Here is a 72089-nt window from a genome sequence, read left to right on the forward strand (position 1 = left end):
TTTGGATTCCAAGGACAGTGGGAGAACCCTCTCTCCTGAACTACACAGAGGAAAGGGATTAATATTCTGAATCAATTATCTTTCATTTCTCTCATGTAACATATCATTTGGTTTCCATAAAGTTCTGGGCCATTGCCTTCTGGAAAAATTTGTGGAGCCAGCGAGCAAAGAGAGGAAATGATTAAAAAGAATTTTCTTTCAATGCCACAAATTCACTGAAACCCCTTCAAGGCTCTGGGCCATAGAGCCTTGGTCCTCTTTCTGCCTATTTTTCCATTCATCCTCTGACAGCTGCTGAGCACCCAAGAAGCAGCTGGAGTGAGATGCAGGGAGAGGCTGGCAGGTAAGAGCTCAAAGCCTTAAGAGACATCCCAGAGCATCCACTTGCACTACAGATGGACTCTCTTGAGAATGAACCACGGAATTCTAAAGTAAAACTTGCTCAGGCAGACCACAAAACCAAAGCAAGAGAAAAGAAGAAGAAAATCCATCAGGAATGAGGGGACTGAGCCAGCCACCATTCCCAACTACAAATATAGTGACTATGTTTGAACTGTTAAAAACAGGGGTCAGTGAGACCCCTTCATCCATGAAGCTCTCCTGCCCCCCCCCCCATACATGGGAAATCACCCTGAGACCTTCCTAGAAGAATGTCTTTCTTAGTTCCACACTGCTTTGACTGGTGAGGTGTCTTAGCTGGAGATGCCGCGGGGAACGTTTTAGATTCCTTACAAGCCTCTCGGAGCACCTAAACGCATATGGTTAATGAATACTACTTATCCAAAGAAGGAAGGCACTCTCCCCCTTTGATAAGTCTGAAAGGGGCATCTGTTAAAGGCAAATGTCTTCGAAACAAGATAGGCATACCTCCTAAGTGTCTGCTCTTGACAGTTTTTAAATCCTATCTGCTTAAAATAGAGCCCTCAGATTCATGAATGCAGGAATGATCGACAGCTGTCAGCCTGCTGGGTCACCGAGATATTTATACTGCAAACAGAAAGATAATGCTAACGCTGAGTAGTGGAGCCCCCATCAGCCTATACCTTCACTAGAGACTATGCCACAGAGTACTTGCTTAGGGTGAAACCATGGTGCAGATGACTTCTTCCTGAAGCCAGCAATTAAAACATAGTGATGATGTTCTTCATTTTTCATTCTTCGTGTGTGTGTGTGTGTGTGTGTGTGTGTGTGTGTGTGTGTGTGTGTGTGTAAGCATCTGGGTGTTTTGCCTGCATAGATATTTGTTCACTACTTCACAGAGGCCAGAAGAGGGCATCAGATCTCTGAGAACTGGGGTTACAGACAGTTGTGAGCTACCATGTAGGTGCTGGGACTAGAACCTGAGTCCTCTGCAAGAGCAGCCCCTCTCCAGCCCCAATCAGTTTTTATTCTTAAGATGGTTTTACATGAAGGCAGCAGAAGGAGTCCGAACAAACAGGAACACTATGAAGGTAGTCGCAGGTTGTCTTAGTTTTATGAAAAATGACTTTATATCTCATTACTTATGAGTCTGCTTTTGGCTTTTTGGAGAATGAAACATGTGTTTGTTAAATTTTAAAGATGGCCGAAGCTTCCAACTCATTAGAAGCATCTGCTGAAAACGTTGACATATGAAACTACTTATTTAAAGGCATCCGAGAAATGTCATAGCAACCAAAATGATAAGTCACATTACAAAGGAAAGGGAAGTCCCCAGAAGAGCCAAATTATCTCCAACTCTTTCATTTGGGAATGTTTGCCATTTGGGGGCATGGGGTAAGAAATGCAGGAACAGTAAAGGAGGGGACTGTTAAGAGGCCGAAGAGCCAGGAGAGTTAGGCAATCTCTCAGCTGGGGAGACAGAGCTTGAGATTCAGAGCTGTTAAGGCAGCCAGGGAGCCTGGTGTGGTGTTGTGCATCTATAATCCCAGCACTCAGGAGGCCGAGAGGAAGATTTCAAAATCAAGGCCAGCCTGTGCTACATAATGAGATCCTGTGTCCCAAAAAACAAGGTTTAAAAAGCAAGATCTCAGAGAGAAGCAAGGTATAGATGAGAGGGCCCATCCCCAAACAATCTTCCCTAGAATTATTTTCTGGTTAAGTTATACAGAAAGGAAGCTAAGAAGCCATCAGAGAAGGGCAAGGGTGAGAGAAATTTTCCTATAATCTCAAGGTTATGAGAAGAGGGGAACCAAGTCCTTATCCTACCAAAGAATAGGACTTTAGAAAACAATTTATGTGCTCACTGGGAGGCTGTTAAAGGGATGACATCATAGGAATGAGGAAAAAGAAAGGAAGAGAAGAGAAGAGAAGAGAAGAGAAGAGAAGAGAAGAGAAGAGAAGAGAAGAGAGGAGGGGAGGGGAGGGGAGGGGAGGGGAGGGGAGGGGAGGGGAGGGGAGGGGAGGGGAGGGGAGGGGAGGGGAGGGGAGGGGAGGGGAGGGGAGGGGAGGGGAGGGGAGGGGAGGGGAGGAGAGGAGAGGAGAGGAGAGGAGAGGAGAGGAGAGGAGAGGAGAGGAGAGGAGAGGAGAGGAGAGGAGAAGAAAAGGAGATGAGGGTGATTTCCTGACTACACTGAAGTATTCCATCCTGCTGCTTTCCAAGTAATGGGATGTCTTCCTTGGTGCAGCATTACTTAGCATACAGTGAAGTGTAATTGTATAAAGCTAATTACACCAAGAAACAGAACCAACCCAAACAATACACAATAAAAACAGAATTATCTCTGTCCTGAATGCCAGGCAAATTCTTTAAAATAACTATAATATATTCACACACACAAAAAAGAAGAGAGCTGGAGTATACATTTTCAAAAGTAGAAATTATGAGAAAAAATCATGAAAGGTAAAAACTTAATAGATAACTTTAACAGAAGAGTAGACATAGCTGAAAGGGGAGTTAGAATAGAAGAAGCCACCGGAGAAAAGAGGCAAGGTTGAATCAAGCAGAAAGGGGCTGTAAACTAGAGAGAACACCGTGACATGCAGGGAGAACTGGAGGTTTTTAGGTCTGAAGTATGGGTATCTCAGGAAGGGAGGAAAAATGAAGGAAATCAGAGGTAATATTTAAATGGACAATTAGCCAAGAATTCTCAAAAACCAAAAAATTATATTCAAACCAGGGTTCAAGAAATGCTACAAATCAAAGAATAGTAGAATAAAAAAAGAAAAAATCACATCAGGGTCCATGACAGTAAAATCATTATAACAAAAGTCAAGGAGAAAAAAAATAGAACGAAAAATGGTGCAGGATCCTTTGAGGAGTGGGGAGAAAAGCAAGACAAAAAGACAACTGACTTCTGACAGACAGACAGCTGACATCCTAGAAGAAAGGAAAACCAGAAAAATGGGATATAATCTTCACTGTGGAGAAAGAAATGGTCACACTCAAATTTTGTATGCAGCAAAATATCCTACGAAAGTCAAGCTTAAATAAGCAATAAAAATTAAAGTATTAAACCAGGTGTTGGGCTGCATGTCTACAATTCTAGCACTTGAGAGGGAAAGGTACGAGGTCAGAGGTCAGAAGCCCAAGGTCCAAGGTCACCCTCCTTTATATGGTGAGTTTGAAGTTATCCTAAAATACACAATATGACCCCATCAAATACTTTAACATAAAATTTAGAATACACTAGAACTCTGCATAAAAATATGTTACTAAGAGAAATTATAGAAGAGTTTAGTCACAAGAGGCATAAGTATCTTCACAAATTGGGAGACCTGTCAGGTTTAGTGACACATTCTTGAAATCGCAAAACTTGGGATCTAGAGACTGGGTATAATTCTGGGCTACATAGCAAGACTGCTTCAAAAACCAATCAATCCATTGATCAATCAAGAAATAATAAATGGGAGACACTGTCAGCTCAAATATATAGACATGTATATGTTTGTGTGTGGGTGCATGTGTTTCAAATGGTCTGTAGCTACAGTGTAAACATAAATAGATTCCAGTAACTACTTTCATGGTATTAATATAATTGAATAAATTAATTAAAAATCAATATAAATCCATTAATCAAGGCTTATTATAAAGTTATGTACTTTATATAGACTCTGTTGCTCAAGGGACAGATGGCTGCCAGTACAGAACAGAACGGGGCACTGTATCTGTGTATCAGACACGCGTATATGTGATCACTAGACCTATGACAGAAATGTGACTGAAGTACAATGGAAAAGGCTGTCATTTTCAACAAATTATATCAGCTGGACAATCACATGGGAAAATGGACTACATGCCTTATGAAAAATTAATTTCAGATGGGCCTCAAAGCTAACATAAAAGATAAAACAGCAATGCTTCCTCACCAAGACAGAATAATATCTTATGGCTTAGGAGTAATACACATTTCTTAGACAGGTCATTAAAACAAGTCATAAATTAAAGATTGACAACTGGACCTCATCAGAATGAGTGGCTTCCCTACATCAAAGCAAGATGCCCAGGAAGAAGGCAAGACACGAGATGAGGAGATTTGTGATGTATATATTGATGGTGCTTACTACCAGCGGGTTTCTTCTTGTCAAATTGACACAATCTAGTGTCATTTGGGAAAAGAGAACCTCGTGAGAAAAAATGCCTCCATCAGATTGGCTGTAAGCAAGCCTATGTGGCTTTTTTTTTTTTCCTTTTTAATGGCTGACGATGAAGGGAAGGGGTATCCTCCCCCCGGGTTGTTCCACCTCTGGGCAGGTGGTCCTGGGCTGAGAAAGCCACGGAGAGCAAACTGGTACATAGCATTCCTCATAATCTGTGCTTGAGTGCTCACCTCCAGATTTCTGCCTTGATAGCCTGCCCTGCCCTTCCCTCAGTGGGGGACTATGACATGGGCCCCAGGAATCTATAACAGAAAGACCCTGTCTCAAGCAAAACAAAACAAAACAAGAATTAACTAGCACATTGCTGTTTGTAAAATGGATAGATCTAGAATCAGCCAGGAGACAAACGTCCAGGCAGGTCTATGAGTTTCCAGGTATGGTTAGTTGAGGTGGAAAGACTCACATAAGCATGGTGGGTACATACCCAGTCAGTCTGGCATGAGCATCCATCTCCCTCTGCCCCCTGACTATAAGTGTGATGTGCCAGCTGCCTCATGCTCCTGCAGCCATGAGTTCCCTACCATGGTGAAACTTAACCATGACCTGTGAGACAACATCAACCTCGCATTCCTAACCCAGATTTTGTCAGGTATTCTGAAAAAAGGAACTGATACAGGATCTAGCAAAGGCCTTCTGTTCAGAATCTCCTACAACGCACCAAGAAACAGAGTCATAACCCAGCTTTTCCACTAGGCCAAAGGCATCACAAATACTCACAATGTACAAATAAGCACATGGACCGTTGCTAAACATTATAGATCACCATAGCAACATGAGTTAAAGCCACAGTGAGAACCCATATACATGGTCCAGAATGGCTACAATGTAAAATAACAACCATGTTTTATATATATATATAAATACATATATTCATAAATACATATCCCCTGCTGGAGATGTGGGGCTCAGATGGTCAGGTGCAGGACACTGTATCTATAAAGGATGTTATCCCACCATGTCAGTGAATTTAAGAATACAGACGCACAATGACACAGCAGCTCTATTTTCAAACGTACACAACAAAGAATTGCACTATGTCCTCCCAAGTCACAAACAATACCCACAGAAGCAGTATTTACAAATGCTTCGAAGTGCAAACAACGCAACTGACTGTCAGAGCTGTAACAGAGACATCATGGCGATGTCATATCATAAAACAATATAAAGCAATAAAAACAAGCTACTACTTTGCACAACAACCCAGAGGACACTAACAGACACAGTGTTAACTCGCAAGAGATGGGCATGAAATAGATCTCAATGTAGGACTCTTTTACTACAGATTTTAAAAACGAAAAAGAAGTTAACATTTTTATCCTAACAGTCCAGAGGTCAGACTTCATGCCTACCTCTGGGGAAACAACTTTTACTCGGAGCAAAGGGAAAAAAATTGGAATGCTAAGAATGTTCTATATCTTAATCTGAGTTGTGATTAAACAAGGTGTGTATGTCTGTAAAATCGAATCAGGCTATAAACTTCATATTTGCACATTTTATGGGATGTAACTTATACCTTAATTAAAGAGATATGGAAACTGAAATCAAAACTGAAGGCAAAACAAAGACGGTTCTAGAAAAACAGAACGAAAGAAAATTCACCAGAGCTGAAGAAAATACTGTAGGATGTATTCTGCTCCATCGTGACCTTGGCAGATAAGAATAGTCCTAATGGAAAAGAAAAAAAAGAAAAAAGACATGACCGCAGTAAGAAGGGGCGGGGGTAACAGAGTGACCCCTGTTCAAATTCTAGAATTATTTGGAGGAGGAAGAGTACTCATTTAAATTTGATCCTAGATGGTCTTCTTGTCCTGTTTGTAAGATATCTCACTACATATATGTAAATATATGGAAAATCTTGGCCAACATGAAGGCACATGACTGTAGTTCTAGTATGCAGGAAGCAAGGTCAAGGGCAGCCTGGGCTACACAGTGAGCTCAAGGGCAGCCTGGGCTACACAATGAGCTCAAGGCCAGCCTGGGCTATACAATGAGCTCAAGGCCAACCTGGGGTACACAATGAGCTCAAGGGCAGCCTGGGCTACACAGTGAGCTCAAGGGCAGCCTGGGCTACACAGTGAGCTCAAGGCCAGCCTGGGGTACACAGTGAGCTCAAGGGCAGCCTGGGCTATACAATGAGCTCAAGGCCAACCTGGGCTACACAGTGAGCTCAAGGGCAGCCTGGGCTATACAATGAGCTCAAGGCCAACCTGGGCTACACAGTGAGCTCAAGGGCAGCCTGGGCTACACAGTGAGCTCAAGGCCAGCCTAGGATATGTAGCAAATCTTGTCTCAAGTAAACAATAAAAACAAAAGAAAACATCTAAAAAAGATTTGAGCTCTGAAACCTGTTTAGTCCCAAGTGCTTTACATTTGTATTTATGTATTTATTGTATTTATTTATTGTATTTATGTGTGTGAGTTTGCATGTGCAGGACAGTGCCCATAGAGGCCAGAATCTTCCAAGAGGAGCTAGTGTGACACATGGTTGTGAGTCATCTACTCAAAGTGGGTGACAAAAATCAAATTCCAGTCTTCTGTAAAAGCAGCAAGCTCTCTTAACCACTGAGCTGTCTCTCCAGTCACAAGCATTTTAGATAAGAAGAATAAAACCTGATTATTCAGTCTCCATTCATGTGAATGTAAAATATGATATTAAATTTAATTATTGGAAAGCTTTCTAAGCATCTCAAGAATCACTTAGAAATGTGAATCTCCATTTGCAATTTCATAGTAAATTAAATCTAAATCTTGGTGTTTCTATCAAAGTTTAATGGCTTAATATTTGCTTACTTTAACTATCTCATTAGTAATAGTATGTGGATTATATGTTTTAGTGATTGTTTTTGATACACTGAAAAAAGCTATGATTTATAGTACCTGTCAACAATGCATGTTGTAGTGCCAATATTGTCTTCCAAAAGGAGGGTAAAGAATGTACGTGTGATATACATCTATGTGAATTGGCATGCATAGAAGCCTGAAGCCCCTAAATGGAATATTACACTAAATTAAAAGATACTGCTATACTGCTGCTGTGTGAATGAATTTCATGATCAGGATAAAACTGCATATCACAGAGCATATATAATACGAAAAGTAGTTGATGTTGAGGCAAGCAGGGTAGGACAGTGAGACAGGTGAAGGACTTGCTGTCAACCCTGACCTCTTAAGTTCAGTCCCAGAACACACCTGGTGAATGAGAGGATTGACTTCTGCAAGTTGCCCTCTGACCTCTCCACATGCATCCAATAAATAAATAAAACATGCTAAAATGCCAATAAGGGGAACTAATCCAAGAGCCTATCTCAGGAGATCTGGGGTTTTGTTACTATTATATTCCCTTACTGGCCATCTTGGAGCATTTGAACTTCTAATGCACAAATTGTGTCTTCTTCAAAAAAATCTGTATTTGAAAAAAAAAATCAAGAGGCAAGTATAATGGTTCACAGTTATAATCCTGGCACCTGGGAGATGAAGGGAAACAATTAGAGCTTAGGGTTACCCTTCGCTACATGGAAAGTTCCAGACTAACCTAAGCTACAACAGACTATGGTTCTGAAAACAAATAACAGGGGCTGGAGAGATGGTGCAGTGGTAAAGAACACCTGCTGCCTTTGCAGAGGACCAGAATTTGGTTCCCAGCATCCACACTGGGAGGCTCACAACTGCCTATAACTCCAGCTCCAGGTTGGGTGAGCTCTTTTTGGCTTCAGCAAGCACATGCATGAACACACACACACACACACACACACACACACACAGAGAGAGAGAGAGAGAGAGAGAGAGAGAGAGAGAGAGAGAGAGAGAGAGAGAGAGACACTCATAAACACATACTTAAATTTTTTTAATTAATAAATAAATAATCATGAGGCAGCAAAGACTTAACCCAAAGTCCTCAATAAGCAATTAATATATCTAGGCAGAAGGTCAGAGACTGAATCTTAGCCCTTTGAGAAGGCGAAGTTTGACCCACAGAAACAAATTCACACAATCATGCATGGATCACATGAAGATAGATACTCCATTGTCAGATATGAAGAATATAGAGTCATTTTTATCCGATACCCACACATACATACCCCTGATCAAAATGTCCACCCAAACCCAAGGTAAGTGTGATACAATAGCCTAGGACCATTAATTTGGGGGTCAGAGTGCCTGAGCCCAAGTCTAGCACATTCACTTAGATAATGTCATTGTGCCACCAGGCTGGCTTTCAGTTTCTTTGTGCCAAATGAGACTAATGCTGAAATCTATTTACTAAGTATTAACTACTTGACTGCCATTTAATCTATATCTGGTGTCAGCAGCAACAGCTTTGTTCAGGACACCAACTGGCAATATCCACTAACCATTTCCAAGTCATCAGAATAATTACTTGAATTTAGAATGATGAAGGTAAGAAACTGAATTAAGACAATTCTGAGTGGAAGAATTCATTTCTATTCAGAGGGGCTTTAATGTTCTCGTGGAGTCCATTGGGTGCCGACCACGAATTCAGAGTCTACACAGAGAGCTTATGGTGACTCATTAACCAGACTCTAACTGAATAGAGCACTGACTGACCACAGTGCTGACTCTCAGAGAATTAAGGACAAAGAGAATACACTGAGATAAATCACTCAGGGATTACAATACAGAGTATTCAAACTGTTCTCATCAGGGCTGGCACCATGGCTCAGGAGATCAAGGCTCTTGAAAATCTGATCTCTGGGGCCATCATAGTAGAAAGAGAAAATCAACTTCCCTAAATTCCCTCACACACACACACACACACACACGGACAGGGACACGGAATCAGGCACGTGCACAGTCACACATTCATGTACACTCACAATAAATATAGTCTAAAGTTAGTTAATTAGTTAATTGTTGACATTTAAGAGAACATAATAAATAAATAAAACATGCTAAAATACCAATAAGGAGAACTAATCCAAGAGCCTACCTCAGGAGATCTGGGATTTGGTTACTATTATATTCCCTTACTGGCCATCTTGGAGCATTTGAACTTCTAATGCACAAACTGTATCTTCTTCAAAAAATATCTGTAGAAATTCCAGGTTGCTTGTGAAAGTCCCAGAAATATGTGACTCCCTGAACCAGTGACTGCAAAGATGATAAGATAATCATACCAATTAATACTCACTTCTAAAATAAATGACTGCTTTCTGCCATAAAACTTGCCTTCCAAAGTACTCTAAACCCATATAGTCACTCTTTTTTTTATTTTATTTTACTCTTCAATGACATTCAATGATGAGGCATATTTAGGGGTTCATCCTGAACTTCTGATGCATGCATATCATATCATATCAGAACCAAACTGGTGTATCTAGCATATCCATCAACCCAGAAATTAATCTTTTTTTTTTTTGTAGTGAGAACAGGTATTTAAATCCTGCTGTGAATGGTTTAAAATATATCTAATACAACGCTGCTAGGTGCTGTTACTGTGAAGCACAGAGCATCAAATGGACTACCTTTATTGTACCTAAGTCTATGTTCTTGACCAAATACTCCACACGCTATCCTCTGCCTTCCTCGCTTCTGTCCCCATCAGCCTTATCATGTTTCATGTATGACTGAAGTCATTCTATGCCTGCTTGTGTATTTTAAATATCCACTGCCAACAACTTTATACACTTCTCTTACTGTATTTCCTTTTTTTAATGACTGACTTCTTTTTTGAGCCCCTCATCACTACAAGTCTTCAATATCAAAAGTAAGATCCGGTTCATTAAGCATCGTTCACACCTGCTGTTTTAGAAGCCTTAACTACCCTGTCTCCTCTCATTATCTTCAACTGGTAAATTATTAAATTCCAGAAATGGCCTGGTTTTCAGGGATTAAGTGAAAATCATCTGAAATCAAATGTTTTTCACATATGTGCTCTGGACCGTGTAAACTTCAGTGCATGTTTGGTGAGTGTAAAAGGTCTTTCCCAACTTTGAAAATAGCTTTGTGTGTTTTGTAAGCAAGCAAAAATCTCAGGCTTTGTAGCTATGAATTGTTGTATTTCACAGGTGTGTATAGTTCTTTTGCCCACTGTAGCTTTTGCCATAGTTTCTGTAAACTGACGTCCTCTGCCTTGCTCATGTGTCATTAGGTTTTGTTAAGAAAGCAACTCAAGCTAAGAAAGGGAAAGTAATGAATTATGCAGATGTGAAAAGGCAGGCATCATTATCAATTCTTCTTTCTGGTTAAAAAGCTTAGGAGTTGTAGGTTAAGACACAGAGCTGGGGAATGGAGGAGGCACTGGATATATTAAAATGGCCCCACCCCAGAGCTTGAGCTCTTAGCCAATCCACTACACTAGCCAAACACACATCTACTACAAATCCTGACAGTAACGAAGACATCTGGATGGAAAGGATGAAGACAAGATCATTGCTGTTACTTTATCTCCTGGGTCACGGGGTAGAAAATCCGCTCATATAGTTAATGATAGCCTTTTGTGTCCTCGAAGATGGACAAGCGCAACTACACTCAAAGGCGTTTCTAGATGGAGGAAGAAGTGCAAAGACTCTGAATCAATTGTGACTGTAGCTAAAGGACCCACCATGTCCCACAAACTGGTTAGGGAGGTAGGTCAAAGACCCGGCTCACTCATGGCCTAGAAGGTCTTAAGGAGGTCGTCTCAGGTCTACTCTCCATGTCTGGCAATGACACACTGTAGGTACTCAGTCAAAAGTGAGTAATCCTCAGGTTGTGTTGTGTCTAGACCTGTTTAAGGGTTCAGTCTTGTGTGTGTGTGTGTGTGTGTGTGTGTGTGTGTGTGTGTGTGTGTGTGGACATTAGGTAAGAGGATCTGAACTATTTAGAACCAGACACCCAGTTGGTTCTCATTAGTTCCCACATCTTCACTAAAGCCATTCTCGTGCAAGCCGGGATCAGACTGACAGCCTCTGCTCACATCCTCCACGTTTGCTTTACTTACAGCTCAAAATGAGAACGTCCCATCGCCTCACTAGAACCCTGTCGTCTCCAATAGATTTCAACCATCCAGGCAAGCTAATTGGGTCAAGTCAGAGGGTTTCTGTTAAATCAGCCACCCTGCCTTGTGACAGCCTGTATGAGTTGGAATCCTCATGGTATACTGAACCTTAGAACAAGTACTTCCAGGATGCAATTCCCTTCGTTAACCCAAGCTGGCCCACTACCCAGCTGAGTTTTCAGCCCCAACTATGCCCAGACTGCCACACAGAGCACTCCTCAGCCTGTCGGATGTGACTTATGGTATGGACTCCTCCTGGGCTCATAAGAAACAATGGTGAACTCACCTGGGTGCCTGACTCTTCATGTACAGCTCTGCCTAAGCAACCCTAAGTCAGCCTGTGACCAACTCCTATGATGTATCCTTGACCTTGAACATACAGGGCCCTTTCCATCCTGGAGCATCAGTCTCCATTTTGCAATCTCATCATACCTTTCTTGTTTGTTCTCCCCTCAGGCCTACCCAGATCTGGACAAACAAGTCAGCTAGGGACCCCAGCATCAGACATGATGAGACCATATCCAGAATGGCTCAAGTTTCTCTGTCCACCAACCTTGTGGTTCATCTCCCATTACCATCTTACAATATAGTGCTGATGATGAATCCCAAGGGGCTCCCTGAGAGGAACTCAGCACGTTCCATTTGGTACCCTTTTCTCTCCATATTACAGGAACAGAGGGAGTTGAGAGTTTAAAGGCTGTTGTCTTGATTTATGGAACTTGTCTCTAAATTGGACTGTTAACTGCTGTAAATAGTAAAACCAAAGTTAAATAAACTACCCCCCCCCCCACAGCACATGGAAGGTCTTCACCCTCTCCCTTTCCTGGACGCAGAGGGATTGTTGAAAGACTAAGAGAATCTGGGGCCTTCTAGGCCTGCTAGGGAAGACCTAAGGTGGTGTGAGGCTGGCTCCGTGACAGACAATATTCTTATCACAGGATATTTTGCACCAAAATATCCTTTGGTAATTCGGGGTCTAGTGGCCAAGGATGATGGAAATTTCCCAGTGTCAGGAAAGCAAGTCCTTCCAGAATATTCTGATGTAGTCAATGCGTTGAAATACATCCTGTCTTCCTTATGTTTTGCATTCCAGCAACTCAGCTACTTGCAGAGCCTCTGTCAGCCCCTGACTTCCCTCTTTGCTTTCTCTTTTACTCGCAGGACTCAGCTGGTGAAGGATGTGTGGAGCAGTCTCTGTTATTTTAAACCAGTACGGCAGGGAAAACCCTTTATTGAGCCTTTATTGTTCTCAGGAATGAGGTAAGTAAACTGGGTTCAGAAACAGACTTCAGCACCAAAAAGAAAAAAAAATTTTAGAGGCATCTTTTAAAATGCAATTCTGACGTAATTGATTATTTGATTCACCAGCGTTGCTTTGTTGACTTTGCCATGCTCCTTGCCTGTCAGGAGAGGGCCAACAGAGAAGCATTCTTTATTCATTTCCATAATTGATGTCAGAGAGTCCCATTACATCCCTGGGTGCTTAAACTTTTTAAAAAAGCACTGCGTTCGTTCATTTCTTTGTGCTAGGAGACTAGCTAGTCCCCCTTTACCACAGTGAAGAAACGTCCCGGGTCCCCTAAAAACCTTTAATGACCCAATGGCACTAAAAGCACACCCTTCCCACTCTTTAATTATATCAGGCTACTGTAGTAGTGAAGTTAGCTAAATTGCAACTCCAGGAGGAGCAACCTGGACCACAAGGCGGGTGGGTTTGAAGCATCTGGCCGGCTTCCCTGGTAATTTATGATGGATGGAAGTTTATTAACACAAAACAGCTGAATGGGAACGGGTGCCGCTTTTCATATGTAGCGTGTGTCCTAAACGGGAGAACGGCATCTGGCCCTTCCCCGAGTGGTTACATAAGGATCCCCCCTCACCCCCTTTAGTAAACTTCAGATTTGCACACGAAATTCATTTGGCTTCTTTAACAATTTACCTACACGAGACTTTAACCTGCTAATAAGCCCCATGCTGGTGCAATTAGTAATTGATCCTAAAGCTCTTTCTAAAAGAAAGATAGGAGAAGACAATTTTTAATTCAGAGCTCCTTCCCCAGTGTGTTTCTGTAAATGACAGAAACACAGAGATGGAACTAATTAAGTTATTAAAAGTATATTTAAAAGGAAAATACTGAGCTGCTGGATATGAAAATATGTTAACCAGGAATAGATGAGTTTTAATCTCAAGCACAATCATGCAGAGGAGAGTGGTCCACAGATTGCTTGCAAGTGTTCTCTGTTTTTATCGTGGGATTTGAACCCGGGACCTCCCACTTGCAGGTTTACTCTACCACTAGCTTGATCCCCAGCTCCCACCTTCTTTGGTTTTTTGCTTCTTTGGTTTGGGGGTTTTGGATTTTTTTTTTTTATTTGCTTGTTTTAGTTTTGTGGTGTATGGGGAGAGTTGAGAGTCTGGGGGGTTGTTTTTGTTTTTTTCTTTTATATTTTTAAGGCAAGAGCCTCCCTAGATTGCTTAGAAGTTATTCTGTACTCCAGAGTCTTGATATTCTCCTACCTCTGCTCTGATCCTGAGAAGTTGGGATTATAAACCAGCCCCATTAGACTTGGCTGGGAATATTGTAAGTATAACAGACATGGACAAAATGAGTCACAGCCATTATAAAAATCTACCTAGGTATTTAAGATTTTATTTTCAAGCTTTTCTTTTTCCCAAAAACTTGTCAGAGAGAAAGCAATTCTCATTTACCTAAACACTCGAGCTAAATTTCCTATGCCTTATCACTTCACTTAAAATCTTTCTTGACAGACGCCCATATATTCATGTGAAGCAGCAATGATTTCATGCATCCAGTGGGGAGAACAGAACAGGACAGCCGGTGTCTTTTTCTCACAGGAAATTTAAATCTCCCACAGATAGCCTCACCTCAATACAAACTGGAGAGGCTAACTGGTTGAGCTCACAGCCTGCTGTGTGGAGAAATGGTCCAGCTACGTTCACCCTTGCGAGCACTTCAACAGCACAGAAAACTTGGACCTTTGTGAACTAGAAATGGCTATTAGAGTAATGAATTACACAGATCATCCAAGTTTTTAAAACCCTATTTGCCCCAAGTCTTTGTCCTCTCCCAAGAAAGTCTAAATGGAAATACAGGGATATGATTTCAGAATTTGACTCTCTTTGTGAAGAACAGGCAGCAAACAGGTCCCAACTATGCCTGGGCCTCTCTTATCTTGAATTTATTTTCTTAAGTGTGCTAACAAGAGTAGCGAGTGTCAACATCTGTCTCCACACAGTCACCGGCTTTATTTTTGCTAGGAAACATTTGCCTTCCAAAAGCTAATGGCCTGGGTTGGCTTTTATTTATTTTCTGTCGGCCTGTCACGTCCCACCACAGGAAGACGGACTGTTTTCTGAGCTTGGGACATGATGGGACTAGTTAGCTTATTTTGATTATGTGACTGTTCGTGATACAATCCAGGACAGCTCCCGGCAAAGGACTCTGAAGTAGGAGATGCTGTCCAGTGGAGGATGGCTCTGGTCCATAGCTCCCGGGTGGGAGGCAGCCACCTACTTCAGGATTGAGACATCCTCTGTAGAACAGCAGAAAATGATGCGTCAATTTTCCCCACAGGAAGAAACCCAGCAACTCCATATCTGAGTAAATGGGAAATTTTTGCAAAATCCACTTTCAAGGCAACAGGCTAAAACAGTAACTTCTTGTAACAATGCCACAGACTTAAAATTATAGACAGAATTAAGATGTAGGCCAAGAATGGACTCTTCCTGTTTGTTCAAGCCTTGATCGGAGTTGACCACAAACTCATGGGACAGTAGGCCCTGAGCTGAGGGGTGCTAACACATAGATTTGAGGAAGCCCCTGAAAGCCTTGTGAAAGGTGGGCTCTCGAACTGGGGATGGTGGTGCACGCCTGTAATATTAGCACTAGAGGTGATAGGAGGATTCCAGGTTTGAGGCTAGCCTCACATACATAGCAATCTGGAGGCCAGCCTGGGCTATGCGATCATGTCTCAAAAATAAAAACAAAAGACAGAATTCTCAAGTTTTTGGAAATCAAGAACAATTGGTGAAGGCTCCAGGTGGCTCCCATACGTGCATGGGCTACCAGACCACACACTGATCGATATGAGGCTCTGGAGATGAAAGATAAATGAACTTATATTTGTTTATGTCTGTCTTCCTTCTCTAGACAGCAAGGCCAGAGGTTGGTAAGGTTTTTTTTTTTTTTTCTATGAAGAGCCAGAGAGCAAATATATTAAGCTTTGTGAGCCAAGAGGCCACATACTTTGCCATTATAGCATGGACCCCACTAGGCAAGTATATAAACTACCAACATGTTCAAGATGAGTGGGGGCTGAGTCTGGCCAGGGTCCACAGGTTGCAACTCCACTCTTGGAGTAGGAACCTAGTCTTCTTTGCCTGGAGCCCCATGTCTGCACAGTGCTTGCCAGATGGCGTCTGGTTGAGAAACGGTGAGGGAGTGGTCACAGTCCTTGCCTCAGGGATACACATTCTGGTGCAGTGGGGAGGAGGTGAAACAGCAAACGAACATGATGTAAGAAAGAGGCCCATGTCCCTTGTGTGTGTGTGTGTGTGTGTGTGTGTGTGTGTGTGTGTGTGTGTGTAATGTCAGGGGTCAGGGTGCCCGGCAGAGCAGATACAAACACAGGACTCTCAGTTAACTTTGAATTTGGGGTACACGGTGACTACAGTACTGGAAACATATGCTGGGGTGACAACTCAGTGGGTAAAGTGCTTGCGGGACGAGCGTGAGGACCTGAGTTCAGATTCCTAGCACTCTCAGAGAAAGCTGTGCCTGAAGGAGTGCCTGTAACCTGAGCACCAGGAAGCAGAGACAGATGGGTTCCAAGGGCTCCCTTAAGAGAATCCTGAAGCTCCAGACACAACCTGGAGCCTCAGAAACAACAAGGAAGTAGAAAAATGATAGAGGGTGGTGCTCAGTGCCAACCCCTGGGTTTAGTGGCCACATGCATGGGAGTGTGTACCTGCACACATGCCAAGTACACGTATACACCACCCCTCACACAAAATACACGTGGTCCAACTGAAACTCCTATTTAACTACCTACCATCTGAGCAGGAAATTCAGGGAAGTTCCCAGGACTGTGAGCTGTGAGAGGAGAGAGCAGGTACCTCGAAATGAAAGAAGCCAAAGAACTTGAAAGGCAGGACAAAGTGAGTGCCACAAAACCGACACCCCAAGAGTTAGGGGTCACTTCTCATTCGGGCCCAGGTGTGGCTGTGGGGATGGATGGGCCCACAGCCAGGCTGGAGATAGGGGTACAGCTTTGACCCTGAAAGAAAGGGTCAGACTCAGTCCTATAGTTAACAGCGAAGGAGACAAGGTCCCTAAGCAGAGAAGTGACCACTGCCAGCGGCCAGAGGCTCATGATCACAACAGTACACAAACTCTCCCATGAGATTCACAGCACATTAAACTCTGGCCTGATTTTAACTTTCCCAGGCTCTGTGGATTGGATTTTCTTCATTATGAAGTTGCTTTCGGGCTGGTGAGATGGCTCAGTGGGTAAGAGCACCCGACTGCTTTTCTGAAGGTCCAGAGTTCAAATCCCAGCAATTTCATGATGGCTCATAACCATCTGTAATGAGATCTGACACACCCTCTTCTGGTGTGTCTGAAGACAGCTACAGTGTACTTACATGTAATAAATAAATCTTAAAAAAAAAGAAGTTGCTTTCACACATATCCACATGCACATACAATACAGTTCAAGCATATTCATATGTTTGTATGTATACTTCTCATATATTTACATGCATATGCACACACATTAGTAGACACATATTAATCCATGTCTTTTGTAGGGCTCTCCTATCAAATCTATTCCGTAAAAAACTGAAAACTGTCTCTAAAGCTCAGAAGAGAGATGGACAGATGGAGGAGCTGTTGCCTGGAAGACAGCCACAGACATCATGTGAGTGGGAGGGCATATAGAAGGGAGAAAGGTAGCCAAGAGAGGAACTGGAAAGTACCCCAGACTGGATGGGATGATCAGAGGGGATAGTTGAAATAGATCAAGACAGATTTGACAAGGCAACTAAAGGAGAGAGGACAATTTTGCTCTGGGATTTAACCAAAGAGGAAGCATGGAGAAAGAATCACAAGAAGACCGAACAAGGGCATTGAACTCGCCAGTGTAATCACCGATGCCTGCCATCCAGCCGCTGTCTGCATACGGATGAGGGTGAGAGGTTCTGAGCTGTGTAGTCTCAGATCTGTTCTATTTAATACATTTGATTATTGCCACGAGTGAAGACATTGTTCATTATCTGAGTTAGGATTTCTATTGCTGTGAGGAGACATCATGACCATGATAACTCTTATTAAGGAAAACATCTAATTGGGACTGGCTTACAGTTTTAGAGGGTTAGCCTATTGTCATCATGGCAGGAAACATGACTGTATACAGGCAGACATGGTGCTGGAGAGATAGGTGTGAGATCTATGTCTACATCCACAGTTGTCATGACACAGCAAGAATGACACTGGCCTGGCTTGATCTTCTGAGATTTCTAAGCCCACTACCCAGTGGCATACATCCTTCAGCAAGGCCATATCTAATGGTGCCACTCCCTATGGGTTTTCATTCAAACCACCACACTCATGAAGTCAACAAACATTCTGTGAGCATGTATTCTATACCAGGCACATCCTATATTATGACTCTGTAAGTCCCAGAGGAGATAAAGCATGAAGCATTGGAGATTAATTCTGATGGAGGGAGCTTGTAGTTGTTTGGCTGAAAATGGCCCTCATAGACTCACAGGTAGTGGCACTTGTAGTGGTCTTGTTGCAGTAGGTGTGGCCTTGTTAGAAGGAGTGTCACTGGGGATATGCTTTGAGGTTTTAAATGCACAAGCCAGGCCCAATGTCTCTTTCTTTCTGCTGCCTGTTGATCTTGATGGAAGTTTGCTCCTTTTCATTGTACATCTGCATAACACTGGCCACTAATAACTACTAGTCAACACTAGACTGTTTTGAAATCTCCTCTGCCAAAGCTGTTAATCCAAAATTCTTCAATGCAGCCTCAGGCAGACTTATCAGACAAGGGCAAAAAGTAGTCACATTCTTCCCCCAAAATATCACAAGAACTGTCTCTATGCCACATATTAAATTCTCCTTCTCTGAAACCTCTTGAGCCAGGCCCCCCACAGTTCAAATCACCCTCAGCGCCACTGCCCTCCACATTCTTACTAGTATGGACCGTTAAACCCCAGCTTAAAGCATTCAAACGCTTTCCTAATCCAAAATCTACATTCCTCCAAACAAAAACACAGTCAGACCTATCACAGCAATATCCAAGTCCCTGGTACCAACTTCTATCTCAGGGTTTCTATTGCTGTAATGAAATACCATGCCTATGGCGATTCTTATCATAGAAAGCATTCCACTGGGACTTGCTTACATCAGAGGGTTAGTCCTTTATTGTCATAGCAGGAAAAATGACAATGCACAGGCATTCATGGTGCTAGAGAAGTAGCTGAGAGTTCTACATCTGGATCCATAGGCATCTATCTGGAAGAGAGAATGATACTAGGCCTGGCTTGCGCAACTGAAACCTTAAACCCTACCCCAAGTGATGTAGTTCCTCCAACAAGGCCATATCTACTTTTGCAAGGCCACACTTCCTAACAGTGCCACTCCCTATGAGCCTATGGAGGCCATTTTTATTCAAACTACCACAGAGTTGAAACTACCATAAGCTTAGATAGATGGATCTAGAAGGAAGCTGGCCTATTGGCGAGACAAACTGTTTCTGTGGTCCAAGGAGGTAGCCAATGACGGTTAAGTGCTAACTCTTGGTGGTTCTGGGAAGCAGCCAGTCTGCAGCTGAAGAACATCTGAATAAGTAACCCCTCTTAGCGACAAGCAGTTTAGTAACTCGCAAGCACTCAAATAATTTATAGTCTGCTCACATCACTGCCACACCGAGCCCCTGTAGGACAAGCTTTGTGGAAAAATGTAATCTGATTTATAGCTAATATATCAATCGGCTAGCAACAAATCGTGCTTCTCTGCTACTACTGGAGCATTTTGGGTTTCTCTGCAAATTAAGTATTTTTCTCTGCATCATTATTTCTTTTTCAGTTTTCAGTGGCTTTGGAGTCAAGCTTCAGAAAGCTGGCATGGGTAAAACCCTCATGTACCCGGTAAGTAGAGATGAATCTTGGTTTCTTACATGGTAAAGGAACATAACAGTATCTGTCTCAAAGAGTTAGTGAAGTCGGATTAAGTAATAACGGCCAATAGGACATAAGCACAGCCTGATGTTGCTCACGAAGACAAGCAGCCTCAGTTAGTGTCTCAGTGCTGGAAGCATTTTGAGAAGTTCCAAAGACAGCGAAGTCTAGGCAGTGAAAAAAAAATGAGATGGAAAAGGAGGGGTAAAGGAGGGGCAGTCTATTGGCAAAAGGTGTGTCGGGGGATGGCAGCTGAAGAGACCTTCAGTTACAGACTGGAGCTCCAGCAGAATCGGCCATCTTCCTCAATCCCTGGAAGGTACCTGGAGCATGGCTGGACCATGGAACTCTAGATGTCGAACATCTTTCTTGGTGTCACACTCAAGATCACAGCTAGCCTCCTCATGGAGACTGCTGAGCACTGAGAAGAATGTAGGTCCGCCTGCCTCCTGCTGTAGCCAAAGCTCTCCTCCAGGTGGGCTAGAAGAGGCCATGGCATCCATGTGCTATAGATGTGGAGCGTTCCCTCCAAAGAAGCATGGTGTGTGTGTGTGTGTGTGTGTGTGTGTGTGTGTGTGTGTGGTGGTGGTGGTGGTGGTATGTGTGTGTGTGTGTGGGGGGGGGGTTCTAGCCATATCCCTATGAGCCATGAGGCAGCCACAGCCAAGAAGAGTCAAGACGCCTCTGACCACTGCAGGGCCAAGCTAATTCACCAAAGGCAAGTGCACTCTGTCCTGATCAAAACATTAGGAAGAGTATATTAAAAAAAAATCTGTACAATAGTCTTCATTGTTTTAAAGGGAGAAAGCTAAGTTTCTATTGGGCAGGATTTGGGGGTGCTCCAGTACAATGTTTGCTTTTCTAATTATCTTAAATGTGTCAGGCGTATAAAATGTCCAAAGGTGGCGGGTGGGGAGGAAAAGGGGGAAGGTTGGGGGTAGGTGGGAAAGTAGGAGGAGGAGGAGGAAGAAGAAGAGGGAAGACTTCTCATCTAGTTATAAATAAAACAAAGCCATGAAAAGAGTTTGTAGCAGTTTGGTAAAGACCCACAGATCATAGGCATGCAGGAGACAAGCATTCAGGATAGGCCAGAAAGTGGCTGGTGCCTATTCAACAACTAGGCAGTGCTGGGCATGTGCCATTGCCTTGACCATAACAACCCCTGGATGGTTCTGGATGCCTCAGAGCAGAGTTGTCCCACTTGGAAGCGTCCCATGTAGAGAGGCATGTGTACAGGACAGAGAGCTACCAGTAAGAAGCTGGGAACACATTCAACACTAAATCATTGATCTGGTTTTAGTCACAATAGTCATATTGGCTTCTCCATTAAGATTTCTACTTAGGGATGGAAGCAAGGCTCTAAACAAGCAAAGGAATTGCTGGAGTAGCTTAGGAATCTCAGAGGCAGAGAGCGAGTCCCTGTCATTGAAGCGTGAAACCTGGATATTCCTTACTCACTGAGCAAATGAACTAGAGAAGAAATACATGAGTGAGATGCAGAGCCCTGATGCCCTGGGTGCTCAGGAACCCAGGTAGATGTGGTCACATGAAGAGAGGGAGTTGCTTCTCAGTTTGCCTCTAAGAGTCCAATGTGTAGTGAGGAGACAGAAAAGCTGGTCACAGCCTCCTTCATAGACTGAGAGGTTGTCTCATTCCACACAGGGGATGGCAGAAGACAACAGAGACAGGAGAACAGGCAATGGGAAGAACCATCCCACTAGTGTCCTCTTAGGACAGGGGGCACAAGAGGTCGCAGGTGTCCCTGGACAGAGGTAATCCTGGGATATGAAGAATAAGAAGCAGGACTCAGAGGACTTCTGTGAGTCCATTGAGATGTTGTGGTTTGAGAAACTAAAACAAACTCTTCCTCCCACTTAGAGGGTTGAGGCCTGAGCAAGAACAACATAAACAGCAAAACGCAACATCTAAACAGCAATTGACAAAGGGCTGTGTCCAGCACACGTGCTCCCAGGATGCAGAAAGCTCCCAGATGTCACTTAGATCGGAAAGACCTCATGCATGAGGTCTCTACCCGGAAATCTCTGGTCTCAGCCAAAAGCATAGACTGAATGGTTGCAAAGTCTCCTCCTGTATCCCCTGGGCATGTCATTTGGAAAGGCTGACCAGAAGGTTCAGTGCTAAGGCCAGAAATGGCATTGGAAAAGTTGCCCAGCTGGGGGCTTTGTGTTGTCGGGCTAAAGAGAATGTTAGTGTCACAGAAGTGAAGAGCTTAGAAGTCATGAGGGACAGAAATAGCCAGATGGAAGACAGGACTAGGGAAAGTAGATAATAATAACCCCCAAGTCCAGCTGCCCATTAGAATACCCAGGATACCTGTTCAGAATGGAAGACCTCACTTGTCTCTAGTAGGGCAGGGGAATACTCTTGCAAAGATAACGTGAGACCACGGTCTGGTGTTGAGTAAGTGCTGGGGATACCTTCTTCCCATGGAACGGAAGGACAGGGATGAGGGTGTCTTGAAAGTTGGACAATGAACTCTTGCTGCTGCAAAGGTCAGCACAACTCCAATGCCTCCCCGTCTTAGTGCTCTGAGATTCTAAGCTGTAAGCAGGGGCGGAGATCTGTGGCAATAGAAATACTTTATGGTTTTTGTACCTTCTTCCAAATCTCATATACCTTGTGTGGTTATGGCACATTTTTATCTGCATTAGCCACAGTGTGAATGATCACAGGCCAGCTGAGACTGTTCCAGACCATCCCTGTGCCCAACTAGAAAGACCTTCCATTACTAAAGGAAAGTGGCTTCCCACTTCTTCAGTTGAACACCACAGTGAGGTATTCATAGATGGTTCTCATTTCCAAGATAGAAAACTGTCCTTAAACATTATGATTGCTCATGAAGAAATATGAGTCTGCTTGTTAGAGACACCCCTGGATGTGCTAGAAAAGAACAGAGCTTCCACCATTTCCCCACATGCTCAGGATCCCTGAGACTTAATGGGCAGGTTGCTCAGCTTGCATCTCTGAATGTGAAAGTTAAGTGCACAAATTATCCATGCTTACGTTTAGTGTGCATCGTAATTTGCTTTCTATTGTTGTGTAAGACACTATGTGAAAAGCACCTTAAGGGGTAGATGGTTTATTCCGCTCACAGGTACAGCCCATGATGAAAGGGAATCAGGTCAGGAACTAAAGCAGAGACCATGGAGGAATGCTACACAGTGGCTTGCTCCTCATGGCTTGCTCAGTCTGCTTTCTGTTTTAGCCCAGGCCCATCTGCCCAGGGATGGCAACACCACAGTGGACTGGGCCCTCCCACATCAATCACTGGTCAAGAAAATGTCCCCACGGATCTGCCAGCAGGCCAATCTGATAGAGGCAATCCCTCAGCTGATGTTCTCACTTCCTAGTTGACAAAAAGTTACCAGCATAGTTGGGGTGAAATTCCAGCTCAGACAACTTTTGTTGTGTTCCTAGATGGAAGAAATCACAAAGGTATTAGAGTTCTATCACCTTTGATAAGGTATTGGATTTCCGGCACTTGTGTCTCACCATCTGCAAAGAAAAACATATCTATAGGATGAAATTTAAAGATAGCAGTTCTTCCTAACCCAGCTACTTCCCAAATAATTGAGATGAACACCTATTAATTTTTTTCAACAAGCTTTAAGCACAGTAACTGGGCAGATATTCCAAATGTCTATGCTATCTAGTTACTTCCCAGCCACGTGCCCTGAGTAACTTGCATTTAGTTTCTCCTTGGCTTGCCCTGATGCAGCTGTTTGTTCTTCATGGAGAACTCCCTTGGCAACTCTATCTCATGCCTGACCTCATGTCAACCTCCTTCTTCCTCCTCTCCCTCTCTTTTCTTCCTCCCTCTCCTCCTCCTCTTTCCTCCACCTACCTCATGGCCCTTCTTCTCCTGGACCTCACCTACCTCTTGGCACACTCCTCTCTCGCTCTTCTCCCTCGGATGATCAGAAGTCCAGGTTTTCTATCTCTTCTACCCAGTCATTGGCTGTTCAGCCTTTTATTCAGCAATCAGAGTTAATTGGGGAACATTCTTTACACCACAATGATCATGGCAATGCCTGTGTCCAGACTGTAACTAGATCTCAGGGCACAGAAATCAGCATCTGAATACACAGTGCACAAGACACTCCTCCAACACATATTCATTCTCCATTCTGAGAATGGAATATGTAATCACATGAAAGAAGGCAGACCCAGAGAGCACTGAATTTTCCTTCTTGTCTTCATGGTGCTGAGCCATTGACAGTGGGCAGATGTTTGCTGCTGAGCCCTCAGGGCTGGCTCTCTAGAGGAGTATGAAGGGAGTGGGAATGCCCAACCCATCCTTCCCACAGCTCCACAGCAGTTTCTGAAATGGCCATGGTGGAAATCTCTGTGCCACTCACTCTAGACCTGTCATTAAAAAGAGGGAAAGGGGGCTAGCTATGTGGCTCAGTGGGTAAAACCACTTGCTGAGCAAGCCTGACATCCTGAGTTTGATTCCTGGGACCCACGTAAATGTGGAAGGAGCGGACTGACCCCACAGAGTTGTCCTCTGATCTCCATGTGTACACGACCGCATGCCTGCTACACATCGTGTACATATACACAGTAGCCAACTAATCACAAATAAGGAAAAGAGGGTTGGGTCTGGTTGATGCTTTATGTCTGTAAAGGATGACAGACATATCAGAGGCTAACACTGGTGTGTTACTGAATGTTCAAGACCAGCCTGGGCCATACTATGAGTGCTAGAATAACATGGGCTACAGTGTGAAAAAAAAAAGTCTCCCAAACCAAACAAAAATATGAAAGACAATTATTTTTAATTAAAAAAAACAAAGGCTGGGCGATGGTGGCACACGCCTTTAATCCCAGCACTTGGGAGGCAGAGGCAGGCTGATTTCTGAGTTCAAGGCCAGCCTGGTCTACAAAGTGAGTTCCAGGACACCCAGGGCTATACAGAGAAACCCTGTCTCAAAAAACAAACAAACAAAACAAAAACAAACAAACAAACAAACAAAAGCACGAAGGGTCATCAGCTAAAGTGACCAGTATGCAGGCGTGAAGGTATTTCTTGTGACTTTTTCCTGCCTAGAGCAGCCTTGGGATCAGTGGGGAGTCAGCGCAGGCAGGACTTCAGACAGAAGAATGACTGCATATCTGCACACGAGCAGTAGACAATATGGGGATTGTCTTAGAGAACTGGACAATACAGAGATGGCTCTGTTGGGAAGCTGCTTGCCCTACAAGCCTGAGAGCCCGAATTTGATCTCCAGAACACGTGTTTAAAAGGAAGCTAGACATGGCAATTCATACACCTATAATCCCGGTGCCCAGGAAGCAGAGGCGAGTGGATCTCTGCAGATCAGTGGCCAGCCGAGCTGCCCAGCCAAAGCCAGAAAGAGAGGATGAAAAACTAAAGAGGTAGAAAGGACCCTGAGGAATGACTCCCAAGGCTGTCATCTCTCCTACACACACACACACACACACACACACACACACACACACACACACACCTCACTCACAGAGAGAAAGAGAGAGACAGAGAGAGAGAGAAGAGAGGGGAAGGGAGCAGTTGTGAGTGACACCCTTGCAGACAACAAAGAAAGTCAAAACTCATTCACGTGTCAGCCCAATTCCAAACAGTGTCGAGATTTTAGGGACTTTGGACAACATTCTAATCTGTTTGCCACAGTCTTTGCTCTTCCAAGAAAGGTAAAAGCTTAAGGGATAATTCCTCACCCTAAACACACTTTTTTAACCACGAAGAAGAAAGTTAACCTGGGGCAAGCTTTATGAAACGCTTGACAAAGCCAGGAAGAAAATCAGCCCAGGCCTGCAGTATCTTGCCTGGGCGGGTAAGAAGAAGCGGCAGCTGCCGCACGCACTCCGATGACTCTGGAGTCTGGGGTTTCCACAGGTTAGGTCCACGCCTCTCCTATGAGGGAGAAGCTTGCATTTTATGTTTCTGATGGCGCTGCACCCTAAAAGCAGCGCCAAGAAGTGCAGTGCCAAACAAGAGAACATTTTGCTGGCTGTGATACTGGGTATCCTCCCAGCTCTCTGGCCCCCTGTGGCCTCCAGAGAGGAACCTGGCGCCTGCAGGCTACTGAACGTCTCTGAAACTGTATGGCGCCCCACTGTTCTTTGCAGTGGGGTCTAGCCTGGGCTATGTGGATGTGTTCTAGTATCGCTGACCCCCACCGCCACTAAGTTTCACTGTACGGCCTCTGCTTGTGATAGGACAAATTGTCTCCAAACATAGCTGTGTCCCCTGGGAAACAGAACTATCTCTAGTTGAGAGAACCTTTAGTCCCGGGAGACCTCAGCAGACTGGCTCTTCCTATTTCCGGGGTGAAGAGTTGTGGGGAACTTCTGAACCCCAAAACTTGTTATCCACAGCCTGAGTCTCCTTTAGCTTTTCCTTTTCTGTGCCAACTAAAGGACAGTTCAGTTCAGAAAAAGCCATGAAGAGCTGGAAATGTTCTGGCAGTGGGGTTTCTGAGCCAGAATTGGCCTTCTTGGCTTCAAAGATCATGAAACCTCTCATTTGTACTCCACAAAGCAGCAATTTCTCACAAGGATACATTTTTTTTTAATTCTTTTTAAAGTCAAGTACAGCTTGGTAACCACAGAGTACAGAAAAATACAGGCTTTCTGCAAGAAGCAATTATTCAAAACCCGAAGACCAAAAAAAAAAAAAAAAAAAATGAGCATGCCAAATCACGTCAGTCAGAGTGCACAAGACAACTGGAGCTCTTCGCTCAGAAGCGACGCAGTGCTCAGAGCATCGCAGTGCTCAAAGCGTCGCAGTGCTCAGAGCGACGCAGTGCTCAGAGCGACGCAGTGCTCAGAGCGACGCAGTGCTCTGGGTTTATTCTTTTCTTGCTGACTTTATTTCTTAGAGACTTCGCCCAAGCTGTCTCTGACTGCTGACCTTTTCAGGAAAAACAAGAAGGTATAGGTGGGGTATGTGGGGTTTTGCTTGAAATGTTCCATGACCATTGCAACCATAATTAGACCCTGCGATGGAATGTACTAGAATCTGCCTCCAGGATCACTTACAGGGTCTGGAGAAGCCACAGAAAAACTGAACACTTCAGCACTGCTAAGATATTTCTGGGCTGGCACAGGAATACTCAGCTCGTGGAATACAGATCAGCAACCCTACACTCTAATTTCCACCCTTCACATGCGGCACGATTATCCACCCTCGCTGTAGAAGCATCAAGTCAAAACTCGAGGTTTGCTTGCCAGAAGGAAGCCAACCCTTCAATTCTGTGGCTAATGCCACCTAGGGATATAATTACACCAGCTAATATCATCTTTCTACTAAAAAGGAAGGAAATGAATCCTCATGGCCAACATTCATACAACTTAACCATTTTAGGTTAGCATCAAATGCCTAAGACATTTGTATTCTGAAGCCTAAAAGGGAAAAACTTGAGCCTTAGGGTGTGTGTAGGACATATTCTCTCACTTAGCTGATGTTCACTTCAGAAATGTTCTTTAAACACTGTATTCAAGTTATTAAAAGACTTTTTGCTCAAAATAAACCTTTTTAAAATTATTACCATCACATATACAGCAGGTTCAGGGAGTAATCAAATATTTGGTGAATTTTTGGTTCTCCTCATGAAGACTCAAGGAATTAACCTTGTCTACTCAACTAGGCAGGCACAGAAGTCATTTTCTGCTTAAAAGATTGAATGGGGTATTTATTGAGAAAGCTTTATGAATGGGATAATTGCTTTTCAATTCAAAACTAATCCCCAAAAGTAAATTGGGCATTTAGAAGGAGATCTGTGCATGAATAGTGTCAAAATAGAGATGGTTAAAGCCAGAAGAGGGGACCAGTAAGGTGGCTTTGTGGGTAAAGGCACTTGCCACCAAGCCGGGGACATGAATCTGGTACCTGGTGAACTATATTGTTGAGAAGAACTGACTCTGCTCGTTATCCTCTGGCTGCCACACTATCTCTTCCAGCTTACACTTATAGGTGACAGCCCATCACTGAAGGAAGTCAAGGAAGGAATTCAAACAGGGCAGAACCTGAAGGCAGGAGCTGATGCAGAGGGCATGGGGAAACGAAGCTTACTGACTTATTTGTGGCTTGCCCAGACTGCTTTCTTATAGAACCCAGGACCACCAGCTCAGAGATGGTACCATCCACAATGGGGTGGGTCCTCCCCAGCCCCTCAGCCCTCCCTCATCAATCACTGATTAAGAAAATGCTCTACAGCTGGATTTCATGGAGGTATTTTCTCAACCAAGGTTCTCTCTTTTCAGGTGGCTCTAGCTTGTGTCAAGTTGACATAAAACTAGCCAGCACACTATTCATACATAAATATTCATAGCTGCGTTCTTCAAAAGGAGCCTAGAAATTTCATGCAAGCCAAATGTCCATCAACTAATTAATGTAAAAATAAAATGGGCCATATGTACACAATGGAATATTATTAAGCTATAAACAGGAACAGAGATCTGTCCCACAATGAAAATAACTTTTGCTTAACCCACACCTTTTTTTTTTTTTTTGGAGACAGGGTTTCTCTATGTAGCCCTGGCTGTCCTGGAACTCACTCTGTAGACCAGGCTGGCCTTGAACTCAGAAATCCACCTGCCTCTGCCTCCCAAGTGTTGGGCTTAAAGGCGTGTGCCACCACCACCCGGCTAGCCCACACCTTTTTATTGGAACCATCATATGCATAGCAGATTCAAGGAGAACTCAAGCACTTAGTGAACAATTGGTTCTCCGCAGGGTAACTCAAAAAAATCAACATTAGGCTGTTGAACTGAAGGGAGGCATGCAAAGTTCTTTCATTAGAGAGCTAAACACAAGAAAAATCCAGATATAAAGGTGCCATCTACTGCACAGATGTCTGAGAAAAAAAAGTATTAGTAATTTTTCCAAGAGAGAGTATTACAGGAAGAAGAGACAAAGTCAGAGAAGGGGTAAGGAGAGAGGTAGGTAGGCAAGACAGGGTAGTTGTGTGTGTTCTATGCACATGTGGGGGTATGACAGTATGGCCCACTGGTTTTACAGTTAATATGAGTTAACTCTTATCAACTGAAAACCCACAGTCAAAAAGATAACAATGTTTCTAAAATAGACTTATTCCCATACTTCTTCCTATTTGATCTCAGTACCAGGCCAAACATGGAGTTTTAAACTTACTTCTTAACACACATTTCTTCCTTGTGCTCCAAGGAGAACCACAGTATGCTTACCAGAATCTACTCAGCAACATAGAACTGTGTCCCATTAATACCCCAAATATTGCAACTCCAAATATTGCAACAAAAAATACAAAAGAAGATGCTTAAACACTTTCTGAAATGTTTGTTCCAGATTCTGTCCACTCTCACCTTGGGACTCTTCCTCCATGCAAAGCAACGGTGTGGAGCCTTCTAAAGGCTCTCAACATTATCAAAGAACCAAAAATAAATCCAGATTGCCTTGTAAGTGTGAACTGGGTTTTTTTTTCCTTCTTCTTCCATTCTTGGTTGAAAAATGGCTGCAGATACTGCACTCAGATTTTCCAAGCTATAAATCTCTCTTGAGCAAGGACTAGGCAAGGACATTTTTAGCCCCAGAGAATATTTTTGTCAAAAAGATGTGACTGAAAAAAAAAAAAAATCAAGGCGTCACGATGGCATCTGTGTGCTGTGTTGGCTGCGGAGGTCACTGCTGGAAACCAGGTCATCACTTAAGAATCAAATGCCAAATAAGTAAATGAAAGGAAAATAATCCTTAGAAAAAGTGACTCGATTCAATCAAATTCAACAAAAATAGCACACATTAAGAATGAGAAAAATGCTCCTGATCTTTGATTCAGGGATCCTGTCTCTAGACAGTCATCCTAAAGAAAAGCAAGCCACAGCAACATGATGTAAAATGTGGGAGGACCTCAAGAATCAAGACTAGGAATCGGTTAATTAAATTACTATACATTCTTTTAATGGGATTTCTATCTCCATAAAGACATGGAAGGCACTTGTGAGGTAATAGATCATGAATTACTATGTAACAGGGAGAGGATTAAAATGTAGACTATTATAATTATGCAAGCAAGAGTATCTGCACAGATCAGACTAGAAGGAACTGTGTAAAAGTATGGATTTTGTGTAGCAGGGTGGGCTACGTGTATCATTTGTTTCTCCTTACTGTGATAAAGTTTCTGAGGAAAGTGACTTAACGGATGAAGTGTTTATTTGGGATCACAGTCTGACGGTACAGAGCAGAGAGGGTTTGGTGACTTACCAGGAAATGGCAAGAAAGTATAGTTTTTGGAGTCTGAGCTAGCTTGTCACATTTCATTACCAGTCAGGAGAGTGCTCGCCAGCTTTGTTCTCTTTATGCAGTTCAGGACCCCGGACCACAAAATAACAATGCCCGTATTCAGAGTAGGTTTGCCTCCATCATCAGTGAAACCCCTCAGGGAACAATCTCATGGACATACCTAGATGTGTGGCTCCTAGTTGTTCATAAATGTAGTCAAGTTGACAGTGAAAATGACCTATTATACATGCAGCCTTATTTTTCCATGTTTGTAAAATGCAAAAGTGCTATCCATCTAGAAAATTTAGACACCATACAAATTTTATGAGCAAAAATTCCATTAAACAAGTTGTGCTGAAAAAAAAAAAAGCCGGATGTGGTGGCACACACCTTTAATCCCAGCACTTGGGAGGCAGAGGCAGGTGGATTTCTGAGTTCGAGGCCAGCCTGGTCTACAGAGTGAGTTCCAGGACAGCCAGGGCTACACAGAGAAACCCTGTCTTGGAAAAACCAAAACCAAAAAAAATAAAAAATAAAAAAATTGTGCTGTCACTACCAACTACACTTATGCTACGGATGACCGAGAAATGGCCCTCAGAGAATTCTCCCGTCAAAAAGGAAGGAAAAAAAAAGACCAAGCTAGAGTTGAGGCTAGAATGTGAATCTCTACAACCTTAGCCGGGAGAAAGATGTTTAAACAACAGGACTGACGAGAGAAGCTCCTGAATTCTGTGCATGTTCCCTACACATTGCTATTAACTTTCCATCCCATCTTCTGGGAAGAAATTGCAGATAGATAAAAGTTCCCTCCATGGTCTACTGGCCAGTCCTGGCAAGTCTCCTGTCACTAAGGGGGATAATCCCAGAATTCTTTACCAGACACTCCTGAGAGTGACTGAGAGGGCACGAGCCACCCTGGTCAGGTAAAGTGACCCATAGTTTATAGCAGTTAGTTTCACTGGTCAACCTGGCTGGGCCATACTACCTACTCATTTGGTCAAACATCATAGATGTTTCTAAGGAGATATATTTTTCATGAGAGTAATACTTTCATCAATAGACTTCTAATGAAAATTATTCTCCACAGTGTTGATGGGCTTCATCCAAAAAAGTCAAGACACTAATAATAAGAAGAATGACCCCTGGAAGATAAGAATTCTGCCAGCAGATGGCCTTATGCTTAAAGTGAAACATCATCCCCTGCCTGGTCCTCCTGCCAAGGTCCAGCTGGCCTGTCCTCCTTCAAGTTTGGCCTTGCCAGCTACCAATTCCTTTCAAATCTAATAATTGGTCAGTCAGCCAATCTCCTGTCTGTCTGTCTCTCCTGTCCGTGTGTGTGTGTGTGTGTGTGTGTATTGTGTGTCCTCTGTAATATAACAAATGCATATCATATGTATGCAGCACATAAATACTCTTTAAACACACACACACACACACACACACACACACACACACACACACATCCTTCACATACTCTGTTTGTTTCTCTAGAGAACCCCACCAAGACAAAGGCCTGCATCCACAGATGGGTGTGTCCTGTCACCAGGCATAGAAGAGGTCTTATCAGAGGACATCTGTCAAATGAGGAAGGGAGAAAGGAGCTGCTGTTGGGTCCTAGAGCGGAGCTCTCTCGGGCCAGTTGTTCACGTCCTTCTGGGAAATCTCTGTAAATTAAATCAGCTGCAAATTTTTCAGCATTAGTAACTCAGAGCTCCTGACTCTGGACCTGCATGAGTAATAATCTTAAAAACTCAAGCAAAGAGCCAGTCAGCTAAGACCTCAGGACAGGGAAAGTTGACACAAACAGATTGCTGTGAGTTTGAGACAGCCTAGGCTGTACTAGACCAACCTGGGCTACAGAGTGAGGGTCCTGAGAGCTTGTTTCAAAAACCCTGGAAGGGAAGAGACAATGAATATAAGCAAAGTATGTGATGTACGTAAATTAAAATTTCATAACAAGGTCCATTCATCTATACCATGAATAGGTGCTGGGGAAAAAAAACACCAAAATATAAATTAAAGAAATCAGGCCCCCAAAAAGGGAAAGAAGAAACTACAGCTGTCATTTCATCCCCACAGCTGCTCACCAACATCTGCAATTGCTAAGCACACCTGAGCCCACTGCTAATGCTACCCTTGGGGTCTCCAGTGAGATCTCAGTCTTCATTGTTAAAAACAGCTCAAAGACTTGCCATGAAGTCACACTGCTCACAGGACTGTCCTGTTCACAACCTCCACCTTCTTTTCCTGTGAACATTCACAGGCAAGAAGCAATGGTGCCCACTGTTTTTGCTAACTTAACAAGAAATATTATAGAAAGAAGACCATCCTATCCTGTTAGTCTAAAGTGTGTTAACAGATTCTCACTTTTCAAGGCATGTATCAAGTCAGGCATGAGGCTGATGCTTGTCTGTGATCTTAGCCCATTGCAGACTGAGGCAGGGAGATCACTGCAAATTCAAGTCCATACTGGGCTACATATCGAGACCCTGTCTCAGATAAACAAGCAGAAAAGACATTTATCTGCGCATGTTTTAGCTACTATTTTATTTTTTTATTGCCATATCCCTCTTTTCGAAAGAATTTGAATCCTTTAATTTAGTCAGAATATAGTGCTTTTAAATTTTCCTATAGAGTGCTTTTCTTTTTAGGGGATCACAAAAGATCTGATTTTAAAACCACCATTTATAGAACCATTTTAAATCAGTAAAAATGTACTAGAAGTAGACTGGCTGATTCTTTTAACACATTTTTTTTTCTGAAGTGGGTAATCTCTGGCTTGTGTGATTAAATACCTGATTGTTTTAGTGTCCTAATACCAACCATGTTAACAACAGGTACAAACACCATGGTCCCCATGAGGAGAGCCCACAGGAGGAGACCTAAAGCCCCACTTGAAGCTTGGGTGTGAGTGCCTTCACAGGCAGAAAATTAAATTCTTTGCTTTTTTTCTCCATTCTCTTTATTTCCTTTTCAGTGATACTCTCCTGAGGTTTAGTCTTAGGAAACCGGGTCAAGAGTCATCCTGCTCTGAGCCACTTGCTCCTGCCAGAGAGTGGAGTGAGAGCTGGTCTCATTTACAGTCGTGTCACATTTGTGCTCTGAGGAAGCCAGTCTGGCGAGGAGCAGCAGTAGACACCGTGCTGATGTATCAACTCCCTGGAAAGACAAACCCCTGAACCAAAGAGCACAAAGCACAAAGCACCAAGCACCCACTTCAGTCCCCATAGTCATTCTTACAACACTTCCTTCTCAAGTAGCCTAAACTACCTCTCAGGACAGCAGCCCGCTCCCTCCACCTGCTATTGGATTTGCTTTGCTTTGTTTGGAGGTCAGAGACTCAAATATAGAAGGCAAGCATTCTGCCATCAAGTTATATACTCAGTGTGTGTGCACATACACATATGCATGTAGAGACCAAAAGTCAGCCTCAGCTGTCATTCCTCAGGCTCCATCCGATTTGTTTTTAGGATACAGGGTCTCTCACCAGTCTGGAGCATGCCAAGGAGGCGAGGCTGGCTAGCCAGAAAATCCCAAGGAGTGGTCTCTTCCCTCTCCCAAGTTGCTGGTATAATGAGCTTGCACCACTCTGCCTGGTTCTTTTGCATGAATTCTGGGACTGGAACTTTCGTCCTCATGTTTGTGTGACAAGTACTTTCTCAAATGAGCCATCCCCACTCCACCCCCAACCCCTGGCCTTCACCCCTTATGAAAATTTTACTTTGAGGCACAGTCTCGCTAGGTTACCCAGGCTGGCTTAGACATAGCGATACTCCAGAGTTATCATCACAAGTAGCTGTGATTGCAGACATGTACCATGACAGGCTCAAGGATCTTAATCCTGAGCTACCTTCAGGCTCTCGTGGATCTTAAGTCTGTCCAGTTGCAGTCAGATGGGAGAGCGCTCACATACCAGAATTCCTAAGCCCCACCCTGGACTAGTCAAAAGTCTAATAAACTGGGTGGAGCCTCCATTCATTGTCCTGAATCAGGTGGTGTGAATGCTCAGACTCCCTGGACAGACAGACTTCCTAAAGAGAGTTTTGAGAAACTGTTGAAGTAACTCTGTCCTGAAAACTTCCCTTCAAAAGACTCTAGGCTTAGGCCTCAGTCAACAGAGAGGCCCTGAACTCTATGACTTTATACAAAGAATGCCCACTTCTCAATAATGACAAGCTTTCTAAGGCTCCCCAGAGAGTCATGTGTCCAAGAGTTGAATCTATGTCCTGTTGTGGTTTTCTCCCCCCCCCCCCTGAAAACACATGTGTCCTTTTGTTCCATGGTCTCACTTGGCACTGAGTCCCCAGTTCGAGTGCCCATCAGATTAGCTCGAATTCCATGCTTTCTCTGCTCTGACAAGCTAATGCAGAGACCTACAATTACCTGAGGGCTGGTTTGAGCCCTAAATGGAACTAATGTCTGCCCTGACCAAATGCCTCAAGACCCACTCCTTTTCTCCCCCTCCTGTAAATCGCTGCTTTTATAGGCTGTCTTCCAGAAGCAAAGCCCCAATCCAAGGTAGAACTGTACGCCTACTAGATTCTGTTCACAACTATTGTTGAATCGTTGCCATGTGCACTACATTTCGAAAGCCTAGCAAAATGGACAGTGTCATTCTTACAGTGATAGGCAGAGCTGCTACCTCCGTACAACCTCACTTTGTATGTACTAGAAGTGAAAAGAAAGGACTAGCACCTTTGCCTCCCATAGGTAGGTTTCATATGTCCGGACTTAGGAAGCTCTTGCCTGTTGGTATCTGCATCTTAAAGCACTAAGCCTCTGTAAGGAGAAGGAAACCTACTTGGCACTCATGGTGAAAATGCCAGAAATATTAGGAAATTCCAATATGAATTTGGTTCTCGAATAATGACATGGTGCACAAATTTGTTCAGGCTGGTTAAAGTCTTTGCAAACGTAGGAAAGACAAAAGGAGAAATGGTTAATAAGTCCCAGTTCTTGCTTATGGGCCCCATGGGGGAAAAATAGCATAATCTTGGTATCAAATTACCTCCCATATCCATCAGCAATGAGTTGCTCTATGTCAGTCCTGAGAGGAACAATCAGATAAAGCCCTACCAAGTGCCTGTGGAATTCGCTGCTCCTGGCGTCGGTACTGAAAGGGTAAGAGAGAGCCAAGCAGAGCCAACTGTGCCCGGGAGTGGGTGGGTGGGGCGTGCTCACCTACGTGACTTCAGGAGAGCTGAGTGTCCCTTCCAGCATAGGCCACATTCCCCAGCTGCTGTCAGGAATCTCAGGGAAGGCCGTGTCGGTGGGGAAACCTGGAAGTTTCTCTGTAGTATGGCCACAGTGGGGTGATCCACCCCTCCTCTTCCTCAGTAGTCAAAGTAGACTTCCATTTCCCTGGGTTCAATTTGGTTCTTGAACTTTCCATTCTGGCTGCATGCCCAAATGCTAGAGTACATAAAATATCAATGATCTCTTTGGTTCTGAGGAGACAGGCTTCTCCGTGCTGCTTTCAAAACATCCATTCCCCTCTCGTCGTAGAGTTGCCATGTACAGAAAGTGGTAGCCCCCAATCCGCAGGGACGTAAGAGGCCACTTTGTCAGCAAGCATGCTCTCTGTTACGTGGTCATATTGCTTTCACCTCATACGTAGGACTGTGCTTCAAATATGGGCAAAGAGTGTTCCTAATGACAACGGACAAATCCAGGTAAAAGCAGCTTCTAAATACACATGGATAGTCTGCGAAACTGTTAGACGGTCCAGGTAGATCCGGTGTATTTGGAATCGCTGAGCTAGGAGGCCACCAGAGTGCATCATTATACTCAAAGTCATTTCCAAGATCCCCTAAATAATGATTGTGAAAGTTTGAGAAACAAGATTCAAGATGCTGCAACTTTATTGTTCCCATTCCACACATCAGAAGGAGTTCAACATACAATCGTTGGATGGTGGCTTCTGGGACAGCATCCAGAGACAGTGGCAGCTGGCCCAGAGGTGGGTAGATATTCAGGTCAGAAGCTCAGGTCTCCTGCCCTTCAACAGCCTTCCCATCTTGTAGCAACTCACTGTTTGGATATGATCAAATTCAGCTAAGAAGGTGGGCTTTGGAATTGGGCTGTGCCCACATAAATTAGAGTGCTCGCTCTCTGTCTCTCTCTGTGTCTCTCTCTTATCTGTCTCTCTCTTCTCTGTCTCTCTCTGTCTCTCTGTCTGTCTCCGTCTCTGTCTGTCTCTCTTCCTCTCTCTCTCCCTCTCTCTCTCCCTCTCCCTCTCTCCCTCTCTCTCTCTCTCCCTCTCTCTCTTTCCCTCTCTCTCTCTCCCTCTCTCTCTCTCTCCCAGCTGTATAGTCTTACTGAACTTTCTCTCTCTTAGCCTCAGGACACTCATACAATAAAAAGGTCCCTACTGAGTTCCTGTTTTGCAATAGGCCTACCAATCACTGGCTGCTCTTAAAATTCCAGTCCATCTGTTGGTCAGACCACTGTGTATTCCTTCAGAGGATATTTTGGAAACATTTACTCCAAGTCAGGTACCGATCCAGAGCACAGTTTCCAGAACCTTACACATTTCAGTTTCTCTCTTTGCTCTCTCTCTCTCTCCGCCCCCCCTCTCTCCCTCCCTCTCTCTCTCTCTCTCTCTCTCTCTCTCTCTCTCTCTCTCTCTCTCTCGTGTGTGTGTGTGTGTGTGTGTGTGTGTGTGTGTGTGTGTGTGTGTGTATACATGTGTTTAGCGGCCAGAGGACCACAACCTTATATGCCATCCCTCAGGAACCATCCACCTTGTCTTTTGAAACAGGTTTCTCATTGCGAGGAACTAGATGAATAGGCTGAACTGGCTGGCCAGTGAGCCCTAGGAACACACATGTCTCCATGTCCCTGGTGTAGAAATTATAAGCATGCGCTGCCTCACCTGATTTTTTTTAATGTGGGTTCTGGGAGTTGAACTCAGGTCCTCGTGTTGCACAGTAACCACTTTACAGAGTCACTCTGCTAGCCTTTAAAACCCTTTTTTTTTCTATCATCTATGTGTTTCAGATTAGTAACAGCTTTAGGGCCTTTACATAGAAGCCCTTCTTCCTGATGCCCAGGTAGAAAATGGGGCGTGCAGTCTCAAGTTCCCAGTTAACCTGAGCCTGCACTTAGGTTCATGCATGCACACACTCATAACACCCCCCCTACACACACACACACATACACACACACACAAGCACACACACACACCATCATCATCATCACCATCACCATCACCATCATCACCATCCACGAATGCATAACAGTCCTATCATCAGGTAATTATCTTCCTGCTAACTTTTCTCTTCAGAATTCCCTTCTTGTCCTTCATGCAGCTGCTTCTGATTCTAGGAGCCCCAGGGCAGCAGACCTGCTCAGCCTTTCCACCCTGCCTCATCTTGCCCCTATAAAGACGCACTGCCCTAAGCTATACAATTTCCAGAACAAACATGTAGGATGCTTTACAGCCCAGCCCAGTCCAGGAGCAGAAAGCTATCTTTTCTGTTCAAGTGGCTGTCTTGTTAATTAGTATCTTATCAGCCAAGCAGGGCTTGCCCAGACAAACAGGGACTATTTTTACCCAGGCTATCATTGTGCAGGTGTGGCCAACAACACAGCCAGAGTCTCAGTCTTGTCATCTAACACAGGATGCAGAGAACATTCAGGTACCTGGCTGAGCTCAGACACCTGTGTGATGGTCAGCCTGGGTTCTTCACACCGAGGGGGCAAATGATCCTGGAGGGTTAGTCATCAAGCCAGGCAGGAGAGGTTATGGGGTCACGATTCCTGGGAAGAGAGGACCATTAAAATGTGCACTTCCTGAGGATGGTAGAGGAAAAGTAAGCTGGGGGAGGGGGAGGCTAAGTGGTTCTGCAGAGCTGGTCCCATCTCCATGGAGGGGCCCCTCTGGGTCACCAGGTCATAGCTCCCACTGCTAACCAAATTGTGTCAAGGTTTTGGTCCCTGGGAGTCATTGCTTCAGTCCAGCACTTGCACATGGCTGAATGTCTCCAAATGTGACCTTGCTGAAGGAAAATAGCTCTCATTTGTCACTTTGGGAATAATAAACAATTTCAAAACTAGGGTGGGAGGGCACAGCAGCTATTTCGAAACAGTTAAAAAGCGTATTTTAGGGGAAAAAAAGAGTGACTGTTTCCATCTCTCCAGTCTTCCCTTCCCCCAAAAAAACAACCAAAAGAACGCGGGCACTCTTGCTCTTAGTTTTATTTTTTGTGCTTTCAGAGATCTCCACTAAAAAGCTCAAGGTGTGCTCAGGACAAATACACCCTTGTGGCTACTTGAAAAAGAAACAAACTCCAGTATGAAAATACCAAGGCGCTCCTCTTTTCTTATGTAAATAAATCTCCAGATGGCTCATTTGTAGGGCTGTGTTTACTAATTCTTGTTTTCTTTCTGGACAATCTGTTCCCAGTCCCCGTCTTATCGTGAACACCCTGGAGGTAAAGCTTCCTAGTGCATTCAGTGGAACAACCATCTGAATACATGGCCAACCTGAGTACCACAGCAATGGTGCCAATGCCACACCCACATGCCACACAGGCAGCACACAGACACCACACACATTATACACATATCACACACATCATACACACACACACATACACACACGCATACTACACAGACATTACACACACCTACCACATATACCACCACCACCACAAGAAGAATGTATATATCAGGTACACATTACACATATATTACACACACACCACACACATACACACACACTGCATATACATCACACATATACACATGCATGTACACACCACACACATATACACATACTACATACATCACACACATAAATATGTGTGTACATACCACACACATATACATGCATGTACATACTACACACAACATACACATTACACAGACATTAAATACACAACACTCACACATATATATTGTACACACACACCATACATAAATCATACACACTTACCACATATACCACACACTACCACGTATATATTCATGAACATACCAAACACAACAACACACATACACATCATATACACATACCCCACATATCACACACACATGCACATCACATATACACATATCATGCACACACACATACCATATACTTAACACATACACATACCAGGCACATACACACATATCACATAAACATGCCACAGACATATTACAAATACACCATATACACATACTCCCACACACATTACATACATACCATAACATACATGTACATTACACGCATCGTGCATATACACCATGTACATATTATACACATATGTGCATACAACATATACCACGAAGACATCATACACATATCACACACATACATATTTCATACACATCTCACATCCCACATATACCCATATATACATATTCACCATAGATATATCACACACACACACAGTATCTTATGAAGGACTAAACACTCGTGCTATTATTGTTGTTTGGGAACAAGATCTATATTTTAGTGTTAGAAGACAATGATTTCAGGGTTACTAGAACATTAAAACGAATGATTGGCACATCTAGTTCAGGAATAAAACGCTATGCTCAAATCTCTTTCCTCTCTTCCTCCTAGTGCCCACTGCAGACACCACAGTCATGTGCGGAGTCCTTTCCACTTACAATCAGTGTGATCAGATGACTGTTTCCGACAGCCTCAACCAAGTCATCACCAATGGAGCTCACAGTTCTGTGTGAGGTGACATACATTTACCACCCTGAGCCTTTCGCTTTACCATGGAGTCACCAGAACTGGGCATGGGCTCGGTGGTGTTCAGTGCCTCCCAGTGATGGAAGAGCACCTGTCATTATGAGAGATCACCCAGCTGTCTCTGCTTTGGACTGGGAAGCCGTCTGTGTTTTCACTGCTCTTGACTCTGCTGTGAAGATGCGACCTTCGCTTATGAAGTCAAGTGACGTGCCACCGTAGGATTGCTGTATCTGACTCTGTCACCCACAGAAAGCAGGCAGAGTTTTCTTTAACATTCTATTTTTATAAAGTTCTCAAAAATGTCACTTTTTGCTTATTGCTGATTCTAGATTATAACAGCTATCAGGCCTTCAGTTCAATAATGTCTTGTAGTGTACCCACCAAGAACTCATGTTACTGCATCATAATTTAAAATAATATTTTGTTAAATATATTTCCATGTATTTGACTTCTTTTGTAAGTCTACATATTTATTTTTATGTACTTAAAGCATCATCCCAAGAAGGGATTCGAAGAGTTCACCAAAGGCTGTGATACTTCACTAAGTAGGATGTGTACAACACACATGCAAAGACTAAAAACCCGATTACAAGAAAGCCAGGTCCCCTAAACTCTTGGGTTCACTCTTCATGCACATAAGAGCCCTTGCTTTAAGACAGTCATCTTGGATGAAGTCAATAGTTACCTCCATATTGATAAGAGATTATGTTAAGTTAAAAATTATTCATGTTAGAGATACAAGAGAGGGAGAGAGAGACAAACAGGTGTATGAAGTAAAAAGCAGACTGCCGTATCCTACTCTCCAAGGTCACTATTGGGATGCACTTGACATTGCTTTCTACACTCTGTATTCAGTACACAAACTGGGATTAACCACACATCCACTTATCCTACAGCCAACATATTTCATGTAATAAAATAAAATAGAATGTTGCCATGGGCATCTTTCCTTCATGAAAGTTTGCCTCATTCTTTTTAGTGACTGAAATATTCCAACAGATGAAGACAGCATCCCAATGCACATAAGCCCCAATATAGGAGAATCTCCCCAGCCCTCACTGGAGCCTGAGTATCAGACACTTAGCTTGAACATCTCTGGGCTAGTCTACCATAGCTAAATCAGTGGCTGAGGCCATCACTAGTAAAGTTAACCAGCACATATCTGCATCTGGGCAAACCGGACCTGTGTTCATGCATAAAGAGACATGTTCCCATGTGAACATAGATGCATCTAGACAAACTTGTTTCCAGCTTGATAGGCTGCAAAGAAAGGTTCCTCTGTCCTTGGTAAGCAGATGTCACCACTACAGGGGTCACTGGATATTTGAGGCCAGGCTGAAGCAGAAGCAACAGGCTTGAAGCTCCTGCCAACGACCCCTGAGTGACAAGGTCTAATCCCAAAGTAAAACCAGGTTCTGGTTGTCACACAGTCTCTGGAACCCTGAATTAGTGTCATCGTTTATGGGGCTGGCCATGAGCCTTCCAAGTTCTACCAGACTCGGAAGGCACAGCTGGAAAAGATCTTTAAAATTTCCCTCCATGCTAAGATTCTACGCCTTCTATGGCTGGTACACCTCTGCTACAAACAGTTCTCCTACTGTGCCTCAACAGATGTGTGGGTCAGCATCTCAGAATTCTCATCAATTGCCTTGGGTTATGTGAAAGGGTAGACTCTAGCCAAAACTCAGAGGTTTAGCATCATCGTGTCCAGCATTGTTAGAGGTAAACACACAACAGTAGGGTAAGGCCATTGTAAGGCCAGAGGCTCCAACTCGGAAAGGAAATGAGGAAGTGGAGGAGCTCAGGCAAAGACCCCAAGAGAAGGCAGCTCTCTCCTGTCAGCATTGGGACTCTGGGACCTCAGAGCTGAACTCAGAGAGCCAAAGCACTGGCCCCAGGGCCCCAGGCTTCTATGACAGGTGGAAGGCTCTGCCTGAGTCCTCCTCTCCCCATCCATCATGAGATTAAGGGTTGCAGATTAGAAGCCTGTCCACTGGCCCCTGTTTCTCTGCCCTTTGTCCTTTGAAACCACAAACCCTCACACAAACCTGCCGTATCCAAATGAAGTGGGATCAATAAACAACCTGGATCCCAAGGACTCCCTCTCTTCCTCTTTGTGCTTTTGTGCTGCTCAAAACCCTCTCCCCAGTCCTAGCCCGGAGGTCAGAAGGTCTGCCTCACACACACACACACACACACACACACACACACACACACACACACACTCCCCTTCACATCACATCTTGCTGTCTCCTTTCTGCTTTGGGTTTCAGCAATTTTAAATTCCCTGGCAACGAGTCAGCTCTTCTATCAGAACCACTGAGGCTCCAGACTATTCTACCTCTGTGCGACGCAGGAAATAAAACAAAGCCAGGCTTGTTCCCAGTTTGATAGGCTGCAAGTTTAGGGAACTGGGGCTTCAAATGTTTCCACTATTTTGTTTTGGCACCAGAGTGTCTGTGTTTAGTTCCGTGTCTCCTGCCAGACTTGGGAAGTGATAATATCAACATGTGGAGAGATGGAGAGCCCCCACCATCATCTCCATCCCAGGCTGGCATGGAGTAGGGATGGGGGGAACATGGAAGCACACAGACATGTGCTCACACATAGAGAGACATGTTCACATGTGAACACATATGCATCTGGACAAATATAGGCACATACATAGACTGTTCAGTAACACATTCCCATAAGTGCATGAAGACACACACTGACATTATTTACACATAGACATATCCTTTAGACATAGACACACATTCCCATATGAACACATTAGTACATTTATTATACTTAATACATACTTAAGTATAGCCATGAACATATATTCAATCATTTCTCAGGTTTCTTTCTCTTGCTCTAATAAACATCATGGCCAGAAGCAACCTGGAAGGAAAGGGTTTATTTGCCTTATAGAACCCAGATCACAGTCCATTGCTGAGGGAAGTTAGGGCAGGAACCTAAGAAAGCAATCTGGAGGCAGGAACTGAAAGAACCCTTGGAGGACTATTGATTACTGGCTTGCTCCTTATGTCTTACTCAGCCTGCTTACACAATACAGGACCACCTGCCTAGGGATGGTACCACCCACAGTGGGCTTCACCCTCCCATATCAATCATTACTCAAGAAAATGCTGCATAGGCATGCATAGAAGCCAATCTGATAACAGTAATTCTTTAATTAAGATTATCTCTTCCTAGCTATGTTTAGGTTTGTACCAAGCTGACAAAAACTAACCAGCATACTCATGTTTATACCGACACCTCCCACATAAACACATATATCCACATTCAATTCTCACATGGATACACAAGGATACATACACTAATATGCACATTCCCAACCACACATAGACACTTTGTCATACACTTTCACAGAAAGACAGGCATATGGACATACCTGTGTGCACATTGATGTACACACGGAGGCAAAGGCAGGTGTATGCATTTCCCAGCAGAATATAATCAGGTTACAATGATATTAATGAATGAAAACATTGTAATAAAACATTATTTTATACATTAACTATAAATGTACTTTAAATATTTAAAACATAATATAAAAAGATAAATAATTTTTAAAATTCTCAACTAGGATGTATTTGGTGACCCGACCATACATTCCTCAGGGAGAGCAAGTCCTGTGCTGAATGAGGGTGGAGACCCAACATCCTAGGGAGAGGGTACAGGGAAAGGAGTCAAGAAGGCTGGGTTTAAATTTGTCATCGTATGATCCAAGACAAGACAATCCAGAAGCAACTTGATCATCCTTTTCTTAAATGTGCCACATATAGAAATGCAGGAAGAAAAGTATTACAAGTACACACTGGGTAAGCTCTGTGGAGTGGGGTAGAATCAGGCACACTGTCTTTTCTGAACAAAGTCCAACGCCAACAGACAGCACTTCCCTGAGTACCACAGACCATGAGTCCTGCAAGGGAAGGACCTAATAGCCTCCACTGAGCTTGCCTCTGTCCAATGGTCTAATGGGGCATGTGTTCTATCTCTTGATCCACTTTCAGAGTCTCTTGGACATGGAGACTTGCCCTGAACGCTTGCGATCCTTGCTGGCAGGAATATCTACCCATGAAATGGTGTCTAGTTTTGACCCTGGATTCTGATTAAATTCTTCCCCAGCACTTACTATATGAAAACTGCAGGCAATGCCAGTATCACTCTTAGCCTCAGTATTCTCATCTCTACAATGGGGGAGAATCGGAAAAGTAATGTTGGGAAGATACCGTGAGAACACGACAAGGTAGCACAGTAAAAGCTCTTTATAAATTTATATTATAAGCTATAATACTGAGTTGCTTATAGTCTACCATTTTTCATAATAAATGTGTGTGCGTGTGTACACATATGCTCATGTGAGCTGAATGATCAGACAGGAAATGAATGTTTAAATAAAACTGATTCTATGCGTTGACCCACAAGCCATAAACACAGCTGAAGCTGTTGTTTTAAGAGCTCCTCGTCTCTGAGTCAGAACATAGCCATGGTTTAGCAGTGAGCACATGACGTTTTGTACAAGGGAAGATCAGATTGAAATTTCTTCCAGGAATGCACTCTAGCAAAAATTATAAATACATTCCAGTCGATGCCTTCTGATCAAAATGGAATTCAAATTCTCTGTCCCGTGATGGTGATTGAGAGCTGATTAATCACAGTAAATTATTTTGACGCCCAAGTGGAAAGTCCCCTGTAATGCTTTTAGAATCCCATTTTTATTTAACGTTAATTAAGGGCTACTAACCGTAAAGTATTAATGAAATCAAATTCCCAAAAGGAGCTCCCGGCTCACACGCTCTAGCTCTGAGTGAGACAGACACCCAGAGAAAACCCCAGGCCATAATGAGATTTTAACCATGGAAATGCAATCAGCACGACCATGATCAAGGGAGGGCCTTGCTCGGGAAGATAATAGATAGTCTCAGTAATAAATTTTATGATCATTGTTAGCCTTTCTAGCAGTTTATGGTTGTTATGGCTATAGAGCAAAAGCTTTCTGGATCAAGCAACCCCTCCGAACTGCAGTACTGTCATCAAGGCTCTGTTTGATTAAACAGACACTGGGCCAGGGTTTATTCTGAAGGTGAGGGTAGGGATGTTAATCCTGCTGTTCACAGGAGAGGACCCCAAGGCCAAGGCCATAGGCAACCCCCAGAATAAGGTGAAGGCTGCAGATACCCTCTGAGGTTATGTCCTGAAAAATAGTCAGTACCAGCCTTCTCTTTTAAAATATTCATTAGCAGATATTAATTGTACATGGTAATGGGTTTCATTACGAGCTTCTCATAAATGTATATGATGTATTCTGATCAGATTCGCCCTCATTATCCTCCCCACTTCCCCACCTCCACTGTTGGCCCCTTTCCTCTTCTCAATTAATTTCCCTTCTTCCCTGCCTTTTTAAAGAAATTTCTCAGTGAGTGTATTGCGGGGGACAGTTATTTCCAGGAGCAAGGGTAACTTATGAGTGGCTAAAGAAAATCTCTTTCCTCCTCCTCAGATGACAAGGGAGGGACAGGGACTTGTAAGCCCCTCCCCCAGCTATCCTATCTCCCTTCTTTAAGCTGGGTATTTTAGCTGAGTCTCTGGTACTTTCTAGAGAGTCCCCCCACCTCCCACTCCCCAAAGCTGCCTATATTCATTCATTCTCTTGGCCCTCTGGGCTTCTCTCCTGTTCCCTCCCCATCAGATCTGATCCTATTCCCCTTTTTCCTTCCTCCTCTCCTCTCCCACCCAGGTCCCTCCCTCCCCCTCTGCCTCCCATGATTATTTCCTTCCTCTTTCTACGTGGGATTGAAGCATCCTCACTTGGGCACTTCTGCTTGTCACACTTCTTACAGTCTGTATGTTGTCTCCTAGCTATTCTGTACTTTTTGGCTAATATCCACTTATCAGAAAGTATCAGAGACCCAGGAGGTGAGACATATTCAGGACTCATTGGGGGAGTGGCCTTAGCCAAAATGCCCAACAGTGGAGAAAGGGACTCCACCTCCCAGGAGATAGACAGCCTCAAGTAGGGGGACAGGGTTACTAACCCACAGTCAAAATTCCTGACCCAGGATTGTTCCTGTCTAAAAAACATTGCAGGAACAAAAATGGAGAAGAGACTGAAGGAAAGACCGTCCAATGATGGGTCCAACTTGGGATCCATGGGGGGTAGGGGATACCAAGCCCTGACTCTACTATTCTATGGTGTGCTTACAGTTGGGAGCCTGGCATGGCTGTCCTCAGAGAGGCCATACCAGCAGCTGACTGAGACAGATGCAAATACTTATACTCAACCATTGGACTGAAGTCAGCGACCCCTATGGTTAAATTAAGGGAAGGACTGAAAAGCTGAAGGAGAGAGTGACCCCATAGGAAGACCAGCAGTCGCAACTAACCCAGACGCCAGGGAGTTCCTAGAGACTGAGCCACTAACTAGGAGCATACGCGAGCTGGTCCGAGGGCCTTGGAAGATATATATATCTTCTGGCCTCAGTTTGGAAGATACGCTTAATCCTCAAGAGACTTGAGACCTCAAGAAAGGGAAGGTCTGGTGGGGGAGAGCACCCTCTTGGAGGCAAAGGGGAAATGAATGGGATGAGGAACTGAAAATGGGGACCAAGTGTGTGGGGGTGCTCACGACTGGAATGTAAGTAAATAAAATAATTTTTTAAAAATTAATTCAATTATAAAAAAGAAAAGAAAACAAAAGGAAGAAGGAAGGAAGGAAGGGAGGGAGGGAAGGAGGGAGGGAGGGAGGGAGGGAGGGAGGGAGGGAGGGAGGGAGGGTGACTGCCACATGCTCTGTCACCTCATTAAATTTGTCACCCACCCCAAGGCTCAGCCACCAGTGAATGGATAGAAGAGAGAGCTGGTCTGTTTGGGGGACCATTTCTGAGGCTATGGCCTGAAGTCATTGTGGCAAAAATCATAGACGTGGCAGAGAAGCCTCTGGAGGAGTGAATGCAAAGGTTCAAGGGCATCTGCTCAGACCAGTGATGTCTCTCAAGAAGGACACACCTGTGGTTTATCCCAAGTGTTGTCCTGATGAGAGGAGATGGGACCTGTAAGGGGGGCGGGCTATAAGAACGAAGAGATGATTGGCTCCCTGGCAAGTCCTCCTTTCCCAGGGACCCTACCACGTACAATAGTCAAACAAGGAGCATTTGCTGGATACTTCTGCAAGCAAGCCATCCAGTTTCATTGTGCTGGGCCACTGCTAAAGGAGCTGTTGACGAAGGCACTGGACGAACTATATTAATTGGCTCACTTATCTCCCTATTAAAGTTTCAGAAACTTCTTCTATTTAGGAAAAATCTCAAAGACAGGCCAAAGTGGAGAAGTGTATAGTTTAGACCTAGGTTGGAATACCCAGTATCTCTTTTTCCCATCTCAAGAAAACCTGAAGCTCTAAGCTACAATTTAATAAATAACTGAAATCAAATACTTATAATTCTACATTATGGGGAAGGGTTGAGTGTCTATACACATGGTGAACAATAATGTAATAAACCTAGAATCATCAAGTCTTAAGATACTTCACTAAATTACATATATAAAGACCTTTTTCCAAGAGGGTCATACTTATAGCTGTATATATCTTTTGGGGGATCATCATTTACACACACACACACACACCTCATGAAGACTAAGTGGAGTTTAGAAGCCAACAGTGTCTGGTCATTGGTTGGATTGGACCTAAAAGCAGGTAAGCACACAGTCCCAGGCAGACCTGTCCCCAGCTGAGTTTGATAAACACTTGAGATAAAAGTATCTATCTTAGAAACAATTAAGTTCTAAAATTAATATAGTGGTGGTGGTGGTGGTGGTGGTGGTGCTGGTGGCAGTGACCATGTTGGAAAGGAGTAGAAGGTAACAGAGGGGCATACTTTAGTGTAAAAAGGACCTTGATAGTTTTTTTTTTTTTTACTATTTTAGCTTTTTTTAAACATATTATAATATAATTACATTTCTCTCATGTCTCCTCCCTCTAAACTCTACAATATAACTTTCCTAATCTTCATCAACATCATATCCCCTCTTTTTACTAGTTGTTATTGCATGTGTATATGTAAATAAATGCATATTCCTAAGTATAAACTGTTTCATCTAGATAATGTTACCTGTGTGTATGTTTTCGTGGCTGACCGTTTGGTATTAGACAACCAGTTGGCGTGCTCATCCCTGGGGAAGGCCACTCTCCTACTCTCAGCTTTCCTTGGTTGCCTGTGGTCCTTTGCTATGGTGCAAGCATCTCCATCCACCTTGGTGTGTCCATTTGCTACCTTAGGCTTGGGTAGTCATATCGGTAAGAATTTGCTGGTGTAGCTTCTGACATTACTAGGAGACACAATCTCACAGAAAACACCCTGATTCTCTCTGGCTTTTACAATCTCTCTGCCCTCCTCTTCAACATGTCTCCTAAGTCTTAGGTGTGAGGGAGCCCACTGGAAATGGCCTCCACGACTCTGCGTTTTTGGTTAGTTATGGATTTCTATAATGGTCTCTCTCTGATGGAAGGAGAAGTTTCCTCGGTGAGGGACGAAGACTGTACTTCTCTGTGGGTGTAAGGACGAATGTTTGTAAAGTGTTGTTGGGGATTATGCTGATTTAGTGAATTAATGGTTATAGATTCTCCTCCAAAAGTCACTTCACTAGCACTGAGTGTTTGGTTAGGTTTCCCGTACCAAGCACGGTCTCTCTCTTGTTGAATGGGCCTTTAGCCTAATTAGAGAGCTGTTGGTTACAGCCAGGGTCTGTGTGCTTGTACACCTATCAGGTTATCACACCATGCTGGTCATTGATGTGGTTCTTAGGGATCATGACTGACTAGGACTGTTGGGTTGCCTTCCTCCTTTGGAAGCCTGTGTGGCGACTTCTATTATCATAAAAGCTAATCCTCGGGCAAGGGGTATTTGGGCAAGTTCCAGCTTGGGAGTTCTGCGAACCTATTTCTGAAACAGTAAGAATTGCCACCTATTTGGGGCAACCAAGGACAACAGCAGAAGCCTGGCAGTTTTGTGGCTGACTGTTTCTTTACTGGACTGAAGCTTTTAAGTTTTATGGAGTTGAAAAGGGCCTTGATCTGACATGGAAATACTAAGAATCATCTCAAGAAAAGAAAACGATGCCATTGTTCCATCTGTGGGGAGGCCAGTTCGAATCCTGAGATAAAACAGACTTTTCACACCGTTCCTACAGAAATAATTAACGTGTAACTAAGTAATGGCTCATTAAGTAAGAAGGCAATATCTGCCAGTTACAGATTCACAAATAGTGGGTAATGCAGGCAGCCCATATCCTTGAGGAAGAGCATCCTCTGTGTTAGAATGGGCAGCACAGACTGCAGGAAAAGCCGCAGAAGAGTGTGGTGCCCATTTCCAATTCCTTTTTACAAAACCATTTTCAATTGAAATAGACTTCCATCGCTTCCCCTCCCCTTTCCTTCCTCCAACCCCTCCTAAACGCTTCCTCCCAAACCCCCCTCATAGAGCCCCTCAGGTTAACAGAGTCTTTTCCCCTTGGTTATTATTAATGTGCCAATACCTACGTATGTACAAGTGTATATAAATACAATATGCTTGGTCGGTTTTGTTGTTTATGTGTATATGGTTTCATCGCTCTGTGTTAGACAACCGATGAGAGATATCGCCCCTGGGAGAAGCTAATTTTCCTTTTCCCGGCACTCATTAGCTGTCTGTAGTTTTCTGCCCAGGGACAGGACCTCGAGAAAAAAATTCCCCTTATCCATTGGTGTTGCTATTGGTCCAGCCTTGTTACTGCAGTCATTTCTAGGGAAAGACCGTTTCACAATAGACTTCCTGGTCCTCTGACTCTTTGAATCTTTCCACGCCTCTCCCATGATGTTCCCTGAGTCCCAGATGGAGGAGCTGTGATATAGATAGATCCATTCTTGGAGAGTGGATGGGAAGGGAAAGGGGTGTGAGGCCAGCCTGCCCTTAGTTATGTACTTGGCAGCGCTCAGATCCAATCCAGCCAATAGCTAGAGGCTGTTAACCCCTCAAGTTTCATTTGCTCCTCATGGCTCATTATAGAGGAGCCAAATAATAATCCCCCCAAATATGTCCAGAGTCTGTAAGTATGGCCCTATTGGAATCTTTGCAGATGTAATTTAGTCAAGTATCTCAAGACACAGTGGTCCTGCTGGGCAGTGATGGCGCATGTCTTTAATCCCAACACTTGGGAGGCAGAGGCAGTTGAATCTCTGAGTTTGAGGCCAGCCTGGTCTACAGAGTGAGTTCTAGGACAGCCAGGACTACACAGAGAAACCCTGTTTCGAAAAACCAAAAACCAAAAAAAAAAAAAGAGAGAGAGAGACACAGTGGTCCTGAATTTCATGAATGTCATGAATGTCTCTAACTCTAACCTCAAACTTACTTACAAGAAGTACAAGGTAAGACTGAGAGGAGAAGGCTATGTGAGGGCAGAGAGTGAGGAGATGCTGTCAACAGCCAAAGAACCCAAGAAGCCAGAGGAGGTGGGGCCAGGGGGTCCCTTGGAGCCTTCAGAAGGCCAGAGGGCTCACCATTCTCCTTGAATTTGGACTTATGGCTTCCAGACTGTAAGGAGGCAACCTTCTGTAGTTTTAAGCCTCCTAGTTTGTGGTAATTTGTTACAGCAGTTCTGGAAGTGGATACAGGGATCTTCTGGGAGAGAAGATCCACAGAATACCTATGAACATGTTCAGACCAATCCAACAGAATACCTATGAACATCCTCAGACCAATCCAACATCTCAGACCAATCAATCCAACATGGCGCTGTTTCCTCTCTTAGAATCAGTGTGGTGGTTGATCCACATTGTCAACATAACAAGATTTAGAGTCACCATGGAAACATATCTCTGAGTGTGCCTATAAAGTGTTTCCAGAAAGGTTTAACCGTGGAAGGAAACCTGTCCTGAATGTGGTTGGCCCCATCCTACTGGCTGGTGGCCTGAACTGAATAAAACAGAAAAACCAAGGAGAGCACCAGGCTTCCTCTCTGGTTCCTGATTGCTTTTGGCAGCCTCCCACCGACAGGCCAGTTCCCCACCCTCACCCCCTCCCCACTCCTGCCTCTGTACCTTCTTCACTGTGGTGTTCCTAATCTCTTCTTAAGCTGTGACCCAAGGGCAGTTATATCTCCCTTCCTCCCTTGTGTTGTTCTGTCAGGTATTTGGTCATAGCTTTGAGGAAAGTAACTCTCACACTGAGACACTTTCCAATGACAACTTAACACTTAAGGGTTGATCAGTTCACTCAACAAACAAGCCTTGACAAAGATCTCCCCCTTCCTTCTTCTAGGGAAGGGCAGGGTTGAGAAAACAAACAAGAGCACTCCATCACACACAGAGAAGAGAATCTTGTCAGGGTCCCAGTTTCCACAGATGCCTCCAAAAAGGGCAGTTTGTGTTTGTCACATGGAGTCCAACTAGGATGCTTTTTGTAACTCAAGAGCACAAGGGTTGTGTCGATCGATCGAGGGTTGTGTCGATAGGCATATTTCTCCTCTCTGTCCCCTCCTGGCTCCGGGCAGGAGAGGAGGCAGCGGCAGGGAGCACTTTGAATTGGTTCCAGTGTAGGAAGAAGGCTCCGACTCTCTCAAAATTCTCTTTCAAGTCAGGTTAGGACCACAGTCGCCACAGACACGGAGGCAGATGCTAACACCGGCTCCCTTCACACAGGGGAAGTATGTTTGACCCAATGATTTGAGACCCACCTGCCACCAGAGCAGGAGTCGGTGTGAAACAGGTCCCTGTCGGCTGCAGCTTGCCTGGTTCTCAGCTGAATACCCAGGCAAACAGCAAAAGAAAGAAAATCCAGAAAATCCACACATCCTACTTGAGTTTCTCTGAGATTGTAAAATGAAAGGCTTGTTATAATCTGCTAAAAATAACCTGCATGGAGAGTTTACAAAGCGTGGGCATGGGAGAGCAAATGCTACAGTCTAGAGAAACCGGGTGCTTAATCAATCCGGAAAGGAAAGGTTCACATCGCAGAACGCTCACAGCCCACTGAGTCTGCGCTTTCGTGACAGGAAGCCTCCAGCTTGAATGTTAAAAATGTTCATTCAGGAATCCAAAGTCTTGGTTTTTAATGGCTCAGATCCTTCAAAAATAACAGCAGGGGCCCAGAGCAGCAGGAGGAGAGGGCGCCAGGCTGAGAGCAAAGAGGATGTGGCCATGATGTGGGCAGATGCCCACATGACCTCCAGAGTCAGGGTCAAGTAGGGCCCGGAGTCAGCGACCCCACTGAGATCTCACAAGTGGTCAGCAGCCCCTGACTTAAGCCAGTTCTGGGAAAGCAGAGATCTCCCTGGAACTGTTTATAACACATGCTGGCTCTGTCCTCTCCTGCTCTCCAAGGAGAACTGAAGCCATTTTGCTCAACACAGCATTTTTAGACAATATGGGTTTTATGGTTTTTGTGAAACAGAGGGAGGAATGAATTGCAAAACCAAATATAACTAGAAATGGCTTTGTAATTTTAAAATAAAATAAATGAAAACATTTCAGACCAAGGATCGCCCTCCAAGAATGGAAACCCAAACACAATCACTTTTTGCTGAAATATAGAAGCAGCAGCAGCAGAAATAAATCCAAGGGGACTGAGATCCAAAACTGAAACCCAATAAACTCAATGGTAGAAATTAAAGACAAATTATTTTTTTTAAAAAATTGTAGCAAGCCTCCAGGCTAAGAGTGCATGCACAAAGAAATCTATTGTCCTTCCATGCTTTCCTGGGCAAGCATCAAATTTGGACTTTGAAAGCTTCCCACTGAGTTGGGAATCCAGATATTTATGTTCTGACGAACATGCCTATCTCCGTACTCCTGTCTCTAGTAGCAAATGAAGCAAATGGTTAACAAACGCTTATAAAGTCCCCACCAACGTCAGCCTCAGCACCGGCTGCATCCTTTCCTTCCCGGGAAGACGAGAACGTAAGAATCAGGGTGTTTTTCTATTTACTCAGCCCTGTCTAAACGCCCAGGAAAATAGCGGAGTAAATATTGAATGGCCACTTAGGCGAATAACTGGCAGTCCTTTAGAAGATGGCTGCGGGGGCTGTATTGCACAAGCGTGCATTATTGTGCAATGATTTTTTAAGTGAACAGGGAGATTATAAAAAAAATCTATGTTTAATACTAGAAAAACCATATTAAGATGCATTGGAAAAGGAGCCAAGACAAAATACTAATGGGAGCTGTTTGGGGTACCGAGATCCATTTTAGTTTGCTCACTGATTTTTTTTTAATTAAAAAATGCAGTTTTAGTGATGAGGAGTCAGGTGGACAAAAGATGCTTTTGAGTGTCTAAGATATATCCTCGAGTTGCTCTAGTGGATGGCCCTTTCCAGATAAGAATGTCAGGTGACAAATGAAAGTAAGATAAACACAAGGACTTCTATCATTGCTCTCTCCTTGGTTTGGGTCTCTAGAAGACAAACTTGAAGGAAACTGGGTCTCAAGCACTTTGGGCCTAAGGTATCTGGGGAGATCCTAGGTAGCAATGCTCGTTGACGGAGGTTAGCTTACAAATCTTTAATAAGGAAGGTTCTCGTCATGTATTAACTTACATGTTGTGGTCAGGGGACTGTGCAGGGGATATGGTTTCAGTCTTTAGTTGATGGTCCCCTTGATCACTTTAAACATAGGAAACAGAGTAAAGGAGCTTGGGCGATCCTTCAGCTCTCCATTAGAATGCATGTTAAGTCAGCCCATCTAGCTGAAATTCTCTATGTACAAATAACACATCATACTAGGTAACAGAAACCAACAAGAACCAACCTAGCAAAAAGAGAAATGATCGGGGAGAACGGAGCAGATGGAATTTAAGATGAAAGAGGCACAGTAGGTATAAAGGTGGAGGAGTCAGAGGACCGGCAGAATCTAGGTAGCAAATTCTTGGTGGGCAACTCTTACACAGACTCAACGAACCCAGTATATTCAAGGGTCCATGTACAGGTTTCCGGGAGAAGTCGTTCAAACTGCGCTCATGTGGTTTTGAGCTTCTAGCTTGGTCAGCCGAGAGCAAGGCACCTTGATTGACAGTCCTATGGAGAGTCCAAAGGTAGCCAAGGACCCTTAACCTAAAAGAAAGAAAGGAATGCTAAAAAGGAAGGTGACTGACAGTGCCCTTATCTGCCAAACCCAAGAACGTGTGGTGCTCTACGTGGGTGTCATGCTGAAGATAGAGCAGTAACTATCACTAGGGCTATGGAAACTTCTCCAGGTTCTGGCTGGGTGCATAACCACTGACGTACAGATAATGTTGTCCAACAAGGAAGGATGGAGCCCGAACCACCATGGTTAGCCTTGGCAGAATCAAACAACGAATTCTTAACAAAGACAGAGGCTTTGCAGTTCTAAGCTCAAAGCTAAATGAGGCAAACAGAGGGGGGAGGCACGGCAGTTTTTCAGAGTAAAATGCCTTGAACAGTAAAATTAACAACAGAAACCTCATTGTACCAGGGAGTTCCTTTATTGACTTATTCTCTGACTCCAACTTTGAACACAATGAAAGTTGTGTGTGTGTGTGTGTGTGTGTGTGTGTGTGTGTGTGTGTGTGTGTGTGTTTTAAATAAGAATTTTTTTTTCCTTTCCTAATACTATGTAGAAACCTCTGGGGCAAAGCAAAATAAAACCTCATTAGGTCAGATTCCACTCATTCCAGAATTATAATAATTTGGCCTGAGCTGCATTGAAGCGAGCCTTTGTACTCTTTCTGAGTAGTGGTTTTTCTAAACAAATCAATAATACAAACAAGATTGCTGGGAGTCCTAGGGAGGCTGAGCAAGGAAGGTTCAGCACCAAGCTTACCACAAGCAGCATCACTCCTTGAAGATGCCTTAATTATGGCCAGAGTACCAGTGAAGGGCCTGGTGGCAGACGGCTCCCATCTCTATAGGCCCCTGCATTTCTTTTAAAATCTACAATCCAAATCTCTCACCTGCCACAATACGTCTCAATCCTGCGTGGTCCCATCTGGTATGGTTTGAAGTAGGTGTGTTAGTACACAGTCAAGTGTCCAGGAGTGTGGCAAGTTTGATGCTCTGTATAGAGACTCTTAAAAAAAAAAAGTCATTTGCCCATGCTGTTCATGCAAAAAAGAACAGCATGTAGAACCTTGTCTATTAGTCTTAGGAGGAGGGGGTGAGTGGGAAATAGGACAATTGATAACTGTGCTTGCTATGTAAGCTAGAAGACCTTAGTTAACCCCAGAAGCCATAGAAAAGGCCAGGCATAGTGGCTCAAAATCTTAGTTCTAGGGAGGCACAGACAGCTGGTTCCCTGGGGCTCACTGGCCAACTGACCTAGGCTATTTGGAAAATTACAGTTCACATCCCCCAAGGAAAACAGAATTTGTTCACCCTGGTAGAGGAGGGTGGGGACTGGCTGGGAAGGAAGTAGGAGACTGAATTGATCACAACATAAAATTATACTTTTTTTCAAATTATACATGTATAGCAAATTATAAAAGTGTATATACATATTATTGGGGCATGTAATCAATGGGGAAGAAATAAAAGGTGGCAAGGGACTGAGAAATTACATCCAGGGTGACCTCTAGTCTGGACATATGCACACACATATGCAGTCTTGACAGCTGTTCTTACTTCGAATGGAGACAATGTTAGAAATTGGTGAGTATATATACACACAGCAACTCTATCTGAATAAGCACGTGTCTTGGGTAGACTACAGAGCAATATGATCCTGTTACATATAACACAACCTCCAATGTTCTTTAACATGTAGCTTCATTTGAACATCATGGAACACAGAGAGAAGCATGAGGCAAATCTGGAAGTCATGAGAACACTAGGGCAAAAAAATAAGTGCTCACAGAGCAAACCCTCCCCGCCCCCTCCCCCAAAACCCTCCCCCCCCACACCTTTCCCAGAACCCCTGCAGGGCATGCGGTGTGAGCAACAGCTCACACAGAGAGTGCTGCCCTGCTCAGCATGTTTCCCTGTCATGCTGACTACAAATCCCTGAGTAAGATGGCAGATAAGAGTAAAGGGGTTTGAATTCCAGATCGACTGTCTAGAAGAGGGGCTCTGGAGAACAATACCAACCTGAAAGTCTCAAGAATTAAATAAACAAATTGGGCCCAAAGGGGAGATTAGGCACCATGACTACTAAACTAAGAAGACTTAGAGAACTGACCGCCCAGGGGTACAGCTCAGCCTATTCAGATACTATTCTACCTATGACTCCCTGTCTCTATCGTACAGACTAGAAAACAGAGGCTGAGAGAGATGAAACACACAGGAAGGCTGAGAATCAGGCTGAGAGTTAAGTGGCTGGGTTCAAGCGCTCTGAAACCGTCAACCTTTCCCCAAAGGCCGAGATGTTCTCTGCGCGTGCATAAGCTCGAGGCGAGCTGATTTTCAGCATCAGTTTATGCAGCAAAGCCAGAAGAGACTCCTCCCAGTTATTCGCCTTCTGCAAAGAGTCACTGTGCACAGCAACCCAGAAAAGGGCTGTGGACCTCTGCTGAACTGTATCTTTTTTTTTTTATAATGGCTGCTTCGTGGAATCAAAAGAGTATTGTGAGAGGCGTGAGTAGTGAAAACAGAAAAATGTAAATAGAAGTCCAACTTTTCATTCTGCCAAATTCAAACAAACATCATTTTAATGACCTGGCAGCCCCCACAAAGTCAGCAGCCACCAGTTAAAGAAAAGACCATTCATTTATGAAGAGAAGTGTCAACACGGGCATTTAACATAAGTCAGGTTTCCACAGCAGAGTGACCCTGTACATGGTGACAAGCGTATGTGGGCTGGAATTAGCCAAACAGCAGCATCACCCAAAAATAAATGCAAGAAGTCATTTTCCCTCTCCTGAGTCCATCCCCTAAAGCTTTGTGAAACTTTCAAAGGTCTCTATAATTCGTCATTCAGGGGGGCTGTGATCTATCAGAACTCACAGGTAATAAAAGTACCAACTATCAACTTCTCCTGGTAGGAAGTTTAAGCTGGTATAGTTATATAGAACAATCCAGCATATGTCTCATAAAAATATAGAACTCACAGAAGACTTGGGGATGCATCTTATGACCTTGTGGGAGGCAGAGATTAGAGAGGACACAGAAAGCCACGGACATCAAAGGAAGGAGCAATTGTTGGGTAAACTCAAATGCTTACATTTTTCTTATTGCTAGATACTGCAGACAAATAAACTAGCTCCAGGCGAGAACAGATCATTTGCCACACTTAGAACTGGGAAGGCTTGATTCTAGGATGCATACGAATCCCTACAACTCCATAGCAGAAAGGCAAGCAGCCCAATAAAAAATGGAAGCAAAAGATCCAAACAGACACCTTACTAAAGAAAATGCTCAAATATCCAACGAGCACAGGAACTCCGAAATTGTCATCAGTGGTCTTCGGGGAAAGGCAAATTAAAACTAAAACAGAAGGCTGAGGCCATGGCTCAGTCAGTAAAGTGTTTGTCATGCAAGCAGGAGGATCCAAGCTCAATTCCCTAAAACCTGGATACACGTTCACTGTAGTGGTGCCAACCGTTACTCCAACACTGTGGAGAGAGAGATGAGAGTTCCCCGGGCTCGCCCACCAGCCAGCCTGGCTGAATGAACAAACTCTATGCTTAAAGAAAACTGCAGAGTGGAAGCAGGGACTTGACAACCCCTGCCCCACCACACATGAGCACAGGAAAAACTACAACAGAACACCGCCATATGCCCACCTGGATGGTGGAAAGGAAAAGGCTGAGGCCACTTGGTATCGGAGGGATGACGGACTGTCGGCAATCTCGTACACTGCCTCAGAGAGGCGCGCAGAACCACTTTTATTAGACCGGTTTAACTTTCTTAAACTTAAGTTTGGAAGTTAAGGTTTCAGAGTTTTGGATTAGATGTGCTCAGCCAAGGTCTGCACGAATAATGATAATAATAATAAACAAGACAAAATAACAACAACAACAACAAAAACCCAAACCTCCAAAATCTGAAGCTCATCTGTTCCCAAGCACTTCAGATAAGGGATGTGCTAACCAAATGTCTCTACTATGACCCAGGGGTTTCCTGGGCGCTGGGAAGCAGGAAGGCATCTCCACAGTAAGATGTGCTCGTAGCAGCTTCATTCAGACAGGCACAGGCTGGACACTACCCAAGTGTCAGTCAGCAGTAAGAAGGAAGTAAATTGGAGGAGAGTCAGACAATAGAATACCGTGCAGCGCAAAAAGGTTCAAATTGCAGGAACACGAGACAGTGTGGATTTCCAAGACATAGTGTCGAGTGCTGAAGAAAAATGACATACCGAATATAAGCAGACACAAAATAGTATGTATCAGGTAATCAATCTCATTTATACCATTCTATTTGTGTACTATACATAGTTCGACATCAGAAAAATAATATATGGTGGCAGAAATCAAACTAGTGTCCTAGTATTCCTATAAACACACACACATGCACACATACACACACACACACATACACACACACACAGTGGAGGTGGGTACTGAATTGGTGATTGCCTGGGAGGTGGTAACTGGGACAGATTTAAAAGGAGAAGGACACTTTTGGGGGTGGCTAACATGTTTTCTACCTTGCTGGGATGTGGGTTCTGTAGTTACATGCATTTGTCAAGGTGAATGAAATAGAACCCTTGAAAATCTGTGCTTTTACTCTATGTAAAAGTATATGTCAATTTTTAGAAAGGGCTGAAGAAGTATCTTCTATATTAGGCCAATATTAGGGACAGAACTGTAGGAAGGTAGCAGAAATATTACAATACAGACTCCCACCAGAAAGCAAAGATCTCTTCCAGACCAAGGAAGGTGGCAGAGTGTTTATGTTCAACCGGTTTGAAGTCGTGGTGAAGGCAGGCTGTGATGGTGACATTAAGTACCTCTGATGGCATTCATTAGATGGAGCCTAGTGTCAGACACTCCTGTACATGTGAAACTTCAGATCTTTTCTGTCAAGCTCCTACTCCAGACTATACTTTGACAAGCCTGCTTGGTCTGGCCTTACTCAAGGGCAGCCTGACCTAACCCCAACCTCTCACCTTCTGCCCTGGAGCTTCTCTGCCCTGGTGTGGGATGCAATTGATCATAGATATCCAAGATGGACACGTGAGTTGGGGGGCCTTGGCTGTTGCAAGAGAGAGAGAGAGAGAGAGAGAGAGAGAGAGAGAGAGAGAGAGAGAGAGAGAGGGCTCACACAGTCTTCTGTATCAGCTTAGCAGATGCATGCCTAGTGTATAATTCCTAAGGCTCCTTTGGAGCTCCCTGGGGGTAGAGCACCAGTCACCTGCCTGGCGATTGGCTCGGTGATAAATCCCTCCACTGGCCTGTGCCTCTCCCTCCTTTGTTCCTTCCATCACTTGCTCCTGTTTTCTGAGAGCACTTTTCAAATAAAGCGTTTGCAGGCAAGTTTGTATCTTAAGCTCTGCTTTCAGAAGAGATGAAGATAAATTTAAAAAGAAAAAAAAATATTTGTGGATCTATACATACACAGACAGCAGTGCCCATCTGCATGCAAATGTTTTTGTGGACGCTGGAACTTTATATAATGCAGATCCTTGTTCAACTGGCTGCTGGCCTGGATGCTGTCCCTTGTATAAATGTGAAAGAGACTGATGGCCTCCTGCTAAGAGTCAGCTCTGGCTAAGGTAAACTCCTTGATGGGAAACATAACCACATAACCTCACAGCCCCTCAAGAGCCACTGCCTTTCTTTATAAATAAGGAACTTTGGCTAAGCTGAGCTCAGTCCCAGGAGCATCCGATCACTGTCGCTGCAGGCTACACTGTTAACACTATTGTCCAAAAGCTAATAATTGAGGAAGAGGTGAGAGGGTGTCACCACTGAGGGGGTGTGCCTACCTTGTCAAAGACAAACCTCAAAGTGTGTGATATTAATTGCGAGGGGTTAGTATCTTACCCTTGGTGAATTATGATGAAATTGCCAAAACAACATGACAGAGAACGTGAGCCAGTGTGTGAGCGTGCCTGTTTCTGTTGCGATTCCTACCGGGTTCTGTGAGTTGCTGGATCCTCAACCACTTGAGTGCTGCAGACAGACAGGGGAGTCTGGACTTCCAGGTTCACGTTTCCTCATCCACCACTGCATACACGGTTCAGAGTTCACAGCTTCTCTCGGGGATTGCTGACTTTGCACTTCTGTATTTCTCCTAAATAGTAAGTCGACTCCTTTCTCTTTTTTCCCTTCCTTCCTTCCTTCTTTCCTTCCTTCCTTCCTTGTTTCTTTCCTCACTTTCTTTCTTCCTTCCTTTCTTCCTTTCCTTATTTCCCTTCTTTCTTTCTTTCTTTCTTTCTTTCTTCCTTCCTTCCTTCCTTCCTTCCTTCCTTCCTTCATTCCTTCTTTGCTTGCTTGCTTTTCTTCTTGCTTTCTTCCCTCCCTTCTTGCTCCTTTCCTTCCTGCCTACTTCCCTCTCTCTTCCATTCCCCCTTCTTTTCTGTCTCCTTCCTTCTTGTGTCTTTTTTGCCTCCCTTTCTGCCCACTCCCATCCTTCATTTCTATCTGTCTTTTTCCTTCTTTCCTTCCTTCCTTCCTTCCTTCCTTTCTTTCTTCCTTTCTTTCTTTTTCTTTTTTTTTCTTTCTTTTCTTTTCTTTTTTTTCTCTCTTTTCTTTTTTTTTTTTTTTGGAGAGGGGCTGGAGTTTACAAAAAAAGTAACCATTGAAAGGCACAATATAAATACAACAAAACCCATATTATAAAGAGAAAAGTTTATTCAATTTAAACACTTGTCACAACAGCTCCTCAGCTGACTTGCCAAATATATATTTTATAATTCTTTATAAGGCATCTGCCAACATGTAGGCAGAGTGGGGGGTTCATGTATTGGTTTTTCTCGGCAGGAAAGGCTCAAGAAAATAGGGTGAGGATGTGAAGACAATGACTTAGAAGCATGTCAGTGAAGCCTGGAAAAATAAGTGAGAAGCAATTCACTCTGCCTCCACAGAGCCAGGCACCAGCTAGCAGTGGAGGCAGCGAGGCTCGGGCTCCACACTGGCTCTTGAGATGGAGATGATCCAGAACTCACCCAGGTGTGTCTCCCCTCCAGCCACTACTCTTGGTTCCATTCACTCCAGATGTAGGCAGCACCAGAGGACAGCCAGTACACGGAGATGCAACCTGTACATCCCAACATTGTATGCAGGAGAAGATGCATTGCACCTCAATGATGTATGGAGGAGAAGGCGCCCCAACCTTGGTGATGCTCTTTCTAGCTTATAGACTAACCTAAAAGAGCCTTTAGGGTTTTAGTTCAACCATGAAGGACACACATCCTTCAGTAAGTGTACAAACTGCTCTCATGCCACAAACAGCTCAGACCTCAACAGTAAGAAATGTGATCCTCCGTCTGCCTATCTGCAGCCACCTTCCCCTAGCAGGCACAAGGTCCCACCTTCCAACTTTGCTGACCATTCCCTACACACCTCGGGTGGTTTACGGCTCCAGCTGTTTATCATCATCACAGAACCCCGTTCTTTTCTCTCTTCTGTCTTCTCTCCCGTCTTCTTGCTGTACCCACATATTCTTTACTCTTAGTTCCCAGAATACCAGAAAGCAAATCCTTGGGGACAGAAGTTTGGTTCATAGCCAGGCACACTGGGATACACTAGAATCCAGGTCCTGAGATGATAGAGGTAAGAAGATCAGGTGTTTAAGGCCAGCTTCAGCTAGGTAGCAAGTTCAGGCCAGTCTAGGGTACATAAGAACCTTGTCTCAAAAATAAAAGAAGGAAGTTCTGGAGGGCAGTAAGGCATCTTAGTGGATAAAGGCAACTGCCAGTAAGCCAGATGGTAAAGTTAGATCCTCCGGCTCTATGAGGTGGAAGAGAAGAGTCAATCCCACATACATGCATGGCATGAGCACACTCACGTGTGTGCATAAATTCCCCAGCCACCACGCATACAAATAAATAAACATAATACATTTCAATTAACAAAAAGCATTGGCACAGTCGTTTCCGTACCATCACAATATTTACGGCAAGCTGATTTGATTTATTCACTTGAGAAAGAAAATGTTGCCGAGTACTGCCTTGAACAGGATTTGCAAGAATTCAGGGTTATGTTCATCTACAGACTCCAGAAAGCTGCACCCGAAATCCTAGCATCACCATGAAAAAAGTACAGCCTGTGAAATCTACAAGCTTTCCCCTCCGGATAAGCTCATGCTGACCCAGCCTCCTCCCAGCCTGCCTCACATGCAGGTAACCTTTCCTGATACAAACCCAGACCACATTTCCCAAAGAGAAGCTCACGGTGGCCTACAAATGGGTGAGCCTTTGGACCCGTGGACAGCAAACAGCAGAGGGGTTTCAAGTCAGGACTTTTCAAACTTGTGGAAATATTCCTTCGGGAAGAGCCTTGGCACTCCATGCTTTGATCCTAAGCGTGACCTTTGGAATCGAAGGGTGGCGTTAGTTAGAAACCGCACAGTTCCTAATGACTCCCAGATCCGCAGACCTCCCTCCACATTCTCTTTCTTCCTGTCTTCCTTCTGTTTACACAACAATACTCACTCAGTGTTATACACAGAGCATTTACCTCCAGCAAAATCTAGAGGGAAAAAAGAAGGACCCAGCAGAGAGGCAAGAACAGAGTTTAGAAATACTTGCCCTCCGTGAGGAGAAAAGGGGTGTTCTCCACCATTACAAACAGTGGTCTCTGCAATCCACCACAAAGGTGACTCTGAGAAGCTAGACCTGTCCTCTCACGGCTTCAGTCTGGCAAACTCCTAAAGGCAAGAGAAGCTGTTTCCCAGGAGACCCCGGGATAGAATCCGGCTGTACACGCCACAGGGAGAGAAGCTAAATCGGCTAGGAAAAGGTAGAGCCGAACCACTCAGTTTGGGAAGGGCGCGTGCAGACAAGCGTAGCTAATTTTAACTTCAGATACAGCCGGACTGACCACTAAACTGTCACCTCACATCGAGCTTGTAACTGAGAAACCACAATTATCCTTTTGAGCATGTGTTTGAGGAAGCACGGGCAACTTGTGGCATTATGGATGAGACTCTTTAAGACAGGTACATGGGACCGCAGTTGGCTCCTTTCGTGGATCCCTACAGAGACCGGAAAGGGAAGCCAGAACGTGGCAGACCTCACTGTAAGGGGACCACAAAAAGGAAGCAGGGACAAAGTGCAAGTTCAAAGACGAGGAACAGAAAGAAGCAAAGATCACTGGTAGGGTCACTGAAGCCAAGAGGCAGATACAGGGGTGAGTTTGTTGTCCCACTTCTCTGTGTCTCTGACTCTATCTCTGTCTCTGGTCTCTATCTCTCCCCCCCCCCCTTTTCCTCTGCACAATATGATGGTTAGTTTTCTGTCAACTTCACACTACAGTTATCTAGGAAGAAGGAACCTTTATTGAGAAAATGCCTCCCTTAGACTGGCCTGTAAGCATGACTGTGGGCGTGTTTTCTTGACTCATGATTGATGTTAGAGGAGCCAGACCACTGTGAGCTGTGCCACCCCTATGCAGGTGGGTTGAGCAAGCCATGAAAAGCAAGCCAGTGAGCAGCACGCCTCCATGGATTCTTTCCGTTCCTGCCTCCAGGTTCCTAACTTAAATTCCTGCCCTGACTTCCCTCCGTGATGAACTGTGACCTAGAAACTGCAAAATGAAATCAACTGTTTCCTCCTCTGACTTGATTTTGGATATTGGTCTTTTTTTTTTTTAATCACTGCAACGGAGAAGCAACGTAGGACACACAGAAAAAGCTTCCCCAGAGCGAATCTGATTCTCTTTCCAGAGTCTAAGCCTCGGGCAGCAACACCTGCCTTTTTATCTAGCCCTCGATCCAATCTCTACCTGCAACTTCAGGATACAATGTTTTCCCAATACTTGCTGACGTACTTTGGATTATTAAAGATATTGAACAATTTGTGCTCTGTAGATTCCTTTAAAACTTCTCCAGAAAAATAATTCATGGGGGCAGACCCCAGTTTGGGAAGCGCTGAACTCCCTGAAGTCTGACTGTCCCCAGTAATCCCCCAGCCCAGGTTGAGAAAGGTGATCGGGCAGTGGCAGGCACTTCTGTTGCTTTCTCCACTGTGCACAGCTTCACTCCTTACATTTAGAAACTCTAGTTAGGGGAAACGCCCACAGGCTTTGCTTTGTTCATAAATACATCGCAGAAGCAGTTTTGAGTGACAGGGGATTGATCATCCAAGCCGCTAGTTTGTTTTACACAACCTGAACAGACTTGCGTTTATAGTGTCTGAGGCATGGCAAAGGATTCAGGTGCCAGTTCCTACAAATGGAGCCAGATATTAAACCTATATACTGTCAGACATTAAAATAAGATAAAACAAACACCAGCATGAGGACAGGTAAATTTGTTAGAATGAATCGTAAGGATGAGAATCAGCCGCTCTACAGAACATATTTAGGGAGGGAGGCGCCATTGATCGAAGCAGGCACGAAGGGGTGAGGAGCTGAGAGGTGACTGGGAAAGCGGAGCAGAGAGCTGGGCTGTAGCTCAATGGTAGCTTGCTTACCCCTGGTGCAAGAGGCCTCGAGTTCAATCCCCAGTATTGCCCAGCCTTTGCCCCCATAAAAAAGGAGATAGAGAAAATGAGGCATCACCAAGCCCAGGATTCTATTTGACGATGCCACAAGTACCACAATGGCCGCTTTATTCACAATATGACCTAGGGTCTAATTGGTTCTCCCAGAGAATCCCACTCTTGAGAAGAATACTCGTCCGACACCATAAGGTCTGACAAGCTGAGAGAATTCACTTGTCCAGTCATTTTCTTTTCTAGTCTGTAAGTCCCGGGATTTCTGTGTTCCCATTTAAAACAACAAAATTAAGCTAGTTTTCTTTTTGCCATGTGGGATCCAGTCCTAAGAAACACAATAAATGGCTGAAACCACATACAGTGCCCAACCCGGCATATATTATGGTTTTCCTATGTATACTTTAACTTACAAGTTATGTATACTGAATGATTAATAACAATAACTAGTAACAAAATAAATCAATATTATAATATGTAAGAATAAAAGTTATATGTATATGCCTTACTCCCATTGTACTATAGATCTAGAAACTTATACATAGAGTTATTTGGGGTTTTTTTCTCATAAAAGAAGCACTTTATGGCTTCTTTTTGGCATATCCAAATTGCTTGTGCTTTGGGTCATTACTAAGTAAAAGAAGAGAGTCTTGAACACACAGAACTATGATACCATGACAGTTGATATGACATCCCAGACAGCTTTTATGCGACTAATGGGTATACAGTGTATAAAGCATGATCAGGCTACACAATGGGATGAGGCATGTCCTGGGTAAATAGAGGGATGCTGTGTGATTTCATCATGCAACTCAGAATGACATGCAATTTAAAAGCCCGGTGAAGTGTTTACTTCTAGAACGTTCCATTTCATATTTCCAGGTCATAAACTCAGGTAACAGAAACCATGGAGAGAAATGAAACGCCGTGAAAAGTAGGTAGGTGGCGGGGGAGGGGACGGCTACTGACTCTTTCCTGAGATGTTTTCTCTCTTGAGTGGGACAAGAGAAATAAAGCATGAGATTCTGGCCCTCTTCTCTTCGACCTCAGTTGACAAAGCCCTTGTGTTTCTCATCGTCTGTCACTGGAGCTCAGAATGCACTCCCAGGTCCTGCAAGCCCCAGAATCACCCAGGAATTTGTTGAATATACATTCCCAGGACTCCCCGTACCCATGCCCAACCCAATCAGACAATGCTGGAGATAGCTGTGCAGCTCAGGCTTTCATCAGCGCTCTCCATCCTTCTGACACTTAAAACCAACGAGAGGGCCACTGACCCCGGCTGGCTCCCTCCAGTGGGGCTGCACTGTCCACTGTCTCTAGACAAAGGTGGGAGGGCATCAAGCTCGCCCCTTACACAGCTCTTTTCCCTTGCACAAGCCATGAGGCTGATCTGCTCTTCCTATGGTTTTGATGGGTATGTGTTTAACTTACGAGAGTATTTCTCTCCAAACATCATGAACATCTTGTGGTTGTTTTTATTTTATTTTATTTTATTTTATTTTATTTTAGTCATTTCAGGTAAAATTCCCCACATGGCCTGTAACCTGCAGAACTCTGGTGACTGTTCGTTCGGATTGCTTGGCAGACAGGAAGTGAGAGCGGCGTTAACACTATCCAGAAATGAGAGTGATAAACTCTGGTCCTGCTACAGAGAGGAAAAAACCAGGCCTGGAGATGCAGAAACTCGAAGGATATATGCTGCAGTGGAGAAGAAAAACCCACACAAACTCAAAGCAAAGCCAGTTCAAATAAACCTCCTCCTTGCCATCTATAAACACAGGGAGTTCAAGAGAGAATCTTTTGGCCCCAACATGAGGCACAGACAAGATAAGATGGGTTCCCTTTTATTTTTGTGTGCAGGCTGCAGGGAGCCCCATTATAAAGGCATTTCAAATATCTGTTAATGATTTAATTGACTAACACTCATTCTCCCCATACTGGGTTTATCTGGACAGAATTTCCTGCTATTATCTGAGTTTGTGGGGGCTTAATGAAGGCTGTGTGTCAGCAAACACTGTTTTTTTTTTTAAAAAAAAAAAAAAAAGGCCACGAGGATAAACTTACAAGGAGCTGACATTCTGTTAGATATGGTGAGGTCACTCATGCCCTGACTTGACTTGAATGTCCAACACAGCTGCATCAAGGAGTCTTCATGGCTGGAGGCAATAGAGCTGTTAAACCATGTTTGGGGTAGCCATCCTTCCGGCTGGAAACACAATCTAGCTACTGAAGTTACCTTGCTACTATCCCAGGTACCGGTCAGCCTAGCCCAGGCTGAAAGCTTCATGCCCGAATATTTTCAGATCCATATGCTATCAAATTCCTGCAGGAAGTCGGGGCCAGGTTTTGTTTCTCTTTGGAAGGACATGCTCGCTTCTAGCCTATTGTGACAGAGCGGAGCTGGGCTGAGCTGTGAGATCTGGCTGTCTTTTCCAGAACAGTCACTGGAATTCACTCTAAACCAACCAAACCCCTTTTTAACGAGTTCAGGAGAATCAGTGTGTTTGTGTTGGCCTGCCTGGCTTTCGAGGCTCTCCGAGCTAGCTGGCCAGCCCAGGCCTGCTCTGCAGCCGGGGAAGGCATTAGCCTCCCCTACATTGCTGCCCCTGCAAGGCTTCATGGCCAAGAGGGATGCCAGGGAGTTCAAGCGATTACTTGCTTTAGGGAAACAAAAGCCAGCAGCCCGAGAATCAACGTCCCCAGGAAAAGGTCAATATTACTCTGTACTGCAATGGATGTAACAAATATTTAAACAAGGATAATGTGAGAATATGTTCAGTCATTTTGATTTACTTCCAACCCCACTTGGCTATCACTCTACTGAGTAGTTCGCAAATTCAGACTTGATTTCTGCTGACTGGTTCAACCACACCACTTATATTTTCCTTCCTTCTGCTTGCCTTTCAATCATAGCTCACAGTCTCTTCCAAAACGGACCACAAAGTCTAGCACCAGAGATAGTCTCCGTCCATCAAGTGGCTACACACGGTGTGGTTTTCAACAGCGGGGAAGCCGAGCCAAGCTTCTATATAATGCCAAGCCCTGGACAGACAGATCCAAAGCCACAGAGAAAGGCCAGGCCTGATTAATCCCTCCCCTTAGAGCAGTTTCTTCCATTTCCGGGACAGGAGTCCTCTCATGGTGAAGAAGTGGGAGCTACTTTGACTTTTAGAATTGAATGTTTTAATGGGAGGAACCACTAGAGAGTCCCTACATCAGGCCCAGACAGCAGAGGCTGGATCAGAGGAAGAAGGCTACCCAAGTCAATATGAAGACACAAACCACAGGATGAGACCTAGCCCAGGATACCCCCCTCTCACCTTCCGAGCTGGGCGCAAGTAAGCAAGTAAGCTCACATACATTCAATTGATTCAAGTATGCTGAGCCACAGAGAGACATTGCTTGAGCCCCTGTTGGCCAGTGAACTCCAATGTCCTTTCTATATAAAAACTTGGCATCAGGTAGAGATCTCAGCTGCACACCTGTATTTGTGCCCACTTTCATACCAGTCCCCACTCTCTTCCTCGGGAAATCAATACCCACAGGAATATTTGGCGAGGGGTGGTGGGGAAGCATGCTAGTACCACTTCCAAAGTCACTGATTACATATCCTCACCACCATGCCCACTGATCTTCCAATGAGAAGAAAGGTTACATCCTTCAACTCCAGGCCTTTTTGCTCCCGACATGCTACACACCAGTACAGAGTCATAGTTTCTTACAAGTGAGCCTTACTGTCCACTAAGGAGTCTTATAACCCCTTCATATCACTGCACCACACTTAGAAGTAGCTTTTGAGTTTACCTTTAAGTCTCGTGCAGAATGCAAGTTTCGTGAGAGACTTGCTCCTCTTACTGACAGTTCTATTCCCAGCGTCGATAAATGGCATAGCGCACACTCAGAGAGCCTACTTCATAAGCGCTTGCCTAACGAGTAAAAAGTTTCATGTTATAGGTGAAGGAAATTGATCGTAGGTAAATGAATTAATCTACTCAAGGCCATTCAACTAGTTAGAAGAAAAGTTGTCTTTGAAACAAGGACATATATTTTATAAATATAATTAGACTAGAAAAGAGACTTATTAGGAGACTGGAAACTGTCAAGACTCCCTAGGACAATGGATCTCAACCTTCCCAAAGCTGCAGTCCTTTATCATACTTCCTTATGCTGTGATGACCCCAAGCATAAGATTATTTTTTGTTGATCCTTCATAACTGCAAATTTGCTACTGTTATGAATCGTAATGTAAATCGCTGTGTTTTCTGACGATCTAAGGTGACCCCTGTGAAAGAGTCATGGAACCCTAAAAGAGTTGCAACCCACAGATTAAAAACCACTGCTCCAAGGAGTCTGGCAAAGGTCCAGGGAGGTCACAGGTATGCTCGATAATGCCCTGTGACCTCCCTGGCCCTTGAGCTTGTCATATTGAGAACTCACAAAGCTTAAAGCTCTTCATAGATGGAGTATTTTACCTAGGTGACCTTCCTCAACTCTGTCGGGACACTGGTAACTTGCTGAGCAACAGCATCTCCTACGCATTTGCATGGCCTAGGCTGAAGCAACTCCAACCCCACAGGAAGAACTCTGGATTCCTCAGAGACACGGTTAGATGACAACAAGTTCCCCGGGCACAACAACAGTGAGGTGAGTTATTGGGAAATCCGCTCAAGACATAACCTTCTACAGTAGTGTTATGGTTAGACATGTTGATATAACAGAAATTGATGGGGGAGAGAACTAAAGACTGCTCAGGGAACAGTTAATAGGCTTTGAGTTCATGAACATTTATGGAACAAAGGATGCTTTCCAGATGCTGAGTCTCCACAGAACCAAGTCATAACTGGAGCTCAGCTCTGCGACCTGGAGAGCATGGGGTGGCAGTAAAGCAAAAAACACCCCCTCCAGGGACCACATAGTTAGGGGTGGGGAGACCCTTACAACCTAGAGTCACAGGGAAGCAACACCAATCCATCAGGAAGCTGTGCCTACTCTTAAGGTAGAAAAGTTAAATGAGCTAGCTCATCATAGGTGCAAGCAATATTTTCTTCTTCTTCTTTTTTTTTTTTAACTGTAGGAGAGGTTACCCTTCTGAAGAGAAAATATCTGACGTTCCTATAATCTACTTTGTACTGGGCTAAAAATAAATAAATAAATAAAATCTAATTTAGGGGATCTAACAGACTCTTAATGAAAAAGAATAAATCTTCAGGAGTTAGTATCTGAGAACCCTGGACATTGTCTGCAGAGCAGGTTACCTGTGACAACCTATATTTGCCAGCTGGGATTGCCAGGGGGTCAGATATCAGCCCATAAAGTTGTTCCCATAATTGATCAGCCCAACGGGAAGCGAAGCATCAATCAGAGTTAGAAGTCTGTGCAGGCAGAGCAGGGGTGGGGGTGGGCCTGCTCGGAAGCCCTGATTCTGAAAACAGCCGGTAGGTATCCCTGGAATTTTTCTGTAGGCTACAGTGGGAGGGCCAGACCAAACCAGGTGTTAGGAGCAGGTGAGGGGCACTAGCCTGGACTCTTCTCTATGAAGGATGCAGATAGCTTGCTTCCTGCAAATTGCAGCAACAGGAAATGTAATACTTTGGGGGTTTCGAAGTTTAGAAACCTCTCCTGTAAGTTGCCCGTGTTTGTTGGCAAACACTAAAATGAAGCAAATGTGTATGGACAGACCCGTGGGAGCACGCTGTCATTCCGCCTCACTCTGGGGCTTCCCAAAGCAGCTGGGTGGGTTCATCCTGCTCCTGGGCCCCCGGCTTAGAGTCACCATCAGGCAGGGGAGGCTAGCCTCTCGCTCATGCATCCTCTTCCTCGGTTCTAGTTGACTTCCTCTGCCCTCTCAATACATTCCAACAGTTCTTACATATTTAATATAGGGCCTGAAGTGCGTAGGCATCTCCATATAATGTTATTTCGTATATGTGTTTAAAGTGTCATTTGTAGCGGTGGCGTTGGACTAAGAGCCACATGTCCCCTTTTCTTAATGTTGTTTTCTTAATGTTGTTTCTTAATGTTGTTGTCCCTCTGAATGCATATGTACAGTGAGTACAGGCGCATGTGTGTCACAGTCCACAGCTGGAGGTCAAAGAACAACCGTGGGTGTCAGTCTTCACCTTCCATCTTACGGCAGGCAGGCTTGTCTTGTTCACTGAGGCACTCGGCAGGCTAACTAACCATGAGCTTCGGGAGACTCTCCAGTGCCGTAGGCACAGTGATTATAGCCCTGTGTCCTCTCAGCAAGACCATCTTTAAATAGATCCTGGGAGTCCAAATTCAGGTCCTTTTGCTCCTGTGGCAAGTGCCTTACCACTGGTCCCCATTTTTCCCTCTTTTAAAATTTCCCTTCTACCATATGGGTCCCAAGTATGGAATACAAACAGTCAGGCTTTGTGGCAAGCCCCCTTGTCTGCTGAGCCATCTCGCTGGCCCCCATAATGCTTTATTTAACCATTTCCTCTCTAATCGATACACAAGGACTCCATTTCTTCACGGCACAGGTAGTAGGGCAGCAAGCATTTGCAACCGGGCCTTTCTTTCTTTGGACCCATGCAAAGACTTTTTTTCTTCTGCGATTGCACACAACTAGGATTCTTAGATAACCCGGTCCCAGCTGCTCTCCCTCCGTGCTGAATCAATTTCTTCCTACCACAAACAAAGGGACCCTGTTATCCTGCACACCGCCAGCCCCATGATAGAAATTAGATATAATTTTGTCAGTTAAAATATGTAGAGAATTTTATCTTGCTCCCGTTTAACTTGAATATCTCTGAACATGACTGGGTTTAGGAACCTCTTTGTCGGGTTCTTAGCCATTCACATTTTTCCCCTGTGAAGTAGCCTTAGCATTTGTCCCGAATCGGCTAAAGCAGTGCTTCTCAACCTGGGGGTCGAGATCCCTTTGGGGGTCAAATGGCCCTTTCACAGAGATCACCTAAGACCATTGGAAAACACAGATATTTACATTACGATTTATAACTAGCAAAATTCCGGTTCTGAAGTAACAATGAGAACAATTGTATGGCCGGGGGTTGTCACAGCACGAGGAACTGTATCAACGGGCTGCTGCATCAGGAAGGTTGAGGACTGATGCTGTAGAAGCTGCCTTTCAGTTTTTCTACTGACAGAATTCTTAGCATCCTAGTTATTTGGTCTTTGGTCTGGGGTTGGCTGCTTTTGCAATGACGGTTGGCTGGTTGGTTGTCTCTTTCGAGTGAGACAAGCCTTACTATACAGCCCAGACTTGTTTCTAACTCATGATCCTCCTGCCTCAGCTTCCTGAGCACTGGGATAACAAGTTTGCTCCACACCCAATTCTGCACTGTCCCAGAACATTGCAAAGCGTTTCCTCAGAGCCTGAGTTATAATTTTGTCTTTCCTGTTAGCTGTATGTCAGTGTATTCTGATTCAGTAGGCTGTCCAGCAAGCCCCAGGGATCTGCCTGTTTCTGCCTCCCTAGTCCTGGGATTGCAAGCTTGCGCCCGCCTGGTTTATATGTGGGTTCTGGGAACGGAATGCAACTCCTCATGCTTGCATAGCAAACAGTGTATGAACTGAACTATCCCTCCAGACCTCTGCTGTCTCTGTATGAACAACTCTTTCTATTGTGTATATGTATTATGTATATGTATTATGTATATGTAATCAGTGTGTATATGTACTATATATATATGTATTATGTATATGTAATCAGCCATTGTTTGCACTTGGCGGAAAGAGGCCAACATTAGGAGATGTCTTTAATCTGCCTCCACTTTAGTTTTGGAAAGAGCATCTCTCACTAAACCCAGAGCTCGCTGCTTTGTCTGGGCTGCCAGCACAGCAGGTTCTGGTC

At 44.1% G+C, this 72089-nt stretch overlaps 1 long non-coding RNA gene across 1 annotated transcript; it reads left to right on the forward strand.

The window, feature by feature from the left end:
* The first annotated feature begins 12721 nt into the window (after positions 1 to 12721).
* Positions 12722 to 29226, forward strand: Gm4265 (predicted gene 4265). Its single transcript, NR_046077.1, has 4 exons — positions 12722 to 12835; positions 17405 to 17784; positions 19689 to 19750; positions 29109 to 29226. It is a non-coding gene; the product is annotated as a predicted gene 4265 (long non-coding RNA).
* The last annotated feature ends 42863 nt before the right edge of the window (positions 29227 to 72089 follow it).

The sequence above is a fragment of the Mus musculus genome, chromosome 7 (genome assembly GCF_000001635.26).
Source record: "Mus musculus strain C57BL/6J chromosome 7, GRCm38.p6 C57BL/6J".
In the NCBI taxonomy this organism is placed as follows: domain Eukaryota; kingdom Metazoa; phylum Chordata; class Mammalia; order Rodentia; family Muridae; genus Mus; species Mus musculus.